At 36.8% G+C, this 72,089-nt stretch overlaps 2 protein-coding genes across 2 annotated transcripts; both read left to right on the forward strand.

Moving 5' to 3' along the window:
* Window positions 1-15,666: 15,666 nt before the first annotated feature.
* LOC137735916 (protein NUCLEOLAR FACTOR 1-like) lies at window positions 15,667-36,655 on the forward strand. Its single transcript, XM_068475269.1, has 23 exons — window positions 15,667-15,798; window positions 16,469-16,566; window positions 16,932-17,205; window positions 17,356-17,500; window positions 18,896-19,019; window positions 20,252-20,352; window positions 20,446-20,577; window positions 20,983-21,063; window positions 22,341-22,534; window positions 24,502-24,574; window positions 25,075-25,134; window positions 25,256-25,294; window positions 25,380-25,468; window positions 26,095-26,159; window positions 26,307-26,353; window positions 26,676-26,735; window positions 33,772-33,843; window positions 34,675-34,704; window positions 34,824-34,918; window positions 35,000-35,105; window positions 35,268-35,330; window positions 35,502-35,573; window positions 35,917-36,655. The coding sequence occupies exons 1-23, from the start codon at window positions 15,710-15,712 to the stop codon at window positions 35,989-35,991; spliced, it is 2,184 nt and encodes a 727-aa protein (XP_068331370.1). The 5' UTR covers window positions 15,667-15,709; the 3' UTR covers window positions 35,992-36,655.
* A 26,470-nt stretch (window positions 36,656-63,125) lies between these two features.
* LOC137738054 (uncharacterized) lies at window positions 63,126-71,872 on the forward strand. The gene is made up of 16 exons (XM_068477657.1): window positions 63,126-63,356; window positions 63,455-63,628; window positions 63,723-63,911; window positions 64,565-64,973; window positions 65,079-65,197; window positions 65,305-65,382; window positions 66,625-66,765; window positions 66,978-67,022; window positions 67,128-67,294; window positions 67,550-67,628; window positions 67,707-67,792; window positions 68,455-68,584; window positions 69,191-69,323; window positions 69,717-69,838; window positions 70,403-70,601; window positions 71,233-71,872. Exons 1-16 carry the CDS (start codon window positions 63,237-63,239, stop codon window positions 71,433-71,435), a joined length of 2,394 nt encoding a protein of 797 aa, XP_068333758.1. The 5' UTR covers window positions 63,126-63,236; the 3' UTR covers window positions 71,436-71,872.
* Window positions 71,873-72,089: the final 217 nt, after the last annotated feature.

The raw sequence follows: 72,089 nt of genomic DNA on the forward strand, positions 1-72,089 counted from the left end.
ACTGCAATGTTTGCCACCTTGATTTTAGCATTCCAATGTAATCTGAAAGTGTTAGTCTTCTTTTCTCTTTTTTTGGATGTATTCCTTGGGGGATTGATGTGAACTTTGCTGTGAACATTGCTGAATACTGAGCAATCTTGTACATATGTGTGAAGGGTAGGATCGGTATTTTTGGAAAATTTTGTCCTGATGGTTAAAAAGAAAGTTTTTCGGGGTTTTTGGTTAGTTTTCCATTGTAATTATATATAGTGGATGTGGCCCTCAAAAGGTCCGAGAAGGTTTGTGCTAAAGGCATTGACTCAACCACGAATAAGCAATGGAAGCATGAGAAAAAGTATAGTCATCCACTTGAATGAGGATCATCTTTGTGAGGATCCCGGGAATTCTCCAATCACGTCCGTTCATAATATATCGTGCGGTCAGAAATTATCGTAAATTTTTTTATTTAAAATTGAATATAAATAGTACCTGACGAAAACTGACCGTACGATGTACGATGAACGAACGTGATTAGAAGATCTTCTCACAAAGAGGATCCAGATATTATCCTCATTGTATCCACTTGGCTTGAGATTTGATAGAGATTGGAGATTTGTACGTTGCTGATGCATATTATGGCCTTCTTGTTGTTGGCTCCTGAGGAACTTGCCACTTCTTTGTCAACTCATGTGGAAGGGAAGCCTATGCTTTTAGCAAATGACCTTGACATCCAGAAGAATGGCTCTATTTTCTTCACAGACAAGAGATACAACCGAGTGTACGTATAAAAGTGCTTGTATGTTTGGAATTGCTTTTGTAAGAAGTATTTATGTTCATAAGCATTTTTATGTGAAAATATTATAAGAAAAGCGCATCCTAGAAAACACTTAAAAGCACTTAAAATATTGTTAGGTATTTCTCTAGAAAGTACCCCAAAAAATATATTTCTTTTTAAAACACAATGCACTTTTTAACTTTTATGTGCACAACGCTTCTAAAGGTGCTTTGGGATTTTAAAGAAGGCTTTCAACCCTTCTAAGATGATTGCATTAGTAATCAAATAGTTTATATGCCTTCCTTCTAAGATGATTGCATTAGTAATCATATAGTTTATATCCCTTCACATGTTAATGCATGGTAACGATACCAATTGGTAACCAAATTAGGCATTAATAGAAACTAATCAAATTGCAGGAATCATTTTTTTATGCTATTGGAAGGAGAATCCACTGGTAGGCTTCGGAGATATGATCCTCCTACTAAAACAACTCATATTGTCTTGGATGGTTTGGCTTTTCCAAATGGAATTCAACTTTCCCAGGACCAAACCTTCAATTCTCTTTATTGAGACCACCAACTGCAGGTAATACACTTCTGAGCCTTCGGTTCTCTATAATTGACAAAAATAAGAATTTAGATAATGTGAGTAGCTGTTTAATTCATCAGTTGAGCTCAAATATCGTGGACGACTATTGTTGAATAAAAAGAATATAATTTTTTTTTTCACTTTTTCAATATCAACTTGAACACATACAAGTATGATTCCTATACTCCCAATATTATATAGTAAAGGGTACGTACAATTGAACCTACTATTTCTATTTGTTCACTGCATTATTCCATGCTAATGAAATATTGGCTAGAGTGTCCAAAAACTGGGATAGTGTAACTTCTTGTTGAGTTCGAAAAAAAACAAAAAAAAAACTTGTTGAGGTTTTCCAGACAATATGGGTGCGTTTGTTGCACCGGATTATCTCGGACTGGACTAGCTTTAAGGACTAAGCTGGATTGGCTTAGAATAGACTAACCTGGACTAACTTAGTGAAGCGTTTACGGCAGTATCGAACTAAAAACAGGATAATTAATAAATTCTAATATTACATTATTTAATCCCTTTTTATTATTAATTATCTCTTTCTTTTTTTTTGAAATTCCTCTTTGAAAACCAATTCCACAATTTGAGATCAGATCAAAACAAGTCCATTTCCACAATGCAGAGTGTCCCGTCGTCGAAATAGTGTCTCAAAACCAACTCCAATTCCGCAAATCAGAGCATCTCAGGCTTCTGCCTCCTTCTTCTTCGCTGGTCACAGCGTCCTAGCATCTCAGATGGCGACCGCAAGCCGCTTCGCCGTCTTCATCACTGTTGTGGACACCGGTGTTCTTGGCTTTCCAAATTCCTCCATTGCGGTCATGTTCCTCACCCACTACTGGGTTCACAAAGATCTCGTGATTTGGGTTTCAATGAAACCATCTGCGGTGATATATGCCCACGACGGTTGGAGATGGTAAAGGTTATGGGTCTTGTCGGAGGAGGAATAGGTGGAAGATTGGCAGAGAAGGAAGACGGAAGAGGGGGCTCTAGGACTTAGACGAGGAGAAGACAACAGAGAAGAAGGCGGTCTTAGCAGTCTCTTCCTTTTCAGGGGCTCTCGCTAAGAACTTTTAGTGAGGCTGTCAGTCCTGGCAAATCCCCTTTAGCCTCATTTACCTTAGTCCCGGTATGGAACAAACACTGGACTACACTAATAAGTAATCCAATCTAATCCAGTGAGAGTTAGTGAGGCCAAACAAACATACCCTATAAGAATAAATGAGAAAGGCCAGCTCTTGGTAGCAATCTAGGTTGCACAGACACGAATACGGCGACATGAGACATTGCAACACAGCGATACGGCAAATCTCAAAAAACAAGGACACGGACACGACTAGGATACGGTGATTAAAATATAATAAGTGTATAATAAATATTACATATATTAAAAATAATACTTTAAACTAATAATATAACAAAGTACTTATGTTCATCAAATCCATTCACTATATATTTATAATTATAACACAAACATAATCATTTAAGTTGTTATCTTAATTAAGGGTTTAAAAATAAATGTACCCTCTAAGGAGAATAAACAAAGACATGAAAAAAAGTATAGCTGTTTTGATGAACTTGTAAAAGACTTGGGTCCCATCCAGAACCAAATTGTGGGGATCCTAGGGATCCTCACAAATAGTAACTAACAAAAATTGACTGCATAATATACAATGAATGGTTAGGATGTGAGGATCCCTAGGATCCCCATAAAGAGGATCCCTAGAGGATCCTTATCCAATTGTATAGCTGTTTTGACCTTAGAATAATTGCTGACATGGGTCCTACTAACAAATTTAATAGAAAAAGAGTATGAAAGTTAGAAATTAAAAAATTACTCTCTCTCTCTCTCTCTCTCTCTCTCTCTCTCTCTCTCTCTCTCTCTCTCTCTCTCTCTCTCTCTCTCTCTCTCTCTCTCTCTCTCTCTCTCCTATCTTCTTCTCCAAAGAACCAAAAAAAAATTTATCTATCTCCTTTAGTATTCCATTTCCGATTAAACTCTATTTGAAAATGCATATTTGATTAGAAGATAACTTAATTTTTCTCGGTGGCTCACTTAAAATAGCCTAGCGGATCTGAATCTATCTCCTCGCTAGAAGATCTATGACATTTGAAAGAGCCTAGTAGATTTGAATCTGCCTCCCCGCCTGAAACAGCCTAGAAATTCCGTCGGCTGTATTTGGGGAGTGTGCAAAGGATGTCTTGACCATGTCCAACCCGTGTCGGAGGCGTGTCGTAGATGTATCGGCATGTCGGAGTATCCGACACTCCAACACTTCAACGTTTTGGAGTGTCCGTGCAACCTAGGTAGCAATAGATTGTTGCAAGACTTAAGCATAAGGGGTTCTCTCTCATAATCCATGGATACGAAGTGTCTACTTTTGCTTGCCCATCTGAATGACCTACTTAGCGCGAATTATAGGGATGAAAATGTACGTGGAACAAAAAATAATCCCAAAAATCATGGAGCTAACACGTAGAATATTTCCCAAGACAAGACTACCCCTACTAAATAAGCAGGGATCATTCTCATTCACCACGCGTAGCTGAGGTAGAGCAGGTAGAGAACTATGACTGCTTAAGGTAGCCCTGCCCGTAGGAAAAGTAAAAGGTATTTATGATAGAATAATTCCTCATTCCTATCATAAATGCATTCCTAATAAGAGAATACCTCTTTCAAGTAAGTAATCCTAATTCCACTTATCTAGGATATTTTTCTAATTATTCCAAGATATTATTTACACAAATATCTTGGAATGTTCTCACTTAAACACAACCCTAAAGGGTTGGCCACCCATTAAGCATCGGAGGTCCTTTGACCAAAATTTCCCCTCATCGTGGGCTTGTGAGGCTTTTGGTCTTTGACCAAAGGTGTTGATTGTTTTGCAAGTGCAGTTTTATCAATCAAAGGCAGGCCAAAATTTGCATTGAAAATGTACACATTGATCTCACTCTTCAATGAGAAGGGAGAAAATTTGGAAGTTCTTAGGATAGAAAGGGTGTAGTTATGAAACTTGTAAATGAAGTTAAAAAAGTAAAAGGAAAATTGTGGCTCATAACCACATTACCACCCTCTATTATCCATCAAAGATCATTATTTACTAGCCGCTGGAACCAAAGTATGTGCCCCATCTCAAATGGTGGGGACATGAACTTGAGCAATTTGTAAAACAAAAAACAATCGTAAGGAATCCTGAGACGGCATGAGGGGGATAAAGTGTGTGTCAGCCAAAGCCTCTCCGACAGGGAAGTTAGTAAGCAGTTTTAATCTCAAATAGTGGGCAAGAGAATTCAAGTATGGGGATTGCGTTACCAGAGACAAACCTTAGATAAATGTATTTATATCGTTGGAAATGGAGCTTTTTAGAAGGAGATATGGCACCCTCTTAGTAGTTGTGATCACTTGCAATTCCTTGATTGTAAGAACTTCAAGACTTATAAGGATCTGATTGAGTCCATATCTGGATCAAATCGCGTGTCTTACGAAAAAGCATGGTCATCCATCGGAGTTGCTCAGACTTCGCCTATTACCCCAAAATAAAGTGGTGATGGCACCGCTGCTCCATCTGATCCAGCTTCGCTCGAAGCTGTCGAGTTCATGACTGAACTTTAGATGTAACAGTATTCAGATCAGCCTTATTCTGGCCCTGAAAAATCATGGTCCCACAATTACCTGTAACTATTCATCAGAGAAGGCAACTTGCACCCTATGAGGATAGATAGTTATCTAAAGACCACGTCTTTTGAAGTAAGCTGAAATATGTACCATTTGGTCTTCTATCTGCACGCTTAGATTTGACCTTTTCTGACGAAGTGGAGATGTTTCAGATCTTGACATACGCTCTTGAATATTATGCCATAAAGTTTCTAATGATGAGGTGTTGCATTTGTTGCGTGTGCACAAAAAATGAGAAATTACCTCCGATATTCTGTAATGAGTCAATTTTATATTATATATTTAACCCTATTCTTAGTATATTTTGGTTAATATTTTGGAAGAATTTTGATCCTTTAAATTGTATTTTCAAAATAGGACTTTCGACTTCATCTGGAGCAAAACATGGACAAATGGTCGAATTTTGGAGTAATTCCAGTTGGAGGACATTCGTGAGTCACTTGGTTTGATTGTATCAAAATATCAAATTTTTCCACCAAGCGGTTATTTCCTGGTAATAAATAAAGGAGCAGTGTGCAGTGCTAGAATAGTAACGTTTTGGGATTGAATTGCGTTTTTGGAATCCAAGATGGTCTCGGATGGGTTCATGGCCTTTTGGAGATGTGTTCAGAACGTCCTAATCTTTAAAACAAGCTATCATGGGCCGGATTTGGAGGAGATTTGAGGCTAAAACGTGGCTAGACAGTTTATGTGCAGTTTATCCTAATTTAAGTAGGACTTTATGTTTTAATATATTTTATTATTTTTTAGTTTCCTAGTTGGAATAAGAGACCTATGCTTTAGGGTTTGTGCGATGGCTTAGCAAATATATTGTTTTGCTGTTCTTAGTTTTTAACCACGCTTTCTTTTATGCAACTTTGGAGATAGAGAGAATTGCTAGAGTTCTTGGAGATTTTCTACTTTAAGGTGTTTTCAATCATTTTCTTAATAATATTTTCTATGATTTTAATTATGAATATGAGTAAGTAATTCCTTTTGCTAGGGCGAAGCCTTGAGCCTTAGCATGAATATGTAATTTTTATTTAGTTGCTTATGATTGATTACACGTTTGCTTTGAATTATTAATCACCGTGATTAATAATTATCTAATTGTCTTAATGCATGATCATCATTAGGATCTTTATAAAAGTAATTTGATGCAATTTTGTTCGGAGGTCAGTCCCTAGAATTGACGAAGGCTTCTTGTGATTAATATGTGCAAGTTCACTTAGGATGAATACCACGTCTTAAGGGTTGTATGGTTTTTCAAAAGGTTCCACAAAGCTTAATGAGTCATGCATGTTTAGATTTGATCTGAATACCACAGATGGGTTGCATGTTTGATATACGCTCTATGTTGGGGGTCTAAGTATGCATAAATTAGGAAAACCTAACCTTCAAAGTGGCATGTGTAGATCATAATTAATTGGTAAAAATACATAGGATTGCTAGGTGATGGTGGATCCCTAGTGTTTTCTTAATTTGATTTCTCCAAAATTTTTCCTTTTCTTTCAGCTTTAGTATTGCATATTGTTTCATTTTTATTAATTGAATTCGTTTTATTAAATTAGGTCATAAAAAGCAATTATCTCAAATTTCTATTTTACAATAATTAGTTGGAATTTGGTTTGTTTCGAATTATTTAATAATCCCTGTGGAGAACCGTTTATACTACAACAACCTTGTCATTCTTGCAAGTAATATAGGAGTTTTAGCCCGTTTGCGCATGTGGTAAAATTCCTATCGTTCTTCCTTGATGTTTAACTGTTGAATTTGCTGATACCAAAGAAAACTGGTCCATATTCAACGGCTTAGATGATTTGAAATATCTCTTTAAATACTTATTGCATCCTTGTCCTCATTTGTTCATCAAATTACTAATTTCTTTGTCTATCCAAAAACACTCTGACTAATTTTTTTTTAATTCATACTTGCCTTTACTGTACTTTCCCAAAATTCGTTTTCTTTGTGAAGGCACGGTCGCCGCTTCATTTGTTCATCCCACTCCTTATATCAACTTCAATACTTTCTCTAAACCCGTTATGGTCAGAGTTCGTAATAAAGAAGAAAAGACGACATTTCTCGCAGGCCGCTGTCATTCATTAAATGGATGTAAAGTCTGGTGGGAAGACAACCATGATGTGACCAGCGATCTCCCAAGCCTTCAAGCCCCAATTATCCCCGTACTAGAATTCATCTATATTATTTAGATTTGGAGTTTCCCTTTCTCACCTATGCTGAAGGAAATTTTGATCTTCTACCAAATTGACCTCCGCAATCTCACTTCATCTTCCATATGCATTTTAACCTGCTTCGAGCATTTAAACGACTTGTACATAGCTAAATTAGGTCTCCTAGAATTTCTCACATTTACACAATGCGAAAAGTAGCAAGGCCAATACTATTTTTAGTCTTGATCTAACCTCCGGTGGTCTGTTTACATTATTGATCTACCCAGACAAGACTAATATTGGTATAGAGATATTCTCCTCGTTGACGGGTATTAAGATGAAGATATATCTGGGTTAAGAGTCCTCAGTAAACCTATCAGTAATCTTGACTAGAAAATAGATATTAAGAACTTTGGCCCACGTTGACCTGAGCTCATTGATAGAGCTTTCCATGTTATCCCATCTGAATATCGAAGCTGGAAATGGCTCATTACCCCTGAGAGGGAAATAGTACATGTGAAGGATGCCATTGTGATTTTTGCAACAACTACCCTATTCAAGACCCAAAATGGGTTGAGGTTAAGATTGCCAAGTTGCCCCCGGACCTAAAAACAGCTAAAGATGTGTCTACGTTCAAGAAGAAGAAAAGGAAAAAACCGGAAGAGATTATTACAAAAGAGGTTCAGACTAAAGCTTCTAAGAAGAGGGCTAAGCCAATGAGTAGTTCCAACGATTGCCAAGGTACGGTGCTGGAAACTGTTGACCTCACTTCTTCTGCTGAGGAAGGCTTTCAGCAGCCATCGACAATTAGTGGTGGAGAAGGGAGAGATCCTATCCTTGATAGAGTTGGAAGCCTTGTTAGAGTTTCTTTGGAGCAAACTTCTTCTGTGGAATCACAAAAACAGATGTCGTCCAATCAACAACAATAACTGCAACATCAAAGTTCTCAGATTCAGTCTTTTATTTTGTTCACCCGCAACTCCACTCCTGAGTTTACCCATGTTGCACTTCTAGCTGAGGAAATAACTAGTGGTTTCTCTGAAGCACTACTTACTCAACCGGTTGCCCCCGAAGGGACCTCTAATGAACCATTGTGCTTAGTAATCAAACCTATCCATGATTCAATGCCACTTTGCATAAATGCAAGTGGTCTCCGTGATGCCAGACATGCTCAAGCTTAGTCCGCTCAATGGTATTTCCTGGTGATTTCAGAAAGGTGATGGATGAGGAAGATATCCTGATGATTTCAAATAGATGATATGCAGTTAGCCATTTTGCTGTTATTTTTTTTTCTTCTTCAATTTCTAGCATCACTTCTCATTTTTCTTCTTTTTATAACCATACTTCCTTTAGGCTAATGCTTAGACCGAGGTTTTGGTTTGTACCCAGACGGACAAGACCTCCAAACTCGAACTGTCCAACAAGAGCGAGTTGGGCAGCAAGATCAAACTTGAAAGGGACTTGTAGAAGAAAAGTTCCAAACTTGAAGCACTTCTAGATACCATGTCAACAAGACATAAAAAAAGAAATTTTATCTAGGGACAACATGCTTTGCAAATGTTCGTGCAAGAATAAATATGTATATACCCAAGCAACCATGCCAAGCTAAACAACGCATCTAACTTAGTCTTACTCGAATATGCACCAACAAGCAATCAAGTCGGGCTATGAAACAAACATGTAACACGCACGAAAAAGCAAGAAGAAAACCACAAAGGGCAAACACACAAAAGTCCAAAATCAAAGATTACTAAGGATCATGAGTTTAATTTTCCAAATGAAGGAGTTACAACCTTGTTCATAAAGACCAAAGCCCTATAATTTCTTAAAACGTGCAAACAAAAGAGAAAAGATGGAAGCATGCTCAACTTCACCACCAAAGCCGACAGAGAAGACGAGGAAATGAAGAAAAATTCAAGAGAAAAATTAAGGGTTTTACATTACCTGAGGAAAGTTTTGGTGTAGAGCACAGGAGTACACAAACTGGGAGCGCGATGCAAAGTAAAGAAGGAGTAGAAGGAAGAATTTCAGAAGAAAATGAAGTTAAGAAGGAGAAGAACAGGGAAAGATAGATTAAATTCTTATCCTAGGGAATAGAGACAATTAAAGCAGTTGTCATACACAGATGAAAGAATACCCAGCATTTTCTTTGGGTGATGAGACGTGCACGAGAAACAAGGGTGCACATCCTCACGATGTCGTCAGCAGCCATGCAAGAAGGGGGAAAAGTCTTATCAAGGAACTCACATTCAAAATTTCTTTGGGCCTGGATTGATTATCTAGCCCGTTCAAAGACCTTTCACAACCCCAATAATCAAGGGGGCTAATTTTAGGGCCATATGCAAGCCTAATCAAGTCTCAAAGTCCAATTGTCATACAAGCCCCAAGCCAAGCCAAGCCTAAACGCATGCACATGTGCGGAACCAAGAAGGTAAGATATTCACAGTCATTGCCACACTATAGTAATTAAACCGGATATTTGCATAAATCACGCCATGCCTTATCACGCTAACTACTATTCCTGCTAAAATAAGCCCAAGTGATATGCTCGGGCCTTGCCAAGTGAATTGTGGTGTAGATGGTTATAGAAGTTTATCAGGTCTACTTGAAGTCAAGATTATGGAAGACTTTGAGCTACTTGAGAGCCCAAAGATCCAAGCCCATAATCTTTGAAGTCAACCAATCTTGCTCCTTATTTCCCTAGCAAGCCAACCAATCTAGTTAGGAAGGAGCTAAACCCTAAGTCTTAAGTTCACGTGAAAGCCCAGCAAATCATGTATTTAATGAAGAGAGATGCTAACTTTCTCTTTCTATGTGGAAGTTGACCTGGGAAAGCAGCGCATTGGGAAGGAGGTGCAGTGCAATCTTCACAAGTGCAACAATGCTAATTTGCATTATATCAATAAGGAAGGCCATAGTTATATCAGGAGAAAGAGGAAAGAAAACCTAGCCAAAATTAGAGATTCCTTAGAAAGCATGGAAAGGCATTATTCACCTACAATGGGGGAAAACTGATTACATAGAGAGATCATCATCACAAGGGATGAAGCATAATAGAATAGAGAGAACATTAGAGGGGATTCAAGGTTGTATTGCACCAAGCTAGGGAAATCATTTACTAAGTGCAAATAGTTTTGGATCTTAGGGAGCAACATATTCCTGCAACCTTAGAGTTTTTCCTAACCTTCCCTTAATCCTCTCAGCTATCAGAGGCCTCCTTAGAACATCTCTAGTGGAGTCCTTATAGAGGGGCAACCACCATATAAAATGAGTATAATACAAATATAGGGACAAAATGAATATCCAATGGATCGGAAAGTGAGTATCTAAAGTATAGGGACTCGCCAGATACTTGGTGTATGTATGCAAATATATGGACTCTATAGGGACTAAAATGGTAGACCAAATAGGACTATTTAAGGGGAAAAGTAGGTGTGGGTCCTAGTAACATGGGCTTGTCTTTTCTTTTTTTTTTCTTTTCAACCGTTTAAAATGAAGGGTCCATATTAATTCTTACTTTTCAAATTTTTTTACCATTGAAAGATCAACAGTTCTAATTAAATAACCATTTCACTTTAGGTTACTCTGTCATGTTTGTTTTCAATTTTTTTTTCCTCTTTTCATATTGCCTCTGTTGAAAGATTAACAGTTTTAATTTGGGTTACTCTCTAATGTTGTTCTCTCATCATTCCTATAACTACCAAATTATCTAACCAAAACTTACCACAACTTCATCTCCTATAATCAATTCACTCAGACTCAATTCATTCATTCTAGTTACGTTTTCATGAAGAAAAAAATTGGTGTCAAAATTTGGATTTTTTTTAGGTTAAAATGTTCACAAAAATATTTTACGAGAACGTAATGTTAAATAAATTAAAAAAATGTGCACCTAATCATATTATGACATAAAATTGTAAAAACCTTAAGGATTTTACTATAAGGACTCTCCCATTGGAGACAATATTCCTTTAGGGACATAAAAATTCCCTCTAAGTCCTTAAATGAGTACTCAAAAGTGGTGGTAGGAGTCCCTAAATAGGGACTCCCATTAGATATGCTCTTAGAACCCTAAGAAACCCAGACCATTCAAGCCTAGAACACCTTACAACCATGCAAACTCTCTTTCTCTTCTAAACTGATAAGTTTCTAGCTTCCATACCATGTCTCACTTGAGCAAGCTATTATTTGCTTAATCATGTTATCTTTGAGTCATAGATCTAACGAGAATATTTCCTAAGATGTGCTAATTCTTTTGAGATATTCCAAGACTTGGTATGAAAGCAAACCAAATGAGGCAAGAAGATGTTTGCAAAGCCCAAGTTTGCCTCAACCTAAAAGTCCCCCAACAATAATAAAAATATTTTTTTTCTTAATAGGTTACCTATGTGTAAACCCGTTAAGGACCCGTTATTAACGGGTTAATAACGGTTGTCTCGATAACGACTTGATTAGTTATCGTATTGACTTGAAACTCATTATTTTCGTGTGGTATTAACGAGTTGGGTAAAAAATTATTAGCTTAACGAGTTGTGTAAGCTTTACCACCTAGGGCTTGGCAAACGGGGTCTTGGACTCGCGGGTTGGGGCTGGTACTGGCGTTTTGGGGTGAGTACAGTGCAGGTGCAAAATTTCTAGACACAAAATGGGACAGGGTGGGGTGGGGCATATCTTAAAATATGAGGGAATGGGCCCCTGGCCCGGCTCGATTCTAGCATGGAATATAGGCTATTATTGAATTTTCTTCCTCATCCCAGTCTTCTCAGATAAACACTCAGACAGAAATTGAATAATTATGTTTCCTTTTCTCCCATTTCACGACTCAAGCTCGAGTCGAGTAGCCATCCATCTAAGACCTCGATCTCTCCTCCCAACTTATCTCCTTTCACTCATACTTCAATCTCTCTTCCTCATTCGCTTCTGCCCTCCTCGCTCCGTCCGCCACCATCATCATCAGACCTTGGTCTCTCCTCCTTACTCATTCTCTCGAAATCAGTGTCTTTCTTTGTCGAACTCGAAGGGACGAACGACGAAGTTGAACACTCGAAACGACAATTAGTCATCTCCTCCGTCTAACTCTAACCTATATTTGCAACCCACGAGCTCTGCTGACAGTCATCTTCAGTTTTTAAGGTATTACGTTGTAGGGATTTAGGATTGAAAATTAAATTAAGGTTTTCTAGATTTAGGGATTTTGTTGGGTTCTTGAACCTTGACCTTTGTTCTGTTCCAATTTCAAAATTTTATTGAATTGAATTCGAAACTTATGTTGAATTAAATTGAATTTGAATATATGGATGTCTTGTGATAGTTTCAGACTTGTATACATTTGAATCTTCTGTTTCAGACGGGTATTTTTAATTAGATTATGTTGATTTGTGCAACGTTTCTGTAAATCCAAGTTATGTAATTAGATTATGTTCAGTTGGTGAGAAAATTTACTGGAAAATTCTATAATTCCAGTAAATTATGTTACCCATCTGCATTTAGTTTCCTTGTGCCTAGAAAGTGCGCTAATAAAACATGATAGGAAAAAGACCATAAGAAAAAATTTTGTAAAAAAAAAAAAAAATTGTACTTGGACCCAAAGGGGCCAAATCTAATCTTAAAAAAAAGAAAGAAAAGGTAATTGGACCCATGGACCTGGCCCGAAACGAGCCAGGTTAGGCCCAGTTCCAAATTTAGAAATTCCATTACCCGGCTCATCCCGTCCCGTTGCAATTTAAAACGGATCCGATCCGATTCCTTCAAATTTGAGCATGACCCGGCCGGTGCCCAGCCCTACTACCACCACTGTGAGCAACTCCAGCGTGTGAAACCTCCCCCCAGGCAATACACTATGCTATCCACCTAGTAAACAGTAACTGCCCTTAATGAACAGTAATCGCCTTTTGCATCTCCACCGTTGCACTTCAATAGCCCTGACAATAGGCAATAAAATATTAGTATTTTATTTATTTATAAAATAATACAAAATAATTTTAATTGTAATTTCGGATAAGATTTTTAATCGTTCTCGTTGCGCCATGTGTCATTATCCGAAGTATTATTAAATAATACAAAATAATTTTATTTGTAATTTCGAATAAGATTTTTAATCATTCTCGTTGCGCCACTTGACATAAAATCTGAAAAGATAATTATTGGGGATGGATTTCCAATAAGATTTTTAATCATACTCGTTGCGCCACATGTCATTATACAATTATTGGTGATGGATTTCTGATAAGATTATTAACCAATCACATTGCGCCACGTGTCATAATATGTTTACAATCTTTGAGGATAGATTTCCATCCTATTTTTAACGATTGACGGCATGCCGCGTGTCATTATCCGAAAATACAATTATTGGTGATGGATTTCTGATAAGATTATTAACCAATCACGTCACGCCACGTGTCATAATCTGTTTACAATCTTTGGCCAAGGCGTCTCTCCACGTACTAAACGATTGGCTAAGTAATTTCCAACGACTGGACATCGATTCCTTGGTTCTTTTCCCACCAATTTTCTCAAGATAATTTGTATGAATAAGACTCCACATTTCTTGCAACTGCATCTCATTACCCATAAGCGAATTATGAGTAACTTCAACCCAGCTAGTACATAACGCAACATCTTCAAGAAGCAACCAATTCGTACCTGCATCAGTAGTCATTTTGTTAAATGGATTGAAACTTTGAGAGAAAGAAAGGAATGTGATTGAAAGTAGTTGAAAAAACATGAAATTTTGGTGTAAGGTAGATGATAATGAGAAGGTATTTATAGAAAAGTAAAAACAATTTTTTTAAAAAAAATTTCAATTTTTTTTTCGAATTTTTTACAATTTTTTAAAATTTTTATTCAACTAATTAATCTCTGCCTTTGGATATAAAAAAAATTTGAATTCCAACAATCCAGATTGTGCCACGTGTCACAACGGTAACTTTTCTTAATTTTAAAACTATTTTTTCTTTTATTTTTTTATTTATAAAGCAGATTAATATCAACTGTCGATCTCAGATCAAACGGTTGATATTAAATTAGAATTTTTTTTTTATTACCGTTGCATATCGGACGGCCCATTTTAAAGAGCCGTTGAGATCGAACGCACCGTGGGAAGCCATGTGGCTTCCCAACGGTAACATTTCAGTCTGAAAAGTGGGCTGATTTTTCTAAAAATATGTCAGGCGACGCGCCCCCAAGCGTGAGTGGGGTGCACACGCCTGACAAAAAAAAAATAAAAAAAGGGCCTGACACTGGGCTGACGTCAGCCCTAGCATCACATCCACTCAAGCTCTCGGGCTGGCAATTCTTCAAAGGCCCGGAGCTCGGGCCTCCACCTCCACTCGGGCTCCTTCACGCTGGAACGAATCTACAGAGCCTGGGACCCTTTTCTCTGGCCTGTCCCCCGAGCAATCCACCACGGTGGAGTTGCTCTTAAACATAAACCCTACATCCGGAACCGAAACCGAAACCGTAACAGTAACTAAAATAAAATAAAATAAAAATCCTTAAACCCCAAAAACTTAAACTTCCTACTTTCACTTTCACGTTAACCCGCAGGTCTCCTCCCAACACGATTGCAAGAGCCCGCCTTCACCACCGCGAGCATAGTTTCAGCCACCGTGAGGCACACCGGTAAGCTTCCAACTCTCAGTTTTTTTTTCTTTCCCTTTTCTGATTTGATTTTGCTGTTTTGAGTGTTCCGAACCATGGGGAAAGTGGAATTCTATACATAATTTGTCAAAAATTAATCTTATGGTGCAAACTTCTAGCTGAAATATTACTTAGGAAAAATGATGAAGAAAATTAATTTCTTTTTTCGTTTCTATAGAAATAAAATTTGTTTGCTTTGTTTTTCTGTTTGAATCTAAATTCAACGACCTCAGGATTCAACTCTAACAAACTCTCATCCTGCTCCGGTCGTTTAACCGAAACCAAGTCTGCACTCGAATTGAGGGATTTTTCTGGCGCGAAGTTTCCAGTTTTCTTTTTCTTCTCAACATGAGAAAACAATCAGGCAAGCACCCAGGTAAGTTTTTGTTTGGCTGCCCTACCCATGAACTGAATATGCAGAATTCTTCGTAATTTTTGTTGAATCTGTAGCTTCTTCTTTGTTTCCATTGCAATACTTACTGGTAAGACATTTTTGTGTTCCCATAGCAGGATTTGGAAAACGCAAAATACCCAACAAGTTCAACACGAGCAAGAAAAGTCGTCGTCTTGAAGAAGAAAATGTTGCACACAGCCCCACGACTACTTCCTCAGGCATACCTTATATTTTACCTTTTTATAGTGTATCGGAAGTCCGAATGTGTGTTAAGTTGAACTTTAATCTAATAAAAGAGTTAGCTTTTCTTTTTTTTCTTGCCCTTTGTACCTGTTTAGAGAGTTTCCACCCAATCGTTATCTTAGGGGATCAATATTTGGTTAATGCATTGGAGATAATGATTTAATTGCCAATGTTTTCATATTCACATTCACGATCATTCTAATACAGGGGAACTACCAAACGAAGAATCTAACAGTGTGGTTTCCGAAGAAGAAATGGTTTATAAGGAGCCATCCATGTGTGATAAATTGTTAATGACGCTGGGATCATCTAGTAAATCTGTTTCTGCTGCATGTAAGATGAGGTAACAGTCTTCCTAAAGTCCTGGGTTTATTTTCAGTTTTTTTTAGCGTCTACTTGCTGCATATGGCTAAACTCTAAAGGATATTTTTGGCCTCAATTTTAAGTGTGCATAAGGCAGTATTTTTGGGTTTGTTTAAGCTTGTTTTGGTTCTTACGTGACCTCCACTTATTAGTTTTGTTGTGCTCTGTTCTGCGACGTTTAAGAGTTGCATATAAAATGCGGTTTTTAAGGTTCTGAGGCGCCTCTAGGAGTCAAGTACTCCTTTCTAGGTTGCACTTGGGTTTCACATTTGTAATTTCTCCATATGTTGTGGACTTCTTTCCATAGAAAAGAAAACAAAAGATTGCGCTGTCCTTTCAAATTCATTATGGACTCAATTTTGTTTATATTGCCGGATTTTTGTTTGATGAGTTATGTCAGCACTTTGTGACTAAGAAATATATAAAGCTCAAAAAAGTTGGATTTACACCTTAGATACGTTTATGTTTAATTGATAGCAATGTAACTTGGTGCGTTTATTATTAGGCAGTTTAATATATAATTAAGCTCTTTTCTATCTGACCTAGGAAAAAATGGAAATCTCTTCTCTCAGTGTTAGTAATTTGAAACTTGTTGATTCATTCAAGGAATTTACAACTAACATGTTATCATCCACTTCTTTTTTGTATAGAAAAAGACAAGAAGAAGGTATAAGTGACTCAGAAAATTCTGAAGATGATGGAATTGAATCTTCTAGTGACTCAGAGGATGCAGAAGATGATGAAGAAGGTCAAACATTTATGTTTTATAATCAAATATTAGAAAACAATTTTGTTGTCTCTGCCCTCCTAATTGTTTGCATTTCCTGTTGTAACGATACTGGCCTCCAGGATCTTTCAACCTTTTTCATTCTCTTTATTATATAAGTAACCAAAAGCCCATAGTTGAGGTTCATACAGTCATATATCAATTTGTTATGGAAGGCTTACACTACTGACATTGTAGTGAGCATGAATGCTACTTTTGCTTTTATCTCCTATATGATAATGGATTAAGGGGTAGTCTTACTTCTTCATAAGCAGAGTCAACTTGATTATTTGTGTTAGATTGTGCCGCACGTCATATTATTTAATTCATGTCCTATTCTTGCATAGGAGTTGATGATGAATTTCCTATGGAAGGAAAACACGAAGGCCCTGAAAAGGCACGACTTGAGGAGCACAGTGAAGATTCTGAAAATGAGGATGACCAGGAGACCTCTGTCTTGGATGACCAGGAGACCTCTGACTCGGATGACCAAGAGAATCATGATTCAGATGCAAAACAGGACCTGCGAACCTGTTCTCAATCTGCTGTTGAACCATCAATGTGCTTGAGATGCATTTACATGAAATATCTTGTTCATTTTGGCTTTTGCATTTTTATTATGTATTGGCATTATTACTTTATGCCGTGTTAAGCTTGATGTTAATCACCACTAGCTTTTATCTTTGTATGTCTTACCATTTTGGGATCTTATTAAGTCAGATTTTATGCATATATACACTTCATTCCCATTTTATATCTTGCATTGTGCAGTTCCTTTGATATACACTTGGGGCACAAGTTAACAAAAGCTGAGGTTGAAAATCTGTCAAAAAAGAAGTGGATATATGAGTGGGAGGTGCCTGCTGTTGGGATGACAAAGGGCAAGTGGGCAGGAACAGGAGAGTGTTTTACAAAAGTATGTATCGCATTTATGACTTGCACTATATTCGTTTTATGTCTGTGTGTAAAAGCTCTTGAAATGGTCTCTTTTGCATTGTTCTTGTCCATTGAAGCGCCTTCCAGCATAAAGGCAACATAATGCACCTTTGTTCTTCCTTATCAATCATTCTTTTTATATTTATTAGGGTGAACTATCGATTTAGTCCCTAAATTCTTACATGAATGAAAATTAGGTCCCTAATGTATTCTTTTGGAAAAATAAGTCCTCAAACTAATAAAAATCTGCCAATTAGATCTCTAATATTAGATTAGAAGCAATTCTATTTTAATTTTTCGTCAATTTAAGTCACGTGACTTGCATGTGAAACTTCAGAGAGAAGATGGGTAGTTTTTCATAGTTTAAGGACTTATTTTCTTTGAAGAAATAGGGCATGGAGTTAACTCTGGATGGTAAATTAGACGTTAGATTCGCATCCTATATGCAACATTAATGGCTTATAGGCAAGAAAATGGCCGCAATATCCTCTAAAATGTGTCATGTGACTTCAGGTGACGAAAAATTGGATAAAATAGCTTTGAGTATAATATTAGGGATTAAATTAGCAATTTTTAAGGAGATTAGGGACTTATTTTACCAAAAAAAATAATCCAGGGACCTAATTTTCACCGAGGTGATAATTCAAGGACTAAATCGGTAGTTCACCCTATTTATTAATAATGGGAGTTGCTATTATAAAAAAAAAATGACTAAATTACTATTAATCATTGAATTAGTACTTACTTTTTATTTCCTTAAGTAATGCTGGGAGTTGCTCTCTCCACTCTGGAAGAACCACCTTTTAGATTGCAAATCATACTTATTCTTGTTGACAATCCACATTTGATCAAATCTCCACAACCTTAAACCTAAGAATGCAGTATTCCTCTTATTAACAAGCTCCCTATGGCCAGCCCTTTTTCATTTTGCTTTTAGGTTTTGCAGAATGTCTTAACAAATTTTATGATCCCCATCTTCTTACCCCTCCTTTCTCTTCAAGAAGTCTCTCATCAACCTTCAGTGGAAAGGAGCAGATTGTGGTGTGTTTTTGTTCTTAAACGACTGGGTTTTAGGGATATTCACTTTATTTTAATTCATCTAGAGCGCGGGGTAGTTAGGAATTCATTCTAATGGTTCTCTCATACTTTCGGAAGTGTTATTTAGGCAGAGATGGATCCCTTGTGTTTCACCTTCTGGGTAATGTTTCTTGTAATTTTTTTTAGATATGTGATCCATGTTGTACCTTCGCATGCTAAGCATATCTATGCATTACAGTCCTTGAGCTGTTTTGATTGAATTTGTTCTTGTTCTGCAGTTTCTACAATTATAATCATATTATGCCCCTTAATTTTTTGCTTTGGGTATTATGTTCAGGATGACGACCCCAATTCTTGTTATGGTCTGAAGCAAAAGTTGTATAAGCACTGGTTAGATGTTTATAACAGATCTGGAGGGAATGATTTTCATTCATCTAGACAAAGATTATTCTTCTCCCTGTGTGAGTGTGCCCAATTTGACTTGCACTGGCTATTTGTTAGTGTAATGGCTTTATCTATATCATTAAGTTTGAAATGTTCCTACTCAATTCCTACTACCATAAATAGTTGATATGATTATATATTTTTTGGGAGCTGGTGGGGTTCAATCTTCCAACTTTATTCCAAAAAAACACCTTGATAATTATGCGACTGGAATTTTAATGCTAAATTGTCCTATTTTATCTAACATTTTCTTATGGAGCTTCTGAACAAGAAAATTAATCTCTTCTAGGCTAAATCGAAATAGACTGTTCTTACCTTATAGGGTTAGGCTTGTCTTTTGAGTTGAAAGTGCAAGTATAGGTTCATTCCTATTTCATCATTAGTGGAATTTCAGCTTCCATGAGGCTTTATTGATCTTGACCATAAAAACATCATATGTACAGTAAGGGATATACAGGAAGAAATGGGGATGATGTACTAGCATTCAATATATCTTATTTCAAAATACTTGGATTGTTTTTTCTATGGAAAAATAATTCTATAGAATCTATACATTGACATTCATTTCAATTTTCTTGGGTGGTATGAGGAGAATGCTTCTTACAATTTATATTGGTTTGTCATTTTTGGTAACCTTACCTATGGTTTATCTTTTATCTTTTTTCTTTATCCCGATATCAAAGGGAATGGGAAAAACATATAGATTTTAGCAAGTAGTGGAATTTCGTTCCTATTTCATCATTGATGGAATTTCAGCTTCCATGAGGCTTTATTGATCTTGATCGTAAAGGATGTCCTATGTACAGAAGCGAATGTACGGGAAGAAGTGGGTATGATAGACTAATACGGAAAAATAATTCTATATATAGACATTCATTTCATGTCTTGGGTGATATGAGGAGAAAGCTTCTTACAGTTTCTATTGGTTTGTCATTTTTCGTAACCTTACCTATGGTTTATCTTTTATCTTTTATCTTTATCCCGATATCAAATGAATGGGAAAAACGTATAGATTTTAACAAAGTGTCATCTGTTAGGTTTGCTGGTTTGTAGTTTATCCAGATTTTATCTTCTTTTTTTATTTATTTATAGTTTATCCAGATTTTGTATTCTACTTTTATTTATTTATTTCTCTTTATCCTAAATTTTTGTAGTCATGAAGTTTCTTAAGTTTACAAATTACAATTGTAGTATGGGTTGACTCATTTTGGGCATTTTGTGGTTATGTCGATATCTACATGTCCCTCAGTCAACGGCTATCGGGATATATTGCATTGCAACAAAAAACCCTTTTATCACAGAGGCTCTGAAGAAGACTCAAATGTCATGGATGCATACATTATGCAGTGTGTACGTGCTTGTTCCTAGCCCTTGAAAAATATCAATATCTTTATGTTCTATTTTAGAAATTTTCTCATCTTATAACAATTAATTATTATGCAGCTGAATCATGTCTTCAAAACTAGAGATCTTGTAACGATGAATGATGCAAAAGTGTCCAAGCTTCGAGAAACTGCTTGTAATGAAATTCTTACTGATGATAGTTTCCTTGATCATGGATTTACTCGTCCTAAGGTATACAAGTGTGATGTTCTTGTGATAAATACTGGACTTGGATTCCTTATAACAGTGTTTATCCTTTTTATAACGTCGTTCATATAATAGTATATATATTCTCTTTTTGAACAAGCCATGTAGTGTATATCTTGTTTGCGGTCCTATATGAGCTTTGTGTTTTAAATTTAGGCACACTTGGTTTGGTGACTATGAACTACTTTCTATTTATTGTAGTTGTTGCAATTTGATGTTGTGACGTTTTATGGCTATACTTTTGGATCTTATCATCATTATGCTGCTTGTAAAGTTATCTCTTGAAACAAAATGCATATCTCTAGTATGGAGAAAATAATATATATCTTCAAATTGAGATATTGTAATTTGCATGCGTAGTGGAGAGGTTTTGCTTTATTTCTTTACCAGGTTTTGATCCTATTGCCAATGGCAAGCATTGCACTCCGTGTTGTTAAGAGGCTAATACAACTTACTCCTTCAGCTCACAAGGTATTTCTTTTCATTTTTTCTTCTTTTCTTCTACAATTTATGCACTGGTCGATCTCAACAAATGTTGTATGTAAAAGTAATATCTGAGGATTTCTCGAGGGTACTATGTGAGGTAGGTCAGATTGAATCCTTTATTATGTTTTGACGAGGGTTGTGCCCATCCCACCCCGCTTTCATGGACTATTTTTACCTAGCTCCCTGCACATTGCTTCTCTTTCTACCCCTGTTCAATTTTATTTTATTTTTTTTTTTTTCAGAAACTTTCAATTTTATTCATTTATTTATTTAATTTCTGGCATCTCTGATACCTTTGATTTAGGAGTTATACCCACAAACATGCAATCACTAGAAAATACGTAGATCAGTTACCCTATGGACATAGAACCTAAGAATTTAGTACTTTATGAGTCCCACTAGTTTAGGTTTGAGTCTTGGGTGGCTTTCACCATGTTATGAGGGTGGTTGTCCCCTTGAGTATATACAGAGCCAGTGTTCATTCTACATGGATGTGTATTGTCCGACATATCTCATATGCAGCTCCTCTACCCGCACACACATTTAAACAGATCCTTTATTATGTAGAAGAATGCAAAGGATACAATTGTTAGTTTGTTTTTATATGATGACACATGACTTCCAAGGGCATACTCTTTTATTCTTTGGATGTTGATATGTTTAGGATTGTTGAGATTGCTTTTAGTGAAGCTACATTGTTACATTTTGTTCCTTGAAAGCTCAATTATCAAGTATTCATCTTGGTAAACTTTTTTTTCCAGAAGAAACGATAGAAATTTATTAAAACAAAAGAAGGAAATACAACAAGTGGATAAGAAATCTACCAAACTAGCTATGACCTCTCAAGTAGGAGTACTACTTTAGTTGCTAAAGAACATTCCAACCTTTATGCTAAATTTCTGCCAGAATCATTGTATGAATACATCTACATTAATATTTCTGAGTTTTACTTGCATTCTCATTATCATCTTTATCTATCAATTAATGAGGGTTTAGTTGAATCTCCGTGGTTTGCTCCCACATGGTCTGGGGTTCAATTCCTCAAGGTAGCTATTTACTATTCGCTATATGAACCTCCCAAAGATTGTGGGCAGAGAACCCAGTTTCAGATTCAATTCTGTGAGCGAGTTTGGGAAATTGTTGGGTAAAAACTATAAAAATATAAAATTTCTATCTTTTAATTAAAGAAAATGACATGAATATTGGGTATATATATTGGGTATATTTACCCTGTTCTTAATACCATATGTTTGCTTTCTCATGTCAATGTGGAGCACATGGATCGATTTTCTAGAGAGTTTGGAACTGATGACAACGAGGACGAAAAAGAGATAACACCAGCTGGCCAGGACCTGGAAATTGTAAGACCTCATAAGTCGTCAAAGCCAAGTGATTTTCAAGTACTTTTTGGAGGAAATAGCAAGGATGACTTCATGGTTGGCATCAAGTTCACTAAGTAAGTTACTTTAACTTATAACGGTGATAAACTATTTAAGAATTTTTATTTTTTTAATTTTTTATTTTATATAGTAAAGACGATCTAGTGAATAGTTTCTCTTATTGTCGCTTTACTAAGGGTGTTGTGTAATCTTCTATGCAATGTGAAAAGTTAAAGAAAACATATTACATGTGAGATTTGACTTGCATTTATCTTGTGGCCATTTAAGTATATATAGTATATCTTTGGTTGAACATGTAAGTTTTGAGCCTCAACGTAATTTAGACAATGTGAGCATCAAACAGTAGATGTTTTGTTCTGGAAATGGGTTTAGAAGAGTTATAGTGTTTTGTGATTTGATACATTGTTCGTAAAATATACAGAAGCGCAAAGCTATATGTAATTAATGGTTGTAGGTATATTGTACATAACGCATATATGCATGCTGATGTATTTTATTATAGGACCTACAGTTTATCACATATGTATATATTCAAAATAATGTACCTAATCAAAATTCAATTTAACACTAGGCTTCAATGAAAGAAAGAAAGAAATGAACTTATTCAATGTAAAAAATCTAACTATTTTAAATTGGGGGACTTAATACTGAACATTGGTTATCCTCAAGGTTCTAAAAGATGCTAGGCGCTAGTCGGGCTGCAGGTTCGGGCTCAGCGCCTAGGTAGATTTGAGTAAATATATTATATATTGTATAAATAAGTGACTATTTAAACTTAAAAATAAAAAATAAAAAATAAATAAAATAAATAAAAACTATACTTGTCTAGAAAATTTGGAATAGATAAAATGCAAAACAGAAAGAATACAACTAATATTTTTTGTTTTTTCTTAAAAAGTTGTATGGGATAAATGAGTTGTAGAGAAACAATTTTATAGGGAAAATGTTTTGACATTGGTAACTCTGGTGATGCCTCGAAGTGAACACCTTTTTTCCCGAAAAGAAAAAAGAAAAGTGAACCCACTGCCTTCTTGTGCTTCCTATGAAATTCCTTCAAAATCAGAACTAAAGAAAAATAACGATCGAAAAATAATTAGAAAAAGAAAATGCAAACCTGGTGTGGTGAGATTGTGAGAGATGCAACACAAGACGGCACAAAGATGTAGTGCAGGTGCGATGGGGTATGAGTCTGGCGATGCAGTGACGGCGAGAGATGCAAATGCGAGCAGATGAAGATAAGCTATGTCTGCAATTCTGTAAAAATCGACACAGAGTGCAGAATTGACTCTTTCAAAATCATGGACCGCCTAGTCTGGCCAGTGACCACCTACCACCACCTAGAGCACCTAGGTGGCTGCCTAAACCCACCACGATTTCCATCAACGTTTTGGCCTAAATCACATTGGCCCTCCACCGCTCACCGCCTAGGCGCCACCTAGGCCGGCTTTTAGAACAGTGGTTACGCAACATGAACCGTTCAAAAAGTCATCTGTTTAATCTGGTTTGGGTACTTATTAAGTTAGTGCAACATTAGTGGCCAGCAATGCAAGTGTCTATCCCCCGTCACTTGAATATTTTACTGAATCATTTTAGAAGCATTCTTCTGTGTATGTCGAACTATTGTGATATTGTGAGCACCAATTTGTCTATTAATGGTTTGGATGGCTTCATTGTATCTTGCAAAACTGTAAATGGAATTTTGAGGTTTTGGATCTTTTGGCCCTAGTGCAACATTAGCTACATATGATCCCTTCACGGCTGAAAAGGTCTTTTTAATCAGTTTTTAATTGTGAATCACTAGTTAAAGTAACGAAGAATCATACCAGAATTTTATGAAGTCATCCTTTTATGATATTCTTATGTTGAATGTAGAGTGAGTGATCAAAGAGTGCTAAAAGTTATATTCGCTTTTGTTTTACAATTTCATGCTATTTTTGTTTTCTTTCAAAAAATTTATTGACAGACATTTAACAGAGATGACATAGATAGGAATTTCAACTCATTTTTAATCTTTGCTTTGTAGGAGGAGCATAAAGTTGTACAGTGATTTCTATACCTCAGATATGATAGTTGCTTCTTCAGTTGGTTTGTTGAAAGTAAGTGATCAGCTTTATTTTCACTTTCAAAGTTCCTAGTCTGATTTTTCCCCTGGTGGCTTGTTATGAAATAGACGTATTACTTGCACGTTTATATTTCAGTTGATTACCTAATTTCCCATAATTATTTGAATATATGCAGACAATCTTGTCTTCTGAAAATTACTTTCTTTTAGATCAAAGTAGTTAAGATATGTTAAAAGACACATTTAGCCTTCTCGCCTCTAAATAACAACTAGAAAACAGAAGGTTCCCAAGAAAGAAACTAAAGAGAATTGATAATTATATAATTGTCTCTAGTTTGTATAGCCAACTTTCATACTGAAGCTACCAACTCCTTTGCAAGAATCATCTTAAAATGAATTACTTTTTTCTAAATAAAGGCGTGTGGACTTTCTCTATATATTCTAAGGTTGGAGGTTGGTCATTTGTTTACGTTTGTGATTGGCTTACACTTCCTTTATAACTATTATAATGAGTCTAGACCTCTATTTTTGCAGAAAATTGATGAGGCTAAATTAAACAAAGAAAAGGATGTTGACTATCTTTCTTCCATAGAGGTAATATATCTTACCAACCTGTCAGTGTTTGGAAGTATGCTTGTATGCTTATCGTGGGGTTTTTTCCTATGCTTTAATGGTTCCCTTCCATTGATGGAGGTATATGTCTTTGATGTGGCAGGTTCTAGTTATTGATCATGCAGATGTTGTAACGATGCAGGTAATAGTGTGATCAATTATCTACTTGAAATATGTGGTGCTTGCAAAATTTATATCTTCTATTTTCTGATTAAAAAAAAATCCAGAACTGGGACTTTTTGAATTCTGCTGTTGAACAGTTGAACCGCATACCATCTAAACAGCATGGGACTGATGTCATGCGGATAAGACCGTGGTATGTTTTGTCGTCCATCTTTTCAAGTATTAACAATGTTTTGTGCCAGGCGTGGCAATTTATCTTTAGTTTCCTCCCTCACACTATTAGTAACAAATGTCAGTGTAATTAGAATTATGCTCAGTGAATGGAAATCAAAGAAGAAAGAATATCAAAGAAATAACAAAACAGAAAGTGGTTCCTTCTTTCATTCTGCAAATCACAGAGGAATATGCTCTCATTGATTGTATTTGTACCAACCATGCTTGAAATGAGCACTACATAACGGTTACAAAATCTCAGCTGCATTCTCTCTCTGCAAACTGATCTCAGCCACTCATCTAGCTAATAACTAGGATCATTACACATGGCATTCGTAGCCTTACATCTTATGGCCCTACACTTGGCATTCTTACACTCAAGTGAATACACAATTAAAAACACATGGCTTATTCACTAATACTAATCAGCTCGCTGCTTATAATTCAACAACAAAGTGCTTCCTATACAACCTAAACTGATATGAACATCTCAAGATGTGGAATACACAATGGAAACGTTGTATTCCGATTGGAAATTTGATTGTGAAGATACTGGTCCATATCACATGTCATGAAGACCAACTCAACAATGTTTTTCATGGTCAGGTACCTGGATGGATATGCACATTTCTATAGGCAAACAATACTCTTGAGTTATTATTCAAATCCGGGTAAGATTTCTCCTTTTCTTTGATGGTAACTGAAATCTTTTGCTTTCTTGTAAATTGATGTTAATCGTGATAAAAATTCAAATTTATAAGATGATCGACAATATTCCAGTTCTTGATCAGCCTTTAACCCTATGCTTTCTACTGCAGATATTAACAATTTGTTCAGCAAGCAGTGTAATAATTACCATGGGAAGGTATGTTTAAGAATAAATATTTAGAGCATAATTATCTATTCAGTTAGTGCATAGATTTGGACTATAAGAAATCTATTATAGCTATATATCTCCTCCTATAATTCTGGGCTGTCCACTGGTCGTACAATGGATTAAATGATATGAGTAGAAAACATGAAATTAATGAAAAAACTATCAGTTAAAATAAAATGGCTGTTTGCCAACACAGTGCAAAAGGAAAACTTCAATTTCTGTTTTCTTTAAAATATTCAGATTGGCAATGCTTATTTTATGGTTCACAGAACGCAAAAATTCTAAAATACTGAGTTTGTTATATCTATAGGTGAAGCTGGTACATGAACATAAAGGAATTCTTCCTAAAGTGATACTTCAAGTCCGCCAGGTATGCCTCATAAAACTTTCTTTTCACTTGATTTGTGGATGGATTTGTGGTATCTTTTACCCCCTCTGATGTGTTGATGCTTTTACTAATTTATTTTGCATTAAAAGATTAAAAATACAACTCTTTTCCAGTGAAAATATATGGGTCAAAGTGGTTTGTACTTGAATTATAACACAAGGTAAACGAAAAATAGCTGCATATGGTTCTGTGAGCATCCCCCCACATTTATTTGGAATGTCGTCCTTCAATTGCATTTCATAGTGTACTATGTCATTAAACTATGTAGTGTCCATCGAGTAAGTGCACTATGTCATTAAACTACATTCCTTTTTACCTTAATCTCAGCCACACTTTACATACTTTTTCTATCCTAAATCCTTCCCTAATTTCAGCCTTAAAACACATTCCCTTTCTTACAATTCAATGCCGCAAGTTACTTTCCCTTTTTCCTTTGATTTCTGATTTCATATCCCCTTTTCCTTAGGGATTTGGGGGTCCAATCCTTTCCTAAATTATGTAATAAACCTTAGGATATTTTCTGCCCAAAATTTCCCACCATAGCCGCACCCCACATGCACTCCCATCCTTTAATCCATTGCAGCCACATGCACTCCCATTCACTCCCATTCTTTAATCCATTGCAGCCACATGCACTCCCATTCTTTAATTCAGCCACATTCACATATCAGCCCTTAAGCCATTCACCATCCCCTTCCCCTAAACACTACTACATCCCTCCATAACCATGCATCCATACACCTAAGGCCCTAAACCTTAAGACACACTTTGACCCGACACAAACACAAGGGATTAGCAAGTTTGCTAATCCCCAGCAACGGCGCCAAATTTTGATGGGGAAGTTATTGATTTCAATCTTTCTGAAACTATAAAATACCCTAAAGATGATCATTCTTGTTTTTCTATTGATATATTTGATTCATTGGCGCAGGATTATCTCGACTCCTTGGAGAGGGACCCCCTTGAAACGACCATTACCAAAGGAATGGGACTTAAAACCGAAGGGGTAGGAGAGGATAAAACCCACGGCATGCATGTGGAATTCCATGCCGTGCCTACATGTGAAGATGAGGCCGAGATGGTTGCTGCCCTTGAGTCGTTGCCACACCACTTTGGTAAGCCTCCAAACCCAATTCCAATTCCTGTTTCTACTAACAAGTTGTTACCTTCAGTGATTCAGGCACCCATTCTTGAGCTTAAACCATTGCCGGATCATTTGAAGTATGTCTATTTGGGAGAGAATGAGATGTTGCCCGTCATAGTTTCCTCATCCCTCACGTCAATGGAGGAGGAGAAATTGATTCGGGTGTTGAAAGAGCACAAAACGGCCAGAGGATGGACCTTGGCTGACATCAAGGGTATTAGTCCTACAACTTGCATGCATCGCATACTTCTAGAGGAGGGGGCTAAACCAACTAGAGAGGCTCAACGCCGGCTCAACCCTCCAATGATGGAAGTTGTGAAAAAGGAGATTATCAAGCTTCTAGATTGTGGGGTGATCTATCCTATCTCGGATAGCCGTTGGGTTTCACCGGTTCAAGTTGTGCCCAAGAAATCCGGAGTGACTGTGGTGAAGAATGCCGAGAATGAGCTTGTGCCAACTCGTATCCAAACAGGTTGGAGAGTGTGCATTGACTATAGGAAGCTTAACGCCACCACAAGGAAAGATCACTTCCCTTTGCCATTCATTGATCAAATGCTTGAAAGGTTAGCCGGTCATTCTTTTTATTGTTTTCTTGATGGTTATTCGGGATATAATCAAATTGTTATAGCTCCAGATGATCAAGAAAAGACTACTTTTACTTGTCCATTTGGTACTTTTGCTTATCGTCGAATGCCATTTGGTTTATGTAATGCACCAGCCACCTTCCAAAGATGCATGGTAAGTATCTTTTCAGATTTTGTAGAAAAGATTATTGAAATTTTCATGGATGATTTTAGCGTGTTTGGTGATTCGTTTGATGATTGTTTAGATAATCTCACATTAATCTTAAAACGATGCATTGAAACTAACCTTGTTTTAAATTGGGAAAAATGTCATTTTATGGTAAAACAAGGAATAGTTCTAAGACATATTATTTCGGCCAAGGGTATTGAAGTGGATAAATCCAAAATAGATCTTGTACGCTACTTACCCTCTCCTACTTCGGTTAGAGAGGTTCGTTCTTTTCTTGGACATGCAGGATTTTATAGGCGATTCATCAAAGACTTTTCTAAGATTTCCCAACCCCTATGCCGACTTCTCCAAAAGGAGGTGCCATTCAAGTTCGACGAGGAATGTGAGAAGGCCTTCAAACACCTAAAGGAGATGCTTACTTCGGCCCCTATCATAGTTCCACCAGATTGGAGCCTTCCTTTTGAGCTTATGTGTGATGCCTCAGATTATGCATTAGGAGCTGTTTTAGGCCAACGGAAGAACAAGCAGCCGCATGTCATATACTATGCATCTCGGACCCTAAATGATGCTCAATTGAACTACTCCACAACGGAAAAAGAACTTCTTGCTGTTGTTTTTGCTTTAGATAAGTTTCGTTCTTATTTACTTGGTACTAAAGTGATAATCTATTCTGATCATGCAGCATTGAAGTACTTACTTACGAATGAGGCCAAACCAAGACTTATTCGTTGGATGCTCCTACTTCAAGAGTTCGACATCGAAATCCGGGACAAGAAAGGAAGTGAAAACGTGGTGGCTGACCACTTAAGCCGTTTGGTGCATGAGGAGGATGCCGTGCCTATCCCAGAGACATTCCCAGATGAGCAGTTGCTGTCCATCGAGGTAAGTGCACCATGGTATACCGATTTAGTGAACTCGATGGACAGCAACTGCTCATCTGGGAATGTCTCTGAGATAGGCACGTCATCCTCCTCATGCACCAAACGGCTTAAGTGGTCAGCCACCACGTTTTCACTTCCTTTCTTATCCCGGATTTCGATGTCGAACTCTTGAAGTAGGAGCATCCAACGAATAAGTCTTGGTTTGGCCTCCTTTTTTGTAAGTAAGTACTTCAATGCTGCATGATCAGAATAGATTATCACTTTAGTACCAAGTAAATAAGAACGAAACTTATCTAAAGCAAAAACAACAGCAAGAAGTTCTTTTTCCGTTGTGGAGTAGTTCAATTGAGCATCATTTAGGATTCGAGATGCATAGTATATGACATGCGGCTGCTTGTTCTTCCGTTGGCCTAAAACAGCTCCTAATGCATAATCTGAGGCATCACACATAAGCTTAAAAGGAAGGCTCCAATCTGGTGGAACTATGATAAGGGCCGAAGTAAGCATCTCCTTTAGGTGTTTGAAGGTCTTCTCACATTCCTCGTCAAACTTGAATGGCACCTCCTTTTGGAGAAGTCGGCATAGGGGTTGGGAAATCTTAGAAAAGTCTTTGATGAATCGCCTATAAAATCCTGCATGTCCAAGAAAAGAACGAACCTCTCTAACCGAAGTAGGAGAGGGTAAGTAGCGTACAAGATCTATTTTGGATTTATCCACTTCAATACCCTTGGCCGAAATAATATGTCTTAGAACTATTCCTTGTTTTACCATAAAATGACATTTTTCCCAATTTAAAACAAGGTTAGTTTCAATGCATCGTTTTAAGATTAATGTGAGATTATCTAAACAATCACCAAACACGCTAAAATCATCCATGAAAATTTCAATAATCTTTTCTACAAAATCTGAAAAGATACTTACCATGCATCTTTGGAAGGTGGCTGGTGCATTACATAAACCAAATGGCATTCGACGATAAGCAAATGGACAAGTAAAAGTAGTCTTTTCTTGATCATCTGGAGCTATAACAATTTGATTATATCCCGAATAACCATCAAGAAAACAATAAAAAGAATGACCGGCTAACCTTTCAAGCATTTGATCAATGAATGGCAAAGGGAAGTGATCTTTCCTTGTGGTGGCGTTAAGCTTCCTATAGTCAATGCACACTTTCCAACCTAGTAGCACCCTTTAATCATTCACCCTAGCTGTCTCTCCCATTAATTAATTCAAGTCCATATCTGATTACCCTAGGGTTTTAAGTGCCTATATATACTCATATTAACCCCTAGATCAGATGACCACCTCTCATACACATTCATTCATTCCAGAAATTCGTCCAAACCTCTCCACACCCTTGCCACAGCCACCAAACACCTTTCTCCTTAGTTTTAAGTTTTGCTGCACCATTCCCATTCACCATAGAAATTGATCCATTCACTCCATTCCACACATCCATATACCTTTCTATTCAGCCATTCACACCAACACAACACCTAGCCGTGCAAAACACTACCATTTCATACACATTCCAGCACCATTCATCCCTTTGTGCCGTGCCTTCCTCCACCATTCCAGAAATTCATACACACTTCACACCATCACACAACCATTCCTCCATACAAATACCACCCCAAAACCTATCCTTAAACCTTGTGCCGCAACAAAGAGGAAGAGAAGAGGGCCTAAACGTTCATACAATTCAAGTTTGAGTTGTTGGAATGTTTAGGTGTTTCTTTTCCTTTGATTTCAATGTTTAATTTCAATTCTCTTTGTCTTGTACGTATGAGGAACTAAACCCCCCCCCTTGGCTAGGGGGGATTTGAAATACATGTTTATGCTTACGATATGATTTAATTACTTCTAATTGCGTTTCATAAGTTGTGAATTCAATTTACTTATCTATGTGGATTACATTGATTTGTGTGTGTTGGTTGAGAGTGCACGCTTAATTATCATGCATAAATCTAATGCTAGGATATAAAGAAGTTTCACCTAATCGTTACAAACTTATATTCACAAGTAGTAGAAGTTGATGATCTCAATTGGGTTAAGTAAATTCTTGGTATAAGTTTCATGCAGTTCATAGTAACGAGTGCTTCGTCAATGCTTATGGTTTTCAAAGAACTTAATGATTCTTGCTTGTATCTCTATTATGCAATTCATGTAGGGAACTTGTGGAGAATGCTTTGGGTTGTCGTATGCAATCATCCAATTCAATAACGTTAGGAAAATCTGAGGGTTAATTAGTGCAATTCACGGTTAATTTGGGGCGTTAGAGAATTCATGGCTTATTGAAAAGCAATTGGAAATCGTTTTATATGCAAGTATAACATGAGTGGAGATGAACCCCTTAGCTAGCTTCCCATCCATTCAATTCCATCAAATTCATATTTACATTCTGTTTTAAATTGCAATCTGTGCATTTAGTTTAATTTCGTCCAAAACTCAATTCCCCTTTACTTTATTGTCCAATTTAGTTAGAAAGTGTCTTAGTTTGTGTTTCTAAGTGTTTTGAATCAATTTATTTCCCAAATTCGTCCAAAGTAGTCAAAGTGCTCAAAACTGCCCAGAAAATGTTTTTAAGGCAGTTTTGAGTGTTTTGGGTGCTGTTTGAGTCTTTTGGTTTGTTTTAGTGTTTTAAGTGTTTAGTTTTGCATTCTTTGAGTCTAGTTTAGTGTTTTAAACTTTATTTTACGTTTTTGAGTCAGTTTCCAAGTGATTTTGCAATCCCTCCTAATCCCCGGTTAAGAACGATCCCTACTTATATCTATACTACAACTTGACAAAAAGAGGGTTTAATTTGTGTGCGTATAAATCACGCATCAGTCAAAGTGGTTTGTACTTGAATTATAACACAAGGTAAACGAAAAATAGCTGCATATGGTTCTGTGAGCATCCCCCCACATTTATTTGGAATGTCGTCCTTCAATTGCATTTCATAGTGTACCTTTTGTCTCTCGTGTGACCAATGTATTAAAAGCGTGAGGCATGGGTGAGGCGTCCGAGGGATAGCCCAGCCTAGGCGTGAGGCATGAGGCGAAGCCTTACGGGACCTTAAATAATAGAGGATTGTTGAAAAAAACAGAGGAAACAGGTGAGAGAAACAGAGGAAACAGACTCTTGGGGTTTTAAAAATAAAAGAAAAACAAACTTGGCCAAAACAACGTCGTTTTGGGCCAAGTCATTTAAAAAAAAATTAAAGACTTGGTCCAAAACGACTAAAGACTTGGCCAAAACGACGTCATTTTGGACCAAGTCTTTAAAAAAAACAAAAAATCCCTCTCCTTCTTCGCGGTTGTCTTCCTCGTGAAGACGCCGCACAGCCTGCAACCCTAAACCCATATGGCAGAGCTTGAAAACAGAGCAGTTGACTTCGATTTTGGGTCGCGGATGGATCTGGGAACGCTTGCCAACCGCCTTTAGGAGCGCCTTAGCCGCCTAGTCTCGCCTCAACAACGCCTCGGTGAGTTTTCGCCCACTCCCACTGCGCAGAGGCATTATCACTCCCGCCCCACCTCCAAAGCCGTCTAGGCGCGCCTTGGGGCGCGTCTTTTAAAACATTGCGTGTGACTAATGTCCAAGGGGTGTTTTGTTCTGATTAATTTAGTTTCCATGTTTGTGTTTCATTACTTGAAATTTCTAGATTCTAGTTATTCTCTCGACTCATATGACAATAGCATCAAAACTTAAGACCGTTCTCATTCAAGTTGAGTTTATTTGTTTCTTGGACCTATTAACTTTTCTGGTTTAGAGGTCTTATCGATCTATCTTCTGATTTCCTTAGAGGCATTTGTCATCCTTTATTTTCCTTTCTTCACATAAGTAGGACGCTAAATGTACTGTCTAAATAAAATGTCAATATCTGTTCTGCTCCTTTTTTCTTTCTTGTTACTGATAATTGGCTTTTCAAATGGTTAAGGTGGATTTGAAATGAAAACATGGAATCAGTGGATATGTTCTTTATTGATTTATGTTTTGGGTTCATTCATTGAGAACCTGTTGGGAATATGGGTCACACAACAATTGAGACTCTCTGAAGTGTTCTTTTCTTTTCCTGGTGTGATTTGAATATTTATCAATTTAGGAGAAGTGGCTACCGAGAAAAAAAATATAATATATGTATTTCTGTACTTAGTTTCTTCTTAAAGTGTAAGGAATTAGGTTGATTCCTAAATTCTGTTTCAGATCTGGATTAACTTCATCAACTAATTCACTTTGTTACTTTTCGACCTTACAGATTTATCAGCGGTTTGATGCAGATTCGATACAACATATTGATGATGCTTGTTTTGAATATTTTACTATGAAGGTTTCTTCTGTTCCCCAGGAGGTTCCTTAATTGCAAGAGACTTTATAGTTTGTTGTTATTGAACAATTATAATTTGATTTCTGAATTGCTATAGTTAGACTTATTAAAGAAGGTCTCTATAACTTGTGGCTAGATAATTTGTTATTAATTTGATAGAACCATCTTGTAGAAGAATTCATTAGGGCCTGTTTAGTATCCTCCTTGGATCCAATTTTTGTTTTAAAAAATGATGAATGTAGCTAAATTACTTAAATTCAAGGTCTCATTAGTTTCAGTATCAAAAAAAATTCAAGAAGGATAGCAAACAACCCCTTAATTTCTTGAAAAGATCAAGTTTTAATTTTTAAGTTACAGTTCCGGCAGTTTTTGTGTTTTCAAATCTATGGAAATAAATAATGGATAGTGCTATTCGCACACCCATTTTTACCTCCCACACACCCTTGTTAATTTTTGGGCGTTGATATTGTTCAATTCATTTGATCCGACGGCTGAAAATTAGAGGGGTGTGAGAAGTAAGATGGGTGTGCGGAAGGACTACCCTAAATAATTTTGTGCCTCGCCTTTTAGGAAGACGGGGACAAATGTTTGTATTAGCTATAACAACTTGTACTTGAAGTTGGAAGAGAATATGAAAAGTTGCTGATATAAATTTAGTCTTTTTGAAAGAAAAAAAAAATCCCATATCTTAACCCATTTCCTACCCACATCATTGAATTTGCTGCATCTTGATAAGTTGAAATTAACACTGCGCTTGACTGTTTTAGTTTAGCTTTATTTTTTTTCCATCTTCTTATTCAGATTTTGAGATGTTTGGTGTTTTTCTGTTTTCAGGTCTTCCCAAAGATAAAAGATTCTGTTGAGGTAATTATTTGAGGCCTAAGAATTTTAAAATTGCAAATTTCAATAAATTTTTGTTTAAATTGTCCTTGAATGATCCTTGGAATATTTCATGATATCTTTCCTTTGAAACTTTCGTTCAGGGTGGGATTATGATATTTATCAGTTCTTACTTTGAATATGTTCGAGTTCGGAACTTTTTGAAGTCACAGAGTGCGTCCTTCTGTTTACTTCATGAGTAAGAACCTGTCCTATTTATGTTGTGATGGTTGTGCGGTCGTAAATGTAGTGACGCAGTAAATTTTCCATGGCTCCTTAGATATGCAGAGCAAAGTGATATTTCTCGTGCACGGGTTTGGTTCTTTGAAGGAAAGCGGAAGATAATGCTTTACACTGAGAGATCACATTTTTACCACAGATATAAGGTTCTTTAGACTGCTTTGAGCATAATTTTCTTGTCCAAATGCTGATGATACTGTGTCCTTCCATTTTGGATATTGTTGTTTAACTTGGAAAGTATTTTGCTGAAGTTTAAAATCAGTATTTTGAGCCTCTTTGCTGACATACGATTATTCTCTTGTGAGTAGATTCGTGGCATTCAGAATTTAATCCTATATTCTCTTCCTGAGAGAAAGGAATTTTACCCTGAGGTGAGCGCGATACAAATAGTCATTCTCTTTAAGAAGCTCAACTGGAGAGATACCAAATTAAAAAATAATAATGATGAAGCGTCTGTCTTTTGATACTTTATATAATTCACTTTGAGATACAGTCATATTCTTCTTTTCTTGAACCAAAACGCTCTTTTTATTTAATTGCAGGTTGCTAATATGCTTGATGGGTCCAATGACATGGCATGCACGGTGCTCTTTTCTCAATTTGACCTCCTTCGGGTAATATTTCTTAAAAGTGTGCTGGATCGTTCTTTGATTGTGAGGATGAGATAGGGTAGTTGTTTAACTTGCTAGGAGTTTTGAATGTTTAACTTCTCAGTGATCCGTTATATTAGAAACTGGCACAGTTCATCAACTGAATAAAGAAACTGCCTAACATCATGATGTGAGTCTGAACGATATGATGAAATTGTGTTAATCTCCTGTTGCCTTTTTTACCCTCCCTGATGTAGTGAACATGAATTAGATTCTCTATTTTGCTCGCTTGTTTGGTTTCGGGCCAGTGAATAAGGAAAAACGCATTATTTAAGTATATTTTTGTTTTTCTCTTATTGCATTTCAGCTCGAGAGAATAGTAGGATTGGCTTCAGCGAAGAGAATGTTGACATCGAAAATGAAAATGTTTTCTTTCTCTTGAAGACTTTAGAAATGCAGAACATGAGATGAGACATAGCTGTGACTTCAGTTTAGCAACTCTTGCTCAAAGAAAGATAACTATGCTGGTTTTCAAGACCGGAGCTATCACCACTCGGCCAAGGTCATTTTGATTTTGTTTTTACCCCATGTTAACATTTTGTTCCACCCAATAGTGTTCAAAGAAATCGTGCATCGTACTTTTTTTCTTCTTCTTGCCTCTGCTTTTAAAGCTTTAGGACAGGTTGATATGTGTAGGTTGTACTAGGAATCATTTTTGACATTGAGCAATTGGGAATTTCGGATTTTGTTTTCAATTGTCTGCTAAGCTTTCGATAATTGAAGAATGATTTGATTGTTCAATACATCCACCACCAAATTAGCTTCTCTAAACGCATGATGGATTTTCTACACCCGAAAGCATTGTAACATTCTCTTGATATCCGAATGGAGAGATCAAACACGACACGGAGGAGGTTGATTTGATTGCAGAAGTCGAATAAAAACTTGGGAATTACTAGAGTTCAAACTGGCTTGTTCTCAGCCATCAACGTTGATCAGATGAGAAGTAGAGTACTAACGGGGAATATGTTTGAGTGGCCAGTCGATGCCCGTGTCATCAAGAGGAAGCTTGGCCTAATATGGAAACATGGTGTGAAGAATACTGTCTCCTTTGACCACTTTGAGCATAGGTGTTTTGCGGTGGACTTCGCTGATGAGGATGAGAACTCATCAGCGAATTCCATCTCTGGGTTAGGCTCCCGCGAATTCCTATCCAATACAAGGATGTTGAAATTATCAAGGGTATCACTCAAGCAATCGGGGGTCTCTATGAAAGTGGATGAGATTACTTTGAATGGTCTGAATAGGTTGCTTGTGAAGGTCTTGTTGGAGATTGATTTAAGGTTCCCACTGAAGAGGGTGCGGGGTGTAAATGGAGATGATGAAACCCTATCCTGGGTTAGCTATGAAAAGCTTTTGAATATGTTTCTACTGTGAGAGACGAAGGCTTGAAGGGCATTCTCGCCCTGAAGATGAGTTCGGTGATGGATGTTGTTGATACACAAAATCGGTGAGACTTTAGAACAATTTAAAGTGTCAAGTTTGTAACCTTCACATGGTTGCTCTGGCCACTAAGTGTAGGTAAATACGTAGAAATATAAAGATAGGGAAGCAAACTCATGATGTACATGATTCACCCTAAGTTGGGCTACGACCACGAGGGTAGAGGACTTCTCATTAATAGTGGAGTTTACCAATACATAGGTTCAAGCATAATCATCATTAGTGAGTTTTAATGATGAGTTTTAGCACAATAATGACATTAGGGATTAACTGTAGGAAAATAATCTTCTTTTATAGTCGACGAGAGTTGCATGCTTTTATCCACAGTCGAGGTGGGACTCTAGGAGCTTTATTCTAATGTTGACGTGTGCCATGTGGTGATTGGTCTCTTGATTGGAAAGAAACTCATGTGCTTCAGTAAGGGTGCCACAACATGAACCCTTCAGTGGATCCCTGAAGGTATGAAGTTGATCGATGCTCGGTAGTTTCAGGATTGGTGAAGTATGATACAAACAGTGCGCTCCCATAAGTTCTCGAGTGAGAAAAGCTTCTCAGTTGGGGATTTGTAAAATCCTAGGTCATTGAGTAATCACGAAACTTCAGGGTACTGAAGTGTAGTAGTTTATAGTAGGAGTTCCCCCAAGTCTCTGAGCGAAGAAAGTCGCTAAAAGAGGTGCCTTAATTTTTGTCGAGGTGCCGAAGGACCGAAGTTCCACCTATTCTATTTTAAGTGGCAGCCCAAACTCTCTTTGTTTGGCTGCTAGGCCCACATGCCTTTTTTGTTTGATGGAAGTAATCAACCCAAAAATTAGGACAGCTCCATTACAAAGAGCGCATGCCTTGGGCATTCATTTTTTGTTAGGCCCAAAGTCAAATCAAGAATTGGGCACAAAGAAAAGATCCAGCCTAAAAGGAGGGGCGAAGGCCCACACCTTTTTGAACCAGTCCTTTTGTCGTTTTTTTTTTTTTAAATATTTCCTTCTGCTGACCGTGACCTACCCCAAGCCCCTTTTAGTTTCTGCTGACTGAAACTCATCCTCCTCCCCCAGAAATTTCAGTGCCTTCTCTTTTATTATTTCTTTTTTTTTTCTTTTCGCAGCCATTAGCAGCAATAACCCTAACCTTTCAAAAGAGAAATTATTAGCTTCAGTAGCCCTCAACGATAACCCTTTTCCGCAGCCTCCCCTTCCTTGGCTTTTCCTCCTTCTGAACAAAAAGAATCCAGTAGTGCTTCTTGTTATAACTGAATAGAATAGGGTTAGCTCATACGTGGATTACATGCATTGAAATGGTATAAAAATGGAACTTGTATTTCAAGAAACATTGGGTTTGTCAACAATATATATATATATATACACACACACACCAATATGAACCCAACATTGCTACGATAGAGAAGATCATAATTCACGAGATTACCTAAAGAAGACATGCTAGTTGGTGAAGACGATGTGCCTGCAAGGTTCTTTAGAACACCCTAGTTCACAAGGAAAGCCTTCTATTTACTTAGAACCATATCTCCAACTAGTGATAGCCCTAGTGCCTTATGGAATGGATTCTCTAGTAAGCGGGACATCTCCTTACATGGGCAATCATCCTAACTGTATCCCAGCTATCAGGAGATCACGTTGACAACCACAAAACTTGAGTTGAATTAGATTATTAGTAGTATACCGACAATATTTTTTAACTATTATCACTGAAGGTAATATAATATTTTCTAAGAATTGATTGGGTTGCTAACAAAAAAAACCTCTCATTACTTGAGCAAGTAAAATACTATCCCAAGCTTCCGCTATTTGTATACACTCTCTTTTCTTTTGTCTTCTTCTTTTTCGTCCTCCTCTTTTTTTTTCACTCTTTCTTTTCTCTTTTTCTTTGTATAATTCGAAAATGTGAATTTTGTGTTTTTTCACATCCAATTTATGAATATTATTTTCATCTGCTTAGAAATATCAAAAAAAAAAAAAAGTTTTGTCTATTTGGTCCAAAAAAAAAGGGGAATGCGCATTTGCTTCAAAGAGTTTCCAAGTAATTGTTTAATGTCTTTGAGCGCGCATGTAGTGTGACAACCCGTTTCTAATTTTCCCATGTAATTTTCTCCCCGAGTGTGTAAATTGACATTTATGCCCTTGTGGGCAAAGTGACATGGACATGGTTATTCGGCTTTAATTTGTTTTTCTTATTATCGTAATTAATTAGTACTCATTGTTACGATAGTGTGAGCACGAATTAGACCTGAATCGGATCTGTAACGAAAAAGTTACACATAGTTAAAGTACGTTAACAATGGGTAGAGTTGTACACGCGTGTGTTAATTTATCAGTGTTGGAAACACTATTTTTTATAAGGTGACGGATTTTTGTGTACGAATTACTATACAAAATCTGAAAACCTTATCGTTTTTCTTCTTTAAAATTGACTCGTGTACCCATTCCCCTTACCAATCAGTTCATTTCCTCAATTCCCTCAGCCAATCAGATTTTCTTTCTTTTCCACCAATCAGATCACTTTCTCTCCTCCCTGCCCAATTAGAAAGTTGTCTCCCTCTTTCTCTCACCTTCTCCTTCTCTCTCTCCATTGCTCGTGACTCTCTCCCCTCTGTAACACACACACACCATCATCAAAACTTGCAGATCGAACCCAAAAACACCACCATCACACTCATCTAGAACCCACGAACTCGGCTGTACAAGCCGATTAGAAAATGATTGAGTTTTGACTCGTCGACTCGGAAGCTCCGACTCGGTAGGTTTTACTGCGATGTGTTTCAGGCCGTGTTGCACATTTTTGGGAGTCTTGGAAGCTTCTAGTTAACTCCCCATGGCCATTAGCCTGGTCTTGAAGTGGAGCCAACGAGGAGACACTTGCGTTTATGACAACGAAAGTAAGGCCGAGAGTGTCGAGTGGATTTTGATCCACTTCCATCCACCTTTTAGACTTTTAAGAGAAACCAGCGAGATTTCCCCAATTTTCGACGAACCAGGCGGCAGAGGAAGACCGGAGAAGAAGGGGAATATTCTGTTAAAGTTAACGAAATATTCTAACACTGTTAGGTACAAATTACCCCGATGAGGTACGAGCACAAGCGAGGCTAGGAGATTACGATCCGACCACGTACCAGTGAGTGGGCATTTGTTTTTATATATATGATATATAAAGTTTTATAGTTTCCACAAATGCTTTTGAATTGATTCATGCCTATTATGCCATGATTAAATAATGTTATAAGAAATGTTGTACTATTGTGAAATGCTAAAATAATACTACGGGATGCGTATGTAAGTTTATTATGTTGACTAGAATTATTGAATTGTTATGGCATGCTTATATTTATGTAGTCTGCTCATCATTGCTACACCAGGTGTTAGTGCTCGCCCAGGGCTAGGGCCAGTCTTTCACGTGTATGTTCACATCCGCACCTCATGCTCGCCTTGGATCCAAGTAGGTGTCTGCCATGTCGTACAAGTTGCAATAGGCAACTCCGACTCGTATATGACCGCAAATAGTGCCAGTCTTCACGTGATTGTAGCACTAAAGCGTATATTGTGATTACACCCATTCTTGTCGTACAAGTTGCATTAGGCAACTCCGACTTGTGTGCTAGCATAGATTGATGAGCATCAGTTCAGTCGTACAGGTTGCATTAGGCGACTCCAACTTGTATGCTAGCATAGATTGATGAGCATCAGTTCAGTCGTACAAGTTGCATTAGGTGACTCCAACCTTTATTATGCTACTGTTAAGATATTGTGATTGGCATATTTATGGAATTATTGTTGATTTGCATTTGATTTCATACTTATACGTAGTATGATTTTCTAGAAACTATACATGTTTTACAGAAAGGGGTTAGTATGTTAAGAAAATAAATGTGTTTTATAAACCCTTGTTTTTGCCCACTCACCCTTCTATTTTTTTTCGCCCCTCTAGGTCTTAGATAGCTAAACTCTCTGTGGCATACGAGGAATCTCCGACGGTTCTGACATATCTATAATGAAATGTAGGACCTGTTCCTGTTGTGTATTAAGTACTTAATTAGTTTCTACTGCACACCCTTTTGTCGTCTGTGCTCTGAATATTTGTATTCTATGGGTTCTACCTAATATTGTCTACTCACTTTATTAGTTTACATAAGTTATAGTTTCGATATTTTTACATCACTTACACTTTTAGTTACGTCACCTTCGGGTGACGCCCAGCATACCTCGACTCTGGTTGGCGTGTGTCAGTTTAGTATCAGAGCATAGATTTTGGCAGTCCTGCATCCCTCATAGAGCTCTACCTGTCCCTTCTAAGACTAACTTTCCCGATTTTGGGCAACTTGGTGAGGCGACTACCAGCGTCATTTAGTCCACACTTCATCCTCCCCAAAGGATTACCCTAGAGACCGTATCCCATCTTCAGATAAATAATTTCTTTGGCAATGAGGGACCTGAGAAATCCAAGGTTTAGATCGACCATGTTGAGAAGACTTTCCGAGTTATGCAGGGACAGGGGAATCTTTCAGAGGAAAGATGGGTCGAGACAGTGACTTGGTTCTTCCGTCTGGGAGCTGGATCATGGTGGGCTCAGGAGTCACACCCGTTGTCTGCTCAAGATGCCATGAATTGGGATGTTTTCAAGCGTATATTTAAGGCTAGATTCACACCTCCGGAGTACAAGGATCAAAGTTACTCTACAACACCGCCTATTATCCTTAAATCGATGGGCAATCAGAGAGAACTATTCAGACGTTGGAAGACATGCTAAGATCTTCAGTCCTGCAGTTCGGAGACGCATGGCACAAACACTTACCTTTGATAGAATTCGCCCACAACAATAGCTTTCACTCCAGCATTGGTATGTCGCCATTTGAGGTGCTTTATGGGAAACCATGTCGTACACCGTTATGTTGGTCCGAGGTTAGTAAAAGAATTTTAGTTAGTCATGAAATCGTAGATGAGATGACACAGAACATTCAGGCGATAAAAGTTAACCTGAAAGCAACTCAAGATTGGCAAAAGATTATAGTAGATAGACATTCGACCAACAGAGTATATAAGGTTGGAGATTAGGTATTCTTAAAGCTGTTGCCATGGAAAGGCGTTGTACGATTTGTGAAGAAAAGAAAGCTAAGCCCTCGTTACATCGGGTCATACCAGATCATTAAGCAAATTGGTGAAGTTGCTTACCAACTGGATCTACCTCCAGAGTTGTCGATAGTGCATAATGTGTTCCACATGTCCATGTGACGGAGATATGTCTCTAATCTGTCACATGTGATTCCTCTTCAGTCGTTAGAGATTAATCCAGATTTGACTTATGATGAGGTTCCAGTGATGATTCTTGACTGGAAAGACAAAGTTCTCAGGAACAAGACCGTTCGCATAGTGAAAGTCTTATGGAGAAATCACTCTGCTGAGAAAGCTACCTGGGAAACAAAGGAGCGTATGCAAGATCTTTATCCACGTCTGTTCTTTAATTATGATCTTTAGTAGTGCTGAAATTTTGGGGACGAAATTTTCTTAAGGGGGTAAATTGTGATGACCCGTCCCTAATTTTCCCATGTAATTTTCTCCCCGAGTGTGTAAATTGACAATTATGCCCTTGCGGGTAAAGTGATATGGACGTGGTTATTTGGCTTTAATTTGTTTTTCTTGTTATTGTAATTAATTAGTACTCATTGTTATTATCGCGTAAGCATGAATTAGACAAATCGGATATGTAACGAAAAAGTTATGCACAGTTAAAGTACGTTAACAACAGGTAGAGTTGTACACGCGTGTGTTAATTTATTAGTGTTGGAAACACTGTTTTTGATAAGGTGACATATTTTTGTGTACGACTTACTGTACAAAATCTGAAAACCTTATCGTTTTTCTTCTTTAAAATTGACCAGTGTACTTATTTCCCTCACCAATCAGTTCATGTCCTCAATTCCCTCACCCAATCAGATTTTCTTTCTTTTCCACTAATCATATCACTTTCTCTCCTCCCTGCTCAATGAGAAAGCTGTCTCCCTTTCTTTCTCACCTTCTCCTTCTCTCTCTCTCTCTCTCTCTCTCGTTTGTGACTCTCTCCCTTCTGTAACACACACACACACCATCATCAAAACTTGTAGATCAAACCCAAAAACACCACCATCACACTCATCTCAGACCCACGAACCCGGTCATACAAGCTGATATGAAAATGATCGAGTTTTGACTCATCAATGTGGAAGCTCCGACTCGTTGGGTTTTACTGCGATGTGTTTCCGATCATGCTGCACAGTTTTAGAAGTCTTGGAAGCTTCTAGGTGACTCCCTGAGGCCAGTAGCTTAGTCTTGAAATGGAGTCGATGAGGAGACCCTCGAGTTTGAGACAACGAAAGTAAGGCTGAGAGTGTTGAGTGGATTTTGATCCACTTTCGTCCATCTTTTGGACATTTAAGAGAAACCGACGAGATTTCCCCAGTTTCCGAGAAACCAAATGATGGCGGCGGACTGCGGAGGAAGACCGGAAAAGAAGGGGAATATTCCGTTAAAGTTAACGGAATATTCTAACGCCGTTAGGTGAAAATTACCTCGAGGAGGTACGAGGACAAGTGAGGCTAGGAAGCTATGATCCAACCACGTACCAGTGAGTGGGCATTTGTTTTAATAATATGATATATAAAGTTTTATAGTTTCCACAAATGCTTTTGAATTGATTCATGCCTATTATGCCATGATTAAATAATGTTATAAGAAATGTTGTACAATTGTGAAATGCTAAAATAATACTACGGGATGCGTAAGTAAGGTTATTATGTTGACTAGAATTATTGAATCATTATGGCATGCTTATATTTATGTAGTTTGCTCATCATTGATGCAGCTAATGTTAGTGCTCGCCTAAGGCCAGAACCAGTCTTTTAGGTGTATGTTCACATCCGCACCACACGCTCGCCTTAGATCCAAGTAAATGCCAATCGTGTCATACATGTTGCAATAGGCAACTCCAACATCTTGCCGTACATGTTGCAATAGGCAACGCTGACTCGTATGTGACCACGAATAGCGCCAGTCTTCACGTGATTGTAGCTCTATAGCGTATATTATGATTACACCCAATCTTGTCATACAGGTTGCATTAGGCAACTCTGACTTGTGTGCTAGCATGGATTGATGAGCATCAGTTCAGTCGTACATGTTGCATTAGGCGACTTCGACTTGTGTGCTAGCATGGATTGATGATCATCTGATTTTATTATGCTACTATTGAGATATTGTGATTGGCATATTTATGGAATTATTGTTGATTTGCATTTGATTTCATACTTATACGTAGTATGATTTTCTGGAAATTGTACATGTTTTACTGGGAAGGATTAATATGTTTAGAAAATAAATGTGTTTTATAAACCTTTTTTTGCCCACTCACCCTTTTGTTTTTTTTCGCCCTTCCTGGTCTTAGATAGCTGAACTCTCTGTGGCATATGAGAAATCTCTGACAGTTCTGACATATCTTTAATTAAATGTAGGAACTGTTCCTGTTGTGTATTAAGTACTTAACTAGGTTTGACTGCACACTCTTTTGTCGTATATACTCTAAATATTTGTATTCTATGGTTTCTACCCAATACTTCGCATCACTTTATTAGTTTACAAAAGTTCTATTTTCGGTTTTAATTAATTCACATTTTTACATCACTTACACTTTTGGTCATGTCACCTTCGGGTGACGGCCAGCATGCCTCGACTCTAGTCGGGGTGTGTCATGTAGCCTTTGATTGGGTCTCAAAAAAAATCTGATTGTTGGGAATAACGTATCAAAGCAACTTCGTTCGTTTGATCAGTATTATTAGTTTCGTGCAACCTTATGTCCTACTTTATAGGGATATTTGTTGCCTTGAACTTGACTCCATTTCATCCAATTATAACTATAGATCATTATCCAAGAAAAAGACTCCAAGCATGTGATTCAAATTATTTTTCTTGAAAATATTTACACTTTCATCATCATCGATAAAAGTGTAACTAGTCATTACAAGCTTAGAAACAGAAATTAAACTTCTTGTTAAAGAAGGTACATACAAAAAGTGTAACCAGTCCTTACAAAAAAACCTCTCATTACTTGAGCAAATAAAATACTCTTACAAGCTTCCACTATTTGTATACACACTTTCTCTTTTCTTTTGTCTTCTTCTTTTTTGTCCTCCTTTTTTTTTTCACGCTTTCTTTTGTCTTTTTCTCTGTATAATTCGAAATTGTGAATTCTGTGTTTTTTCACATCCAAATTCTGAAAACTATTTTCATCCGTTCAGAAATATATATATATATATATATATATATATATATATATATATATATATATATATATATATATATATATATATATAATTGTCCATTTGGTACAAAAAAGAGGGGAATGCGCATTTGCTTCAAAGAGTTTCCAAGTAATTTTTTTACGTCTTTGAGCACGCATGCAGCCTTTGATTATGTCTCGAAAAAAATCCAATTGTTGGGAATAATGAATCAAAGCAACTTCGTCCATTTGATCAGTATTATTAGTTTCGTGCAACCTTATGTCCTACTTTATAGGGATATTAGTTACCTTGAACTTGACTCCAATTCATCCAATTATAACTATAGATCATTATTCAAGAAACAGACTCCAAGCATGTGATTTAAATTATTTTTCTTGAAAATATTTACACTTTCATCATCATCGATAAAAGTGTAATCAATCCTTACAAGCTTAGGAATAGAAATTAAACTTCTTGTTAAAGAAGGTACATATAAAAAGTGTAACCAGTCCTTACAAAAAAACCTCTGATTACTTGAGCAAGTAAAATACTATCCCAAGTTTCCGCTATTTGTATACACACTTTCACTTTTCTTTTGTCTTCTTCTTTTTTGTCCTCCTCTATTTTTTTTGTGCTTTCTTTTGTCTTTTTCTCCGTATAATTTGAAATTGTGAATTCTGTGTTTTTTCACATCCAATTTCTGAAAACTATTTTCATCCGTTCAGAAATATCACAAAAAAAAAAAAAAAAAAAAAAGAAGAAAAGTTTTGTCTATTTGGTCCAAAAAAGAGGGGAATGTGCATTTGCTTCAAAGAGTTTCCAAGTAACTGTTTTACGTCTTTGAGCGCGCATGTAGCCTTTGATTATGTCTCAACAAAAATCTGATTGTTGGGAATAACGTATCAAGGCAAATTTGTCCGTCTAATTAGTATTATTAGTTTCGTGCAACCTTATGTCCTACTTTATAGGGATATTAGTTACCTTGAATTTGACTCCAATTCTGAAGGAAAATTTGTGAAAAACAAGTTCATTTGAGCAACATCAACAACATGCAATTAACAATTAAAAGGCGGAATCATGTTTATATGCACTCAAAAACAAAACTCAACCCATGAACTTCAAAGCCTAGTAGATAGGTGAACCAAGACTCAACTCAAAACAAAGTGAGTTGAGAAATCAATACCTTTGTAGATTCCTCTTTGCATAAGCAAAGGCTAATCACCCAAAGAGAGGGCCTTCATTCCTTGCATCTTAGATCCATGGATTTGGATGGATGAAAAGGTTTCTCCAAGTTCCCAAAATTGAAAACCTCTAAGTCTCCACACCAAGGCATATTGTAGAAGAAATGAGTGACCTTGGAGGAGTTTGATTGCTAGATGATCCCTCCAAGGTGGCTGAAATTTTAGAGAGAAAGGAGAGCTTGTGTTCTCATCCTTTCCCCCAAAAATTACCCTTAATGAATTTTGGCTATTAAGTCATACTTATTCCTTAATTCATTTGAGTGGCAAACTTGTAAATAAGTCCAAAACCACTCCTTCTTTAACATGGGATTTATTGGGCTATTTGGGCCTTTGTGAATCATTATTCATTAAGTTGTCACACAACTTAAGTCAATGGACTTGACGTTCGAAGCCCATTGGGCCTTAAGGTCCAAAACTATCCCGAGGTCTTTTAACGAACTTATTCGTTTGATTAATAATCATATTAATTAATCCTTGCCATAAATAATTAAACCATTTAATTATTCTTACTCATCTCCGTTGAATCTTCAATCTCTACCTTACACGGTGTACGATCCATTAGGTTCCTTTTAGCGAGGCAGTGGGCGATTCAAACTCTTTCAAATCGATTGTGAATTGGAACTTACTTTCAATTCTCCCGTTAGTGATAATACACTTTTAGGGCTTCCACAAACCATGGTTGACGCCTAGCAGCATGTCATGGTTACCCAAGCTAATCAGAAGAGGTGGAGAACCTATTCAGTTTTAGGATTACAAATGCAATACGGTCTTTCTCTAATACAATACTCTTGACCACATTGTTTGGTTTGATAGTTTATTCATGTCTACTATCCAATGTGAGTCTTGTGCTTATATGATTACCTTGAATGTGATTTGGAACACATTCCTAAATCTCATTCATACTCTGGACAGAGATTCTAAATCATATCATAGAGTATTCTCCCTCAAACAGTTTGAAGGTTAGAGATCCCTTGTTGCGCATTCACTTGTCTCCATGGCTAAGTGGCTTAACCCCAACGATGCAGTGGACACCCTCCTGATGGAGTGACTTTGACATAATCAAAGATTAAGGACCTAACCACAAGACAACTGTGATGCCTCAGGTCAAAAGACTAATTTGCATTATCCCAACCATGAGTTCTCATGTGACATGAATATGAGAACTCTTCGTTGATCGTGTTCAGCGAACTCATTCTCTATTGAGCACCTACGTACTTGTCTTGATGTCACACACACCAATGACTCGAGACTAGTCACTCTCCCTGAGAGAAGACATAGCACGTACTGATCTTAAAGGACTGTCAATGCCCAATTGACAATCCTATGATCAGGAACGATTAGGATGTGTCAACGAAAGAATGGTCTCATGAATCTAACTTCTTTAGATCGCATTCTTCCAATCACATATTCCTTGGACTTATCGTTTAAGCATATAACATTTATATGAGACGGCTCAAACAATAATCTTTGCCCTTTACATTAAACTAGATTAGTTTAACATGTGAAATGTCCATAAAGTATCATCATATGATTGGTTTTAGGGCACATTTCCAACAATCTCCCACTTGCACTAGAGCCAATCAGCTTAGTCATCAGTGATGATACCTCTTCTGTAGTCATTTCATAAATGGCTGAGTAGTAGGCCTAGACAATGGATATCTATATGTTATCCATAGAAGCAACCTTGAGAATAACGACGTCACCATTATACATGATTCTCAATCATGTGGTTCAGTCTCTCATTTGAGTTCGGACCTTGATGAGACCTTGATTCCCTGGCTTGAGCTATCGCCCCATTAGTGTCATACACTTTCTGGTTGGAATCGAATGGAGAGTTCATAAATGAACTTTCCCATCCAAACAACAATGTTGTAAGCTTCTATATGGCAATATATTTTGCATACATGATGGAACACATTAAAGTCATTACTTTTAACGTTTCCACCCAAATATCTCTTTAGTCATAATAAAGAGATATCTCATTATCACTTCATTCATAATGAAGAGATATTCTATGATGGATTAGATTCATAATCTAATACATTTACGCTTCCATTACGTTACTCTAATTCTTCCTCATTCTTGAGGAATCCATCCTTAGTATTTCTTAAATACCTAATGATTCACTTGACAGTTGCCATGGTTCTGATCCTGGGCTTGCACTGATATCATCTTGTACCGTTCTAGGTACAACTTATATCAATATTTTCATACAATATGAAATACATAAATCACCTTTCTGCGTACGCATAAAGGATTCTATTTACGCATTATTTCTTTGGGAGTCAAAGGGTACATTCCCTTTGAGAAGAACAACTTCCTAGTCTCACTAGAATTGTCATTCTAATTGAAGTTTATCATCATATGAGAAACTTCCTAGCATCTCTTGTCTATTTTAGGGATTGATATAATCCAATTATATCTTGAAATATATCATTATAGATTTCCATCCCATAGACTATATCTCCCATATACATTCTATCATTATAGAATGTTTAAAGTCATAACTTTAACGATGAAGAATTCCTTTCATTTTCAAAATTAATATATATCATGTATATATATTCAAATTTAGGAATATGATTAACTCCCACTAATCTTTTGTAAACCTAGTAAACAAAAGATTCATTTACATCTTTATGAGAAATCAAACGATTTGATCCTTTTTCTCATAAGATGCTTATAGCTCCCACTAAGTGTAGTCATAAGGATTTTCATTCTTATTTCTTTCGAATTAAGAGGTGTAACTCTATGACATAGTCATAAAGTTCAAACCATTCAACTGAGACGATTTATAAATCCTTCTCGACTACCTTGGAGCTTGTGGTGTAGGAACTGGTTGTTATATTTGTTGATCATATCAAACAAATATTGCTTATTAGCACACAACCCCAAATCTTAACATGTTTAAGATTTGTCTTTCTTTCCAACTACATCTTATGGAGTTATGAAAATTTTGGAAGATCTTCTAATTGACAATCATATTGTTTTAGAAGTATATATATCCTATATATGGGTAATAGATAACATCCAACGAACTAAATTTTATTCAAGTTCGTTCTTCTCCTAATGGAGAAATTCATTATCTTATGATGCCATTTTCCTTGATATCTTTCAAGGAAACTCATCTAAAGTGTTATCTTTCCTTGGATCAAATCCAAGGAGGTAAATACTTTAGACGTCTTACTCATCAACTTACATTTCTTGAATTCTTTGAAACCTTTTGCAAAGTATTCGGACTTGTATTTATTCAAAATAAACTATAGTCCAACCGAGAGTGATCTTCGGTGAATGTCATACAGCATGAGTAGTATTATGTTGTGGACAAGTGCCACTAATATCTAAGTGAATTAACCTAAACAACTTTGTGATTCTTTCTTCTTTCCAAAAGAATAAAGATTCGAACATTTCGCCTCTATACAATTTTAACAAGAAGGTATTGGATCCGGATCTAACGATCCAAAGCATCCATCTATGACCAACTCGTAACTTATGTTTTAGAGGTATCACAACTCAGTTGGGATTAGTCACTACCTTGCAACCTTTTGGGTTTTAAGCATCATCGTATTCTAAACAGTTAAACTACCACATCATCTTTACTATAGAGACAACCAATTAAATTACAATAATCTAATTATTGATTAATAAAGAACAATGTTTTGTCAAACAAAACATTTATCCATCTCTACTATAGTGACAGATTTAAGTTCCTTAAAATTGGAATGTAAAGACAATCTTTAGTGTTTTCCAATTTCTTTGGTAGTTCATATGAGGAAGTAAGTACAATCCGCTTTCGCAGAGATCTATATTTTATTCACTTTCCGAATGTGAAGTACTTTCTCTTCTCTCATTTATCTTCTACTTTTTATTAGCACACTTTTACAACAATTGTAAAACATAGTTGCTAATATAGAATCATGTATTCAAGTAGAAGAACCAACTGTTTTGAACTATTTCAAGAACATATTACAACACCTTCGAAAGGTGTGTTCTTGACACTTGCAAGACATTTCTTGCAAATACCCCTTCCAATGTCCATCCTTTCATAAAGAAAGTTTGTTCCCTTGGAGTTATTTTGCCTTCTTCATTTGACTTCTCCTTTGACTACAATAGTCATGGTCCCTAAACTCCCACTATCTCTCTTGAAACTTATTTCAAATGTGTTATACACATCAAACGATTTGGAGAGCGTGCGGTTATTGTTCACTATATAGTTTATCATAAACTTAGTGAACCATTAGGATAGGGACACAAAGGTGAAGTCCTTGCCTAATTTCCGTCTCGTTAAGTGGTTTAACACTTCAACACTCAATGATTCAAAATCATCATAAGTCCATGTTGATGGACTATTTTTGTCAACCAACCATTATGTTCTCAACATAATTACAAACTTTCAAGAGTTGTTCAGGGCAACTCTCATTTCTTCATACAACAATTTGTAAATGGAGAATCATGGCACATAAAGTGTCCATGCCCTTGTGCTTACTTCTCAAGTTCCTTGTTCGTGTAACAAAGAGACAAGCACTAGAGTTTGCATTGTCCTCTTCATGGTAGACTTATCTAACATGTTCTTCCATTGATACATTATCAATAGGAAGATTGTGAGGATGAGACTACTTAGGCACTTTTACAATCCATTCAAGACAATCTATGGGATTGTGGTACCAAGTTCGGAAACTAAAGCGTTCGGTTTTTCTTTGTCAAGTTTTGGATAGCGTTTGCAAATATATTGGTAAACAAATACATAACGAATATAAATTGATTGATTTTAAGCTATTTGATCCGGGTCTTTAAATCAAAATAGCACCACCCACTATTTTTGGCAAATTCCATATCCCTCATCGGAATTCGAGAGTTTTTGGAGGAAACTCTTAGTAGGGTATGGGAGGCTCACTATTACCAAGCCCACCTCACGATGATACGATGTTGGCTAGCATTAATAATAATGAGAGAGTACGCTTACTCATTTGCATCTCTTGCAAGTACCCATCTTATTTGGCCTCTAGAGAATGTTGCCTCACAATGATATGATATCGGCGCCATTGCACTTAGTTAAGTTATTCCCACCATGCTTAGTTCATGAAGGGGTTCAAGAATAGTCTCACAATGATATGATGTTGGCCATCCTCGTTGCCTACACTCACCTCATCATATGCGTATAGACTCCTCCTGAGTTGTAAGCATGCACTTTGTACTCCCCCATGATAGGGTGAAGCCGGTGTACAAGTCACAAACGATTGGAGCCTACCACGGTGGAAGGCCACGAAGAGATATTCAAAGCATCTCTCGTTTATCAACTTAATAATGGTTTGGTTGAGGGTTTTAGGTCTCATCACATAAATATTCATTTTAATCTAATTAAAACAATTTTGATCCTATTACAACTATTGGTCCATTTGATTGATTTAGTTGTATATAATACTCCCACTAAGCTTTTAAAACAGTTTTTAAAGCAAGAGTATATGATACTACTAACATAAGGTTTGCATTCATTGATGGACTATATAGTTGCCTTAGGGCCTTAGGATGACTATGAACCTTTGATTCGATTCAACACGAGCCTAGTGTTGAATCTCGGTCTAGGGATGGTGATTGATTTTAGTTACGCGTTTAATCACATTAAGGCGTGTTGTCTTATTGGGTGTTGGACCCAACTACTCCAATTTCATGCATATCGAATAAAACAAGAAAGGAGTACTTCAAAGTAAATAAGAGCTTATGCTCTTTTACAACAATTGATCAAATCAAATTACTTTAAAGTAAAGAAGAGCTTATGCTCTTTTACAACAATTGATCATATCAAATTACAACCAAAATTTAATCTACTCATTCCCATGGTTCAAACAAATTTGAAACGGCCATTCACATAGCTCAATTATCGTAGGCTTAGGTTCATAATCACCCTTTCTTTAATTAATTAACGCTTTAACTAATTAAACTTGAATGCAACATTTTCATTTGGTTTTTGTATCCATAGAATTGATTTAAATGGAGCTAAATGAAATGAAAATCCAATTCTCATTTAAAGAGACAAAACAATTTTGTTCTCTACCTAATTTGGGCCAAAATGCTATGACCTCAACTTTTGGGCCATTTTGCAAAACTTAAACTTTTGGGGTCACTTTGTAAAAACACAAAAGTCCACTACTTCATGTAATTACAACTATAACCCAAAAATTTCCACAAAAGCTAAAACTTCATTAAAGGAGCAAAACAATTTGTCCTTTTAGTGATTTTGGACCTTTACGTAAAAACGTAAACTTTTGGGTTAAACTACAAATACACAAAAGTATCAAAACTTTATGTAATTGCATAAAAGCCCCACAAGGACCCTAATTGAGTAGGGTGGCCGGCCATTGAAGCAAAGTAATAAAAAAAAATTTCAAAGTTTTTGTAAGTGGGGTGGGTGAAATGGAATAAATCATTACACACCTACCCACTAAAATTTCTTTAATCTTTCAAAATAAATATCTAATATATTTAAACATAAGAAATATTTCAAAACAAAAACTTTATGAAATAAATCAAAACTTTGAATCAAAACACCAAACCTTTTGTTCTTGGCAAGAACATATCAAGAACAATGAAGAACATCCATGAAAACCCATAAGAGCTCCATGAACATTCTTCACCCAAAAACATACCAAAACCACTCAAACTTAAGGGAAATAACATACAACCATACTAGGGTACATAGGGGTTCCAAAAGTCACTTTAAAACACTTTTAACAAGTCAAACAAGAACCCAAAAATCCACCCTTTGGATTTGGCCGAATTTCCCCAAAAACATGGCACCAAATTTTAGCTCCAAAATTCATGCTCATATGAACTACATCTACAACATTTGAGATGGCAAATTTTCTAACAAAATTTACATTCAAAGAAGCAAGAATAAAGCTTGTAACAATTACAACATTCAAATCACAAACTATGAACTACAAAACCCAAAAGGATTCACCAACTACTAGACTTAGGCTCTTGATACCACTTGAAGGAAAATTTGTGAAAAACAAGTTCATTTGAGCAACATCAACAACATGCAATTAACAATTAAAAGGCAGAATCATGTTTATATGCACTCAAAAACAAAACTCAACCCATGAACTTCAAAGCCTAGTAGATAGGTGAACCAAGACTCAACTCAAAACAAAGTGAGTTGAGAAATCAATACCTTTGTAGATTCCTCTTTGCATAAGCAAAGGCTAATCACCCAAAGAGAGGGCCTTCATTCCTTGCATCTTAGATCCATGGATTTGGATGGATGAAAAGGTTTCTCCAAGTTCCCAAAATTGAAAACCTCTAAGTCTCCACACCAAGGCATATTGTAGAAGAAATGAGTGACCTTGGAGGAGTTTGATTGCTAGATGATCCCTCCAAGGTGGCTGAAATTTTAGAGAGAAAGGAGAGCTTGTGTTCTCATCCTTTCCCCCAAAAATTACCCTTAATGAATTTTGGCTATTAAGTCATACTTATTCCTTAATTCATTTGAGTGGCAAACTTGTAAATAAGTCCAAAACCACTCCTTCTTTAACATGGGATTTATTGGGCTATTTGGGCCTTTGTGAATCATTATTCATTAAGTTGTCACACAACTTAAGTCAATGGACTTGACGTTCGAAGCCCATTGGGCCTTAAGGTCCAAAACTATCCCGAGGTCTTTTAACGAACTTATTCGTTTGATTAATAATCATATTAATTAATCCTTGCCATAAATAATTAAACCATTTAATTATTCTTACTCATCTCCGTTGAATCTTCAATCTCTACCTTACACGGTGTACGATCCATTAGGTTCCTTTTAGCGAGGCAGTGGGCGATTCAAACTCTTTCAAATCGATTGTGAATTGGAACTTACTTTCAATTCTCCCGTTAGTGATAATACACTTTTAGGGCTTCCACAAACCATGGTTGACGCCTAGCAGCATGTCATGGTTACCCAAGCTAATCAGAAGAGGTGGAGAACCTATTCAGTTTTAGGATTACAAATGCAATACGGTCTTTCTCTAATACAATACTCTTGACCACATTGTTTGGTTTGATAGTTTATTCATGTCTACTATCCAATGTGAGTCTTGTGCTTATATGATTACCTTGAATGTGATTTGGAACACATTCCTAAATCTCATTCATACTCTGGCCAGAGATTCTAAATCATATCATAGAGTATTCTCCCTCAAACAGTTTGAAGGTTAGAGATCCCTTGTTGCGCATTCACTTGTCTCCATGGCTAAGTGGCTTAACCCCAACGATGCCGTGGACACCCTCCTGATGGAGTGACTTTGACATAATCAAAGATTAAGGACCTAACCACAAGACAACTGTGATGCCTCAGGTCAAAAGACTAATTTGCATTATCCCAACCATGAGTTCTCATGTGACATGAATATGAGAACTCTTCGTTGATCGTGTTCAGCGAACTCATTCTCTATTGAGCACCTACGTACTTGTCTTGATGTCACACACACCAATGACTCGAGACTAGTCACTCTCCCTGAGAGAAGACATAGCACGTACTGATCTTAAGGGACTGTCAATGCCCAATTGACAATCCTATGATCAGGAACGATTAGGATGTGTCAACGAAAGAATGGTCTCATGAATCTAACTTCTTTAGATCGCATTCTTCCAATCACATATTCCTTGGACTTATCGTTTAAGCATATAACATTTATATGAGACGGCTCAAACAATAATCTTTGCCCTTTACATTAAACTAGATTAGTTTAACATGTGAAATGTCCATAAAGTATCATCATATGATTGGTTTTAGGGCATATTTCCAACAAATTCTTCCAATTATAACTATAGATCATTATTCAAGAAACAAACTCCAACCATGTGATTCAAATTATTTTTCTTGAAAATATTTACACTTTCATCATCATAGATAAAAGTGTAACTAGTCCTTACAAGCTTAGAAGCGGAAATTAAACTTCTTGTTAAAGAAGGTACATAAACAACATCAAGTAATTCTAAAACAAAACCAGTCGACAACTTCAGCTTAAGGGTGCCTATTTCTTCCACAACCACTTTACTCCCATTTCCTACGTGAACTTGATAAATTTCATTTCTTGTTGTGATTTTTCTAGTGAATCCTTGCAAGGAATTGGTAATGTGCACCGAACAACCAATGTCAAATCACCAATAATTTAGAGAGACTTCCACAAGATTAACATCAACACAAACAAAAACACTTTCAAAAAATTTACCTTTCTTAATTGGGCATCTTTTACGTTTTTCACAATCTCGTTTCAAATGACCATAGCCTTCGTAAAAATAACATTTGACATTTTTTATGTTTCCCTTATAACCTTGAGATCCTTTAGAGGAGGATGGAGAATCACGATCAGCATAGTTAGTGAAGTTTGAGGGTTTATAAGGCTTACCAAAGTTGAATGCTCCCTTCTTGACATTGTCAATCTTCATCTTCACTAGGTTCACTGCCCCATTTTTTCCTTTCTTCATTCTACATTCCTCTTGAACACATATCAAAATCAACTCATTTAGACTCCAGGTTTCCTTTTGGGTGTTGTAGAAGGTTTTTAGGGATTCATAACTCTCAAGGAGTGAGTTTAGGGCCATATGAACATAAAGTTATTATCAACCACAACCTCCAAATCCTTCAGTGTGCTGCAGCCTCAACCATTCTCAATATATGTTCCCTTACAGTGGAGCATTCATCAAACTTCAAAGTGGTGAGGGTTGTCATCAGGTTCCCACTTCTGTCCTTTTAGAGACCTTGAACTTTTTATCGACTACTGCTAGGAAATCCTATGTTTTTTCACAAATTGGGATGCTTCTTCTCACGAATTCACTTATGGTCCTTTTGATCACCAAAATGCACATTCTATTTGACTTTTCCCACCTTTCATGTTTGTGCCGATAGTCCACTGTGCTATTAGCTATGATTGCCACTGGTTCCTCTTCTCTCAAAGCCAAATCATAGTCCATGAGGCTCAGGATTATCTCCACATCATGCCTCCATTTCTTGAAGTTCTCTCCATTGAGAGGTTCAATGGAGGAAAAGTTCATGGCAATTGGATTCATTGAAGAAGATAACTTAATCAAATAAGTTTTCAACGACAAGGATTTATATAAAACACAGTTTAATGCAACACTTTTGAGCAAGAAGCATTTACTGCAGAAACCTGCAAATAATGTAGTTCCAAATACATGGTTATCCTTTGTAATATTGAATAGTTTCTTAGTTTTGGCCTTTGGACAAGAATTAAAGCCTATTAAATGATCTACCAAACACCATGTATTTGACTCTTTAGTCGAACCATTCAAGATATTCCTTTTCCTTTTTAAAGAAATAGATGTACATTATGATTAATGAGTCACAATGTTGCAACTCTAAAATGATATTCATCAGTGACCCATTTTGATGGATTTCTACAAACAATTGTTTATGAATTGAATGACTTTTGATAACCTTTGCTCATGAATCTGCAACACACTCGATAACCCATTGGGAACAAAAAAAAATGATAAGGTAATTTAAACACGAAACCCAAGTGAGACTAACCTTACTCTAATACCAATAGTTATAACTAAATAGAATAGGGTTAGCTCATACATGCATTACAAGCATTGAAATGTATAAGAATGAAACGTGTGTTCCAATAAACATTGGCTCTGTCATCAATACATACATATATATCAATATGAACCCAACATGGCTATGATAGAGAAGATCATGGTTCACATGATTACCTAAAGAAGACATGCTAGTTGGTGAAGATGATGAGCCTGCAAGGTTCTTCAGAAACACTAGTTCACAAGGAAAGCCTTCTACTTACTCAGAACCGTATCTCCAACTAGTGATAGACCTTGTGCCTCATGAAATAAATTCTTTGGTAAGCAAAGACATCTCCTTATATGGGCAATTATCTTAATCGTATCCCAGCTATCAAAAGATCACGTTGACACCCACAAAACCTGAGCTGAAGTAGTTGAGTCCATCCATTACTCTATCATGTGCAACCTTATGTCTTACTTTATAGGATATTAGTTACCTTGAACTTGACTCTAATTAATCCAATTATAATGTTATGATCAATGTTTAAAATATCGGTATCGTTGAAAATATCGATATGTAAATTTATGGAAATATCGACGGATATATCGAATATCGATATCGATGTCGGTTTCTTTCGATGAAAATGATGGAAATTCAAAATGAAACTTTAGGGATTGTCAAACATTGGTTTGGACGAGAAATAATAGTTTCTACTATAGTTAACATATGTGTTAGAAATATCAATGATATTTGTCGATTTTAGCCTAAACTTAAGAGTTTCTCCTATATAAGGTGAAGTTTAGACTTCACCACCCATTTCCATATCTGTCTTTGATTTTTTGGATATTTCTATGGATCCACCATATCAAAGAAATTTTAAACATTGGTTATGATTACCTTATCATAATAAGTGATAGTCCAAACTAGAGTCCTAGCACTTCTTCCTTCAACTCCATCACACCACACGCAAACCCACTAGCACTCCAATGGATGCGACCACACTACACCACCCCTCCAGACTTTCCGACAGCGTCGATGCAAGCCTAACCGACCTTTACCTCCAACTCCGTCCGACCCTTTCTCTTCTGTATCGTTTACAGAAGCAAGTCATCACCTGCCATTTTTGCAAGAGCAAGTCCTCACTTGCCATTGTGTAAGAACCTAGCCTTCCTGGTGCATATCGTCTTCTTTCCTTTTCATGGCGTCAAAAACTTAAAAAAAATTCTCCATTTTGACATACCAGAAAGCGGAAACAGCAAAGGCAGCAACATCGACTTTTCGATGTAGTTTTTGAGCTTGAAGCTCAAAGCATTAGAACCCTCTCTACCGGGGATTCATCTTGAGCCACTAGACTGGCCAGAGCAAAGCAAAATCATTAGAGCCACTATGGAAAGGAAGGCCAACAGCCTTGAGTTTTGGTGTCACTCTGGTTAATTAAGAAGGAGGGTCCTTTAGGAGGAGTAAAGGAATCTACATTTTGCTTCCTATACAAGGCATTCTCTTCCATGGTCTTTATAATCTGTGAGCTCCATAGCCATGCTTTGAGTATAAGGTGTCCTAAGCCAAATGGCTTTTGTAGTCTTTAGATTATGAATGCTCCATTCTCTTTCCGGCTTACATATTCAGAGATTCCCCGAAAGTGGAAAAGTATTAAAATTTGATTTGTGCAGTGCAGTGTAGATTGCAGAGCTTGAATTGAACAAGAAGGAGGCTGGTGCCATACGACACCTAAAGTGATTAATTAGATTGATAAAGTCTGTGTCTTTGGCTTAAATGGAGTCCCGGTGCAAAACTATGTCATTTTAGAGGAGAAGAGACTGAGACCATTGCCTTTGTGAAGAATTGCAGACCCTAATTCTAGTTTCCAAGAGAAAGGCATAAGTAGAGATGGAGACGAAACTCCATTCTTTTCCTTCGTTTTATTTTCTCGTGTGAATGTTTTAGTGACTCAGATTGAATGATTGGGAGAGAGATTAGAATTTGTGGATTGAAAAATTTGAGGGAACAGACCAGAAGCTAATTTGGTAGTGAGGTTGCAGGTTGGTCTTCTTGGGTTGTAAAGAAAATTGTAATTTGGGTTTGAAAAATAGTTTAATAGGTGAAGGCTTTTTAGTTGTAGGTTTTCATTTGGAGAAACCACATAAATAGGTTTTGCTTTACACACTCTTGAGCAAGAGTATTCGAGGCTTTGTTGATTTTAGTAGTAGGCAAAAGTGTGCCAAGCTTCACCCTTGCATACGTATGCGAAGTTTCCACCCTTAATAAACTTGTAAGTTTACTCATTCATAGGTGTGGATGATGTGGTTCCTGGAATAGCTAATGTGGTTCGTGTCTTGCATAATAGTAATATACAACAGTTATGGTTATTGCATCGTCGTTTGGAACATGCATTGTTTGATTATTTGAAGTACATGTTACTTAGTTTATTCAGTGGGATTAAAGACTCTGAAATGAAGTGTGAAGTATGTACTTTAGCCAAATGTCATCGTGCTTCATTCTCTTTAAGTATGAGTAGGTATTTTCTGTTTGTGCTAGTACACTCTGATGTGTGGTGGCCTTCCCCTATTAGTACTACTCTGGGAATTAAGTGGTGTCAAGGTCTTTTGCTGAAGTTGAGTATAGAGGTATAGCATAAGGAATACATGAACTGCTTTAGTTACGTAAACTTTTGACAATTTTGATAAGGAATATGTGAACTCCTTTGGTTAAGGAATATGGCACAAGGAATATGTCCCAGATACCTACACGCAGTAGCAAATTCTAACACTTGCACAAACTGTAACAAATTGGAGGAAACAAAAGTGGAGAATGGAGTAAGATTCTCTCCCCTCCTAATCTCTCTCCTTTTCTATCCCCTCATATTTAAACGGTTGCGATTACGCCACGTCTACATCTTATTTTGAAGTTTTGATATAGATAATAAGACAAAAAGAAGAGTGTGAAATGAGGGGGATGGTAATAGGAAGGGAGAGAATCATACTCCGTGGAGAATAGCCAGACACGGTACGGCAACAAGTGGCAGTGCAAGACAGGTGCAACTACAAACTTGGTGCAGATCTGCAGCACAAGATAGGTACAATTACAGACACAATACAATAATCCAAGTAGCAGCCAAAGAACAAGAAGATCGTCTATGGTATAGTTGTAAAAACACACTAGTTGTACACAATTTACTATTTAGAATTCAGATTAAAACCAAGCTCTTGATGCCAAGAAGAAATATATTAAAATACTTTGTTACTTTATTCATCTTTCAAAGTTTACAATATATAGGTACATAAGCCTTATTCTACAAGGAATGTAATTACAAGGATATTGAAACTAAATACAAGAGATTACAAATACTAATCCTACCTAAAAGGGACTCCTAAAACATTTACAATTTAAGACTCAAATCAACAATAGTAGGGGTGGTGATGATACTCATGGAAATGATGGTGTACAGGTAGCAGTGATGGTGACAGAGGTGATGGTGGGTGTGAAGGAGATGATTATGAAAAGGTAATGTTGGTGACATGATGGTGGAAATGGAGATAATGATAACCCTTGCATTAGGATAGGTGGTGGAATACACATTAGAGAATTGAGAAAAATGGAATCTATCAAAATCATTGAGGAAGAGATTGAATTTGCTATGACATAAAACTTATTGTAAAAGTACTCAAAGACCATGTACACACCGAAAAAAATGAAGCTTGAGCATAAGTTAATGAGGCTTTTAAGCTTGATATGACAAAGGCTTACAACATGGTGGAATGGTCGTTTCTTATACCAACGAACTTGCAGAGATTAGGTGGGATGAATCGTGGACTATTTAATGATGTTTAATTTTTTTAGTTCTTTGGAAAAGCCTACTTGGATCATCATCCCTTAAGAGGGTTAAAGACAAGGTTGTCCTTTTATAGCCATGAACTCTCCTTATATGTGTAGAGAGGCTTCTAAAGTTTCAGCATGATGGTTCAAATTAATTAAAGGATTGGTGTCTCTTGGGTGGGCATGAAAACCACCAAACCGCATCGAACCGTATGAAAAAAAACCGAAAAGAACCGTGTTGACCGGAAAAGTCAAGTTTGAGTCAAAAACTGAATTGGACCGGTTCAAACCTGTTTCCGTTCCGGTTTCGAATGAACAAGAACTGGCAGGAACCAAACCGAACCGTTTTATTAATAATTAATTAATTAATTATATATACATACATGTCATGGTATAATAGGTTGAAAAATTAGTTTCACCAAGTTGCAAAGTAGTGGATCCCATCCCAATTAGGGCTCACCCACCTCACCCTCACCTCACTCACGGCCTCACATCCCCCATTTCACACCTTTAGACTTTCATTTTTTTTTTTTTTCACTTAGCCGACAACTAACTCACGGCCTCTCGAAGCATGAGTTTGATAGATACTTGTTAGATCGCAATGAAAAAGTGGAAGTGGGTCAAGATTTTGATATTTTAAATGGTGTTAAAAACCCAGTGTTGGCACTAATTGCAAAGGAAGTTTTGCAATTCTGATCTCAACGATAGCTTCAGAATCTGCCTTTAGCACAATATGAAGGATTGTGAACTCATATTGTACTTCATTGACTCATCTAATGGTAAAGAGGTTAATTTGTACTCAAAATTGGTTGATATCAGATAACATCTCAATTTTAGACTACGAGACAATCTTGGAAGATATAGAGTTTTATGAAGCACTTGAAACATGTATGACTATTTATTTTTCATTACTTTGTTTTTGCTTTTTCTCTTGTTTTGTTGTATGCTTACTTTCTTATTTTTTAGTGAGTTCTTGATTTTTATATGTTCCAGAAAAAAGGAATGGTAGCACATCTAGCTTTGGGGCTTCAGAAACTATTCAGTCCTAATTTATCACCTTTTACTATTGATGGTATATATATAACTTTAGTTTTTTTAGCACCTTCCTTACTAATTTGAATTGTAAGCTTGTTGTTTGATGTACGTTGTTTGCTTGCTCTCTGAAATAAGAAGTTGTTTGATTTTGCTTGCTCTTTGAAATAAGTTGTTTAATTTGATTATATGTTGTTTGATTGTGTACATGAGTTGCTGTTTGAAAAAGAATCTGCCATTGCCAAAGACATTTGGATTTTTGTTTTTGCTAGTTGTTGCTGCCAATATCAAGAGACCAATGCATATTTCCTTTAATGCTATTTGAATATTTCTTTTTGCTTGCTGCTACTACCAATATCAGAAGACTAATGTTCTTGATTTTTTTTGTTTGTTGACTGACCAATGCATATTTCTTTTAATTGTCTCTTGTTGTTCACTTGGTGCCACTGACCAAAGACATTTGCATTAAAAATGATATGGTGTTCACTTGAATGCATGATGATTTGAATTTTTGTTTTTGCTTGTTGTTCACTTGAATGCATGATGATTGGTGTTCAAATAATTTAGTATTTGGAACTGTAAACTGGCAAGAACCAAATCGGAATCGGTGTAGACCGAACCGTACGGTTCTAGTAATAAATTTAAGCGGAACCGCACTGAATAGAACCGTTGATATTTTTCCGATTTTAGTTCCGGTTTGGGGGTAGAATTGTATCAAACCGCACCGTGCCCACCCCTAGTCTCCTTTAGGAGAACAAGTTGTACGACATAGGTTAATTGTTACAGTAACTTCTTGTGCCAATAATGTAAGAATATGTAGAAAAAGGTCACACATGTCTTTGTATTATTTACATGGGACGCCACATGGTAGTGAACCCATACCATATAAGTTTTCTCCCTCTTTTAGGAGAACAACTTGTATGATATAAATTCACTGCCGTGGTAACGTCTCATGCCAATAACATAAGGCACCATGTAATAGTAAACTCGTGCTATGCGGCATTTAGAACAAAAAATTGTTGTATTAAAAAAAAAAAAAAAAAAAAATTCATGTTGTGAGGGCAAGATTCATTATTTTGCAGTTTCAATGTTTTGTTGGGCTTGGGCCCGCCCATTAACAAAGAAATTATGCACTAGGTTAGCCGTTGGGCCCACAAGTTTAACATTTAAAAATATAAAAAAGAAGAATTTGTAGGGATGCTCGAAGTCGAGGGCTCTTGTATTTCCTTTTGGTTTTTGATTTTCAGCAGCCACCGCTCTTAAACCCCCAAAACCTTCCAGCGGCCACGAAAGCGGTTGCTCCGCCGTTGCTGAGAGAGACAGAGATGATTAGGGGCGGCAAGAGCTACGTGTCAGCACATCCTGCCTTCTCCGCCGATGCCAAGCGCCTCCTCGTCTGCACAGGCACCGCCGTCTCCATCTTTAGCACCTCCACCGGTTTGCAGGTTTTCCAACTTTACCCTCCTCTTCCTCCTCAATTTACACTCTCATACCCCCTCCTGCCTGAAAATATTCGATTTTTTTGTTTCTTTCTTTTGATTAGATATCGTCCTTGGAGGGTCACAATGGCTTGGTCACCTCCGTCATAGTAGTTCCGGGCAACAAGGCTCTGAGCTTCTGCTGGACCGCCTCCGTCGACGGCACCATTCGCTATTGGGACTTTGCTGTTCCTGAGTTGATGAAGACCATTGATATCAAAATGCCCATTTTCTCTATGGTATGTAGCTTTGCTGCTTTATTCTAGTTTTTCAATTTCTGTTTGGAAGCCCAGAAATTTTTGACGGCGTGAGCAATATGGTTTTTATTTTCAGGTTATTCCGTCCATAATGGGCCAACCCGGGAAAGGAACACGAGAGGATGATTCTAATGCAGCTCATGTTTTTGCTTATTTGTCTGTTGAAAATACCCAAGTGCAACAAAACACACCAAAGCCGTTGCGTGGACGGATTCGGAAGTGTAATTTGACTGAATCTCGTTTGGCTGGCGGTGCTCTCTCTGAGGTGCAGCAATAGTGAACTAGAAGTTCTTTGACTTTATATATTGTTCCTACACATTATATGTGATATTCATGCGGTTTACTTCTGGCATGTGTGGAAATGAATATATGAAGGGAACAAGTGCTATGATATGCTTTATTGCATGAAAGTTACATTTACGTGTTTAGTGCTTTTTCGTATACGTTGATAGCTATGTGTTATCATGTGTTGTTTTGTATTGCCTGCCAATGTAGTAATGTTCTCATACCCTATGTGATGCCGGTGCATATTACTCATGATCAGAACTTGAAGGATATAACAGTTGAAGTCCTTAACATTGATGCAAACATGTGTCTGTATGAACTTTTCCATAATGTACTGATTAAGAACTAATATTTGTTCAGACCAATTTCCTTTACACTATCCAAGACCGAAAGAATTATTTCATTCCCTCTCAAGAATTCATATTAACTTTTTTGAGATGAAACTTCCTTTAAGAGATACATGAGGATAATTCCATTCACTCCTCAGCCCTTTAACACCTTCCAGAAATTATATAGGAATAGCTTTTTCTGAACTACGTTAAATTTGTTGAAAGTGGACTCCAATTCCAATATTTCTTCTCCTATTGCAATTTATGAGGCATGACAAATTGACAATGGGTTTGAATTTGACAGACTCGAAAACCAGAGGCTATAACTATCAGTCCCTCAGGAAAATTCTTTGGCATCCGGAACAAACGGAAGCTTCATATATGGAGAGTCCCTGCTATAGACTCGAAACTCATGATTGCTAAGAAGATTACTCTGCATCATACAAGAAACTTTAACGTTCTTGCATTTCATCCAACTCAGGCAATTGTTGCCGCAGGTGATACAAGTGGGAGAATTCTAATCTGGACAGGATTCGGTAAACGTACATTTTCCGATGGTGATAAATTAATGAAAGGAAGATCAATGAATAATGAGGAAGAAAGAGATGGAGTTAGGGGAGATGACGATGCTGATGCTTCCTCCACCTGGCATTGGCATGCGGCTGGAATAAGTGTACTTTCTTTCTCTTCTGACGGTGCCTATTTATATTCAGGTATGTGGGTTTTGAGCGACTGAGGTGAAAATCGCCTGGATTATGCCTTGCTTTGCATTGATTCTTATTGTCAAGTGACATTTATGAGAATTCTGTCTTATCCAGGTGGAATGGAAGGAGTTCTTGTGGTCTGGCAGCTAGACACAGGGAAAAAGAAGTTCTTGCCCAGAATTGGATCTCCTCTTCTATATTTGACTGATTCTCCCGACCCTTCACTTTCTTCTGTAAGAAAACTTCAATTTTCTGGGAGGGAGTATTGTAACATAGTCATGCATTCTATGTGATAAGGAACTAATGTATTCTACTGTTTTCACTGATATATGGATTTTAGATATCTTGTGCAGATAATCAAATTCATATACTAAAGATGCCCTCCATGGAAATCGTGAAGTCTATTTCAGGGATCAAGGTATGACTCATCATAAACATTTAATAGGTTGAGTTAATAGTAATTAGTAAGAAATGTTATGTTCTTTTATAAGAACCACTATTAGTAGGTTATAGTATTCACAGTGCACATCATTAGATGTACGTGCCATATAGAATGCTACTAAGAATACCAAAACATTGAGTATAGGCCTCAATTTTGGAGGCAAACAACATGCAAATAAATCAGAGTCAAGTTTCATTTAAAAAATAAAAATAAACTCAGGGTCAACTGTACCTTTTTGTTGTGAGCCAGGTGATGAAATCCTACTCATGATTTTCTCTCGAAGAACCTTTAGAATTGGTCACATTGAATCTGGGCCCGGTGGTTTGTTGCATAAGCATACTAAAAGGACATCATTAAGTCCCTGTACCTTTTCTGGGAGTAGTGTTGCATGGTTCGTCGACTGACCTTGCGACCTGCATTCTAGATTGCACGATCCCAAACAGACAATTCACGATCTGGGTCGCTGGTCTTGACGAACTGACTGCTGTCGCTGATTGCAGCCAAATAGATAGGTCTCAGTCACGAGTTGTGATCTTGAGCAGTTCAGTTCCATGTCTTCTCCGTGCCTCTGCGACGGCTTACGGGAAAAGTGTATATCTTTAGTAAATTACACCATTTTGGTTTTGCTTTATTAATTAAAAACAGAGTATAATATATATCTATTATCTATTAAGATTTTCTTATTAAAGTTATAAAACCGTTTAAGTGTTTTAGGTTAACCTGAGATAAAGGTTGACTTGGCCAGGTTAATAAATACATTTTGTATATTTTTTCATGTGTTATTACTGAAAAAGGTCCAAACAAAATTCACAATGAACTGCGACCAGGAATATTGTACTGACTAAGTATACCCCTAATGTCCTGGGCACCCATGAAACTGTGCACCCTGTACCCGTTCCTGTTTCATGTACCGAAGCAATCCATGACCTGTGCAACCCCGGCTGGGAGTGAATATGCTGATGAAATTTCTGCCTATAATTGCCTTGTGATTGGCCTTAAATTTCTTTCACCCTGATGCAGAGAAAAAAAAATTTGTGCATCTGTGAGATAAAAGTGAGCTGGTTCTTAAGCTATTTTTTCCTTTCCTTTCATGAATGTGCCTGGATACCTGCTTGATGGATTCCTTCACCTTTTTGTACACATTCTTTGAAATTGGTTTCAGCAGCTTTCTGTGAGTAAAATAGTTTCAGCTTCTAAACAGCTTTCTTTACTTTTCAGCTTCCTTATTCATGTCCAGAGATATATGATGGAATATGCAGCAAGTTTGCCTTTGATCACACTGATGGGTTGGTTGCCTTGCGTACCGTGAATTATCGCATCCAATTCTACAGCTTGTTTGATGACCGTGAAATGTCTGAGGTGATTATGTTTCTTGTTTAATTGATATTTCAATGGATAATTAATTGTTGAATTTTCTAGGGCGAGCTTTTTTTTTTTTTTTTTTTTTTTTTTTTTGCGGTGATCTATGGTTAGATAATTAATTGTTGATTTTTCTAGGGCGAGGCTTTTTTTTTTAGGGTCATATAAGTGATGATGTGTAAGTGAAATTTTTCTCACTCGGTAATTTGCAGGTTCAAATATGTGAAAGAAACCATCAACCAGGGGATGAAGTCAGAGTAAGTTGCTTGTTTTAGTTTCTAGCTTGAAGTTATATTTGGTTTTCATTCTTTTAAAACACATGATCACTAATTTGACCATGTCTTGGGTTATTTCGGTCACAGGTAACAGTGACTTTGGTGTCTTTATCTAAAGATGGCTCTATGATGAGCACTGTTGAAGTTAAGCTTCCCGAGGAGGGGTTAGGTAGTCTTGTTTGTCTTAAATTTTGGGCATCAGGGCCACAGAACAAAAATTTCAGCCTGTCCACTGTTGTTTATGAACCTCACAGGTATGGGCCTGACTGATCTATTGTGGATGGAATCTGATGTCTATCTGTTGTTATAATACTTGTTGGTAGTCCTGTTATAAAGTAGTGACTGCTATTGAACTTGTTAAAGACAAGGAAAAACTGGTATCTTGTTAATTTACAGTCTCTTATGTGCTTCAAAGTCGTGATGATAAGTATATTTATTAGTTAGGTTGCATTGTCATTTGTATAAATGATATACACTCGTGGTAACTGTTAATATTTTGTGTTGTATAGGGATGCTAGAATTTCTTCCCTTGCGTTCCATCCTACTCGTCAAATGGTTGCTAGCTCATCATATGGTGGGGATTTCAAGGTAATTTGAATGATTTTGATAATTACTGTTGAGGATTCTGTTTCCTGTGTAGTTTACAGTTTTGTTGCACTGTCTCAGATTTGGGTTTGCAGTGATGAGATTCAGCAGAAGCATGAGGCGCTGCAACATTCTGGGTGGATGTGTCATGCAATAGGTTCATACAAGTATGTTCCTTCCCTTTTTAGTAAGGAAAAACTTTCATGTAGATATTGTCACTGTTCTTGCTGAGAGTTGAATACCCAACATTTGTTGAAAAAGAATTTACTAACTATAAAGAGTGATTAAATCTAAGTATAAAGAGATGGTTAAGTCATGAATAGCCAAAATTTTTGGGGAGTGAATTACGAACCCAATTTATTTTGGATTCGAGTCAGATCTTAATCATGATATTTCTAACTGAATATTGGTTAGTTGTAGTAGCTAACTCTGCTGTGTGAATTTCTTGTTCTTGTGTCGTTCCATAAAGCTTTTGATGTTGTAGTGTTTTAAAGTACTGTTCTTGGTATCTGTTTATTATTTCTTACAGATTGCGTGTCAGGTCTTATAGGCAAGAAGAAACCTTGTCATCTGTTTTGCAGTCCTTCATTTTTCTTCTATGAAAATTTGTTTTCTTTCAAAAAGTGGACACCTCAGTTGCAGATATAGCTCATGAAAAAATGGGCGGGGGATAGAGTACCAGGGTAAAAAGGAAAAAAGAGTGTACACATTAGATGTTTTTGCACATATACATAACCTGGTGTTTGAAACTTTTGGTTTTTGGCTGTCTTCGTAACACATATGAACTGCTTTGATAACTCTGTCTTATGGAAAATCATTTCCTTCTCAGGAATAAGCCAATGACAGCTGCTGCATTTTCTGGCGATGGTTCTGTTCTGGCGGTTGCAGCTGAAAACGTAATCACTCTATGGGACCCCGACAACAATGCACTTGTAGCTGTCATTGGAGAGATGCAGATGGTGATTTTTTCAGATCCCAATCATCTTTGGACTAATCTTTCTTCAGAAACATATGTTATTCATGTGAATCATCATATCAGTGCTTGGAAAAATGCGAGTCATGCCCTTTCTACGTCTAGTCTTTACACTGGGTTCTAAATCAGGGATGTCTCGGCCTGGTTGAGCATGGTGATCTTAAGTTTTTCTGGTTATGGGTAGTCTTAAATTTTATAGGGTACGGGTGGTCTTCAAATGTGTGAAAAAATTCAAGTCGGGGCCTTTCTACTTCTAAAATCTTTACACTGGGTTCTGATCTTTCATTGATTATCTTCATGCATAAGGATACTAGATTACCTAGTATAAAAGATATATTAAGAACTTCAGACGTCTCTTCTGCTTCCAGTTGAGCGTGGTGGTCTTAAGTTTTTCTGGGTATGGGCGGTTGTAAGTTTGTTGGGGTATGGTATGGGTGATCTTCAAATGCCTGAAGTTGGGAGCATCTTTAGAATTTACACCCTTTTTAATTATGCTTGCTGCATCATTTTGAGGCTGGTACACTCGATAGAGTTGCTGGCATATATTGAAATGTAACTCAAACGCTGCTTATATATATTTTTTTTTCCTCAGCCAATTGCGACCCTATCTTTTGCTGGGAAATCAGAGTATCTCGTGTCTGTCACTAAAGGGTCAAAACCGCAACTATCGGTGTGGAGCATGTCAAAACTATCTGAATCTTGGTCATATAAGCTACACGTAGAAGGTTTGAACCTTTGTCTCTCCCTCTCCTCACCCACTGTGCAAAACACTTTGTAAATTGTGTTTGTACTTTTTCTCTGCTTAAGGTTTTCCTAATCACATCAATATTGTTTGTGTAATAAATGCAATTGAAGTGACTTGTGGTTTTATCTTTATCCTGGTGTACAACTCAGTTTAATGCATACGCTAAGGGCTAAGGAAGCCCCTCAATAATTTAAACCAGCCATTCACGTTTATAACTTTCGAAGGGCTCAGAGTGGCACTGATAACATTGAACACTGTCCCATTTATAGTTTAGTGACATCAAGCTGAACGTTCTTGTATATTTACTAATTGTGACAGTCATGTCACTAGTGTTGTACATCGATTTAACATCTGCTATTTCTAAAATTTTCAGCTGTTACCTGTGCGGTAGATTCGTCATCATTTGCAGTTCTATCTTTACTAGGAAAAGATGGGGTAATCTTATTATTCAATGCAACAGATCCTGTTCCATTGGCTATGTGGTCTGTAAGGAAGGTATATACTTAAAATCTCTGCTTTAGTGCTTTTTGTTGAAAGTCTTTCTGGTATATCCATCCCCATTTTCTTGTTACTCTTATAATAAAATATAAGAAATTTGTAAGTGTTAATTTCGCCTTTAACTTTCATTTGCATTAAGACTCAATTGATTGATTTATTTTTCTATGAACAAAGATATAAACTGTATAATTTGGTGAGGACAGCGCTGCCGTAAAAATCTGAGGGCTGGAATTTGGATGTGTTTTAAGACGTATGAATCCATAAATAGTAGCTTGCTTTCAGGATACATTCACATTTGTGTTCCTTGTGTATTTATTTATTAATCACATTTTCCCCGAAGAAAATGAAGAAGACCTCACTTTGTTTAAGAAGTTCCAACTTTCTCAAGCCACAGAAAAATGACGAGATAAAGAAACAAGGAAAAATCTAAACCATTTTGTGATGTACATTATAACTCTAAAGCTTATACAGTTGAAGCACGAATTCGTGTTGCAACTGCTGTCGCTTCATAGTATTACAAAAGAATGAATTGTATTTTAATCCTTTATGCTTTTATTGCAGGCTCAGGGAGGCGGGCTTGCTTTTCTCAACAGCGACCAACTTTCTAACCAACAAAATATTTTAGATAGGAACCGTCCACAAGCTTTGCTTGTCTATATAAATGGTGACCATGAATACGTCATCTTTGACCCATATAACATTGAAGCAAAAGAACTTAGTCTAACCAGGCCGGGGAGTCGTGTTGCCCCTGATGAAACAGGTAGAGTTTCCTTGTGCATTAGTTGTGTTGCTTATTGTCTGTAGCAACAAAAGATCAGCATGATGTGTGAACAAGGGGCCCATATATTATATTGTTAATTTTAAAATAACATACATATGACATAATATGCTATTATATTTATAAATCCTTAATCTACTCATTGTAAATTTGTCGTATAATATTTGGGAAAGGAAAATATGCAAGGTTAGGAAACTCAAATGCTCTGTTTGAACTTTGAGCAGAAGCCCTCTTATTCAGACAGACTTTCTAGTGGAAAATGAGATTCCCCCATATGGATGCCCTTAGTCACCATCGGTTTCAAGCTCAGTTTAGAATTAGCATATTTTATCCTCATGCATATATGCATGCAAGCATACATATATATATGTAAGTACATTAGATAATTGTTTAGGAGAACTGATGACGAAAAGTTGATTTATATGTTGGTATGTAAGCTTTTTATCAATTAAACCATATACAGATATTGCTTTTCAGCAAAACCATGTTGATGTCGTTATTTAATTTGTTGAGAGCCGAAGAATGATGATATTTGGGTTTCTACACGATGTGTGTATGAATTACCCGTATTACAGTATTGTATCTTGTTATTAATTTATTTTTCATATACCAGGGCAATTTGGATATTCATCTATCTACGGGGAGCTACCGAAGTTTGATATAAAGAGAGACCAGACCGTGGCCCCATCTGCTCCATCACAGAGGCCTTGGGAGACCATATTTAGTGGGTCATCTCATGAACTTCCACCCCTAACCAAACTGTGTTCAGATTTTATGGAATCACTGCTAGAAAGGAGGACTGCAATGGTAGAATAACTTGTTTCGGTGGCTTCCACTGCCATTCTTGATCAAGTGAAGGTATGAAGAAAACTAGATGCGTTGATATGCTCAGCATCACGCATTTTGTGGATGCGATGTAAATGAGGTCAACGCCAAGTTAGATTAAATGAACAATGTCTTTAAATTTGCGAATATAGTAGTTGTGGCTCGCGTTATGATGATCTTTATCTCTTGAATCTCGCTGGACAAAATTCTAGCCCGTAGGGGAACCAAAACGGCCAACTGAAGGAAGTTCCAGTGGCATGGGAAAGTTTGTAATTCGGAGTGCACGGTTACTGCAAAATTTTGTATTCTTATTTTTCTGAAGAAGATTTTGTACATTTCATGAGTTTGTATTGGATTTTAAACTCTATTGTAAGCTACTTTTAAGTGGAATGAGATTTTGGCCTTTGTCTAGATTGTATTATGGCTTAGCTTCCTTGCTTTTTGGAGCTTGTTTTACAATGTTCGTTATTTTTATACATATGCAATTGGAGGGGGTAATTGGGACTTAGATGATCAAAGAACTACTAGTGGAGTACGTCAATTTTCTAGATGTAACGTTAAAAAAAGAAAGACACCCAATTTTTAAAATCTAGTGCATGTATGTAGGTAGTGCTCTCTTTAATGCTTTCATGTAAACATGCTTGA

Source organism: Pyrus communis, chromosome 6 (assembly GCF_963583255.1).
Source record: "Pyrus communis chromosome 6, drPyrComm1.1, whole genome shotgun sequence".
In the NCBI taxonomy this organism is placed as follows: domain Eukaryota; kingdom Viridiplantae; phylum Streptophyta; class Magnoliopsida; order Rosales; family Rosaceae; genus Pyrus; species Pyrus communis.

Bases quoted from the DNA above. Each gene is read 5' to 3' on its own strand.
- LOC137735916 (XM_068475269.1), top strand. From the start codon at position 15,710: ATGGTTTATAAGGAGCCATCCATGTGTGATAAATTGTTAATGACGCTG. The intron at 20,353-20,445 runs GTACGTGCTTGT...ATTATTATGCAG, and splicing joins ATGCATACATTATGCAGTGT to CTGAATCATGTCTTCAAAAC. The intron at 21,064-22,340 runs GTATTTCTTTTC...TTGCTTTCTCAT, and splicing joins TTACTCCTTCAGCTCACAAG to GTCAATGTGGAGCACATGGA.
- LOC137738054 (XM_068477657.1), top strand. From the start codon at position 63,237: ATGATTAGGGGCGGCAAGAGCTACGTGTCAGCACATCCTGCCTTCTCC. The intron at 63,357-63,454 runs GTTTTCCAACTT...TCTTTTGATTAG, and splicing joins GCACCTCCACCGGTTTGCAG to ATATCGTCCTTGGAGGGTCA. The intron at 69,839-70,402 runs GTATATACTTAA...CTTTTATTGCAG, and splicing joins CTATGTGGTCTGTAAGGAAG to GCTCAGGGAGGCGGGCTTGC.